This window comes from Lolium perenne, chromosome 4 (assembly GCF_019359855.2).
Source record: "Lolium perenne isolate Kyuss_39 chromosome 4, Kyuss_2.0, whole genome shotgun sequence".
NCBI classification, from domain to species: Eukaryota; Viridiplantae; Streptophyta; class Magnoliopsida; order Poales; family Poaceae; genus Lolium; species Lolium perenne.
Genome location: NC_067247.2, coordinates 173882381 through 173952540, shown reverse-complemented (window position 1 = coordinate 173952540; position 70160 = coordinate 173882381). Strand labels below are relative to the sequence as shown.

At 48.5% G+C, this 70160-nt stretch overlaps 8 protein-coding genes across 8 annotated transcripts; all 8 read left to right on the top strand.

The window, feature by feature from the left end:
• The first annotated feature begins 10647 nt into the window (after positions 1-10647).
• LOC127294638 (scarecrow-like protein 34) lies at positions 10648-13744 on the top strand. The gene is made up of 2 exons (XM_051324500.2): positions 10648-10851; positions 10959-13744. The coding sequence occupies exon 2, from the start codon at positions 10989-10991 to the stop codon at positions 13335-13337; it is 2349 nt and encodes a 782-aa protein (XP_051180460.1). The 5' UTR covers positions 10648-10851; positions 10959-10988; the 3' UTR covers positions 13338-13744.
• Positions 13745-15902: 2158 nt separating this feature from the next.
• Positions 15903-18193, top strand: LOC139830558 (scarecrow-like protein 34). The gene has a single exon (XM_071818907.1). The coding sequence runs from the start codon at positions 15992-15994 to the stop codon at positions 17999-18001; it is 2010 nt and encodes a 669-aa protein (XP_071675008.1). The 5' UTR covers positions 15903-15991; the 3' UTR covers positions 18002-18193.
• Positions 18194-19046: 853 nt separating this feature from the next.
• Positions 19047-22569, top strand: LOC127294641 (scarecrow-like protein 14). Its single transcript, XM_051324503.2, has one exon. It carries the CDS (start codon positions 20030-20032, stop codon positions 22067-22069), a length of 2040 nt encoding a protein of 679 aa, XP_051180463.2. The 5' UTR covers positions 19047-20029; the 3' UTR covers positions 22070-22569.
• Positions 22570-23108: 539 nt separating this feature from the next.
• On the top strand, positions 23109-25806 carry LOC127294642 (scarecrow-like protein 14). Its single transcript, XM_051324504.2, has one exon. The coding sequence runs from the start codon at positions 23562-23564 to the stop codon at positions 25329-25331; it is 1770 nt and encodes a 589-aa protein (XP_051180464.1). The 5' UTR covers positions 23109-23561; the 3' UTR covers positions 25332-25806.
• Positions 25807-25911: 105 nt separating this feature from the next.
• LOC139830559 (scarecrow-like protein 33) lies at positions 25912-29467 on the top strand. Its single transcript, XM_071818908.1, has 2 exons — positions 25912-26042; positions 26952-29467. Exons 1-2 carry the CDS (start codon positions 25974-25976, stop codon positions 28635-28637), a joined length of 1755 nt encoding a protein of 584 aa, XP_071675009.1. The 5' UTR covers positions 25912-25973; the 3' UTR covers positions 28638-29467.
• A 272-nt stretch (positions 29468-29739) lies between these two features.
• LOC127294640 (scarecrow-like protein 34) lies at positions 29740-32271 on the top strand. The gene has a single exon (XM_051324502.2). The coding sequence runs from the start codon at positions 29829-29831 to the stop codon at positions 31884-31886; it is 2058 nt and encodes a 685-aa protein (XP_051180462.1). The 5' UTR covers positions 29740-29828; the 3' UTR covers positions 31887-32271.
• LOC127294639 (scarecrow-like protein 33) lies at positions 32269-35195 on the top strand. The gene is made up of 2 exons (XM_051324501.2): positions 32269-32680; positions 32791-35195. Exon 2 carries the CDS (start codon positions 32899-32901, stop codon positions 34858-34860), a length of 1962 nt encoding a protein of 653 aa, XP_051180461.1. The 5' UTR covers positions 32269-32680; positions 32791-32898; the 3' UTR covers positions 34861-35195.
• Positions 35196-35400: 205 nt separating this feature from the next.
• On the top strand, positions 35401-41776 carry LOC127294643 (scarecrow-like protein 9). Its single transcript, XM_051324505.2, has 4 exons — positions 35401-35544; positions 35638-37261; positions 40841-41169; positions 41347-41776. Exons 2-4 carry the CDS (start codon positions 36038-36040, stop codon positions 41774-41776), a joined length of 1983 nt encoding a protein of 660 aa, XP_051180465.1. The 5' UTR covers positions 35401-35544; positions 35638-36037.
• Positions 41777-70160: the final 28384 nt, after the last annotated feature.

Genomic DNA, 70160 nt, shown 5'->3' with positions numbered 1-70160 from the left:
TAGGTTTAGGGAGCGCGGAACCCAGCGACGGTGACCTCGTCAGCGCGTTGCTGCCCCCTGCTGGCTCCGCCACCACGGCCACGACCTCTCCCTCCTCCTTGACCTTCGCGTTGGAACGTCATGGCGACCATGTCGGATCCGCCGCTTTTCTGGTCGCCAGAGGGGTTCTTCTGCTTGTTGTTGTTGTTGCTGCCATCACGGTTTCTCTTTTGCTGATGCAGGGGTATGGTTGTGGCTGTGAGTTCTCTACCTGCGTCATCATCAGCGGCGGTGTGAGTGATGGCGATGCCGATCATGTTGTCCAAGGTCAGATTATTCTCGTTGATCAGGCATGTTAGCTTGTGCCGGAGCAGCCCTCCCCGCTGCAAGCCACCTATGAAGGCGTGCATAGCTGTACGGTTATCTACGTTCTCGCACTCGTTTCTTGTTGCTAACCACCGAGTGAGAAAATCTCGAGAGGTTTCATTTTTCTTCTGGATACATGCTTGTAGGTCACTGGTTGTGGCAGGTGTTTTGTAGGTGCCCCTAAAGTGTTTCTCGAAGGCGATCTTCAGGTCGAACCAACAAAAGATGGAGTTCTCCTCAAGGTCGCTGAGCCAGGTATGAGCTGGACCAACAAGGTATAACTGAAGCATGCGGCAGACTACATTGGGGGTCCCTCCGGGAAAGCTGAATGCGTTGAAGTAGACCTCGATCCAGGTATCGGGCCTTTCACTGCCATCAGTGCTTCAGATTTCCGGGTAGGTTGAGGTTCAAGTATTTTGGCTTTGGTTCCTCTCGGATCATTTTGCCGAAGCACATTGGGCCGATGTATTTAGATCTGTATTCATTGAGACGTTCCCGTGCATCGTGCGGGCTATTGCATGCGGGAGACTTTGAGCGGGAGCGAGATCTCCGGCCTCCGCCTCCACCTCCTCCACTAGGTGGTGGGGAGGGAGATCTGCGAGGGGGCCGATGAGACCCTTTGCTCCCGCCTTCAGATTCTCTGCGCCCTTCTTGCTGCTGACTTCGGCTTCGGTGGCTACCTTCTCCATGATGGCGGTCTCCTCCCTCATTCCGTCTTCTGCGGGGCTCAGGCTCGTGTTCTTCGTTCCGGCTCCGACGCGGCTCCGGCGTGCGCTCCTTGTTCCGATTCCTCTGAGGGCCACGTTGTCACGGATGTTAATTCCACCATGCCCATGGGGTCTGGTGTTTCCATATGGACTACCTCGGCGAGGTGGAAGAGGAGGATGCGGGGTCTGGGGCGGAGGTGACGGGTTTCGGTACTTGTCCCTGCCAGTGTACATCGGATCCTTTCCCTTATTTGGGTCTGTCGGAGGTGTTTCCGAGGGTACGGGGATCGGATTTGGATGTTCTCTGGTTCTTCTTCTGCGCTCCGTGGATCCGGTGCGCGATTCTTCGTCACGACGCTCCCTTCCTGAGGCGTCCTTCTGCGCGGTGGATACACATAGTTCCGGGTTGGATTCCAACCTGCGCGAAGTATCTGCCTTACTCTGTTGCTTCATTGCTGAGGCTACGAGTGTGCGGAGGTGGTTGATGTCGATTTCCTCATCGTTCTTGGCCAAAAGCTCCGTAACCTTCTTCATATTGTCCTTTGGAGTTGTGAGCGGCTGATGATCGGTGGGGCTTGCAAAGTTGATCTTGCGAATGGCTTGCCGAGGGATCCTATCTACTTCCCTGCTGGCATCACCTATGAGGGTTTCCCCACCGCTCTCGGAGTGCTTTGGCCTTCTCTAAGTATTCTACAACAACGCGCTCTTTTTCTTCGACCTGCGCCATTACTTCCTCTACATCTTGCCTTTCCTCCAGCATTACTACTGCGGTGTTGGCAAATCTTTCTGCGGCAGCCAGCAGTTCCTTCATTTTAGCTTCTAGAGCTTCCGAGTCTACGGCCTCTTCCGAAGTTATTGGCTTGGTCAGGATTTCTGAGTTTGCAATAGCACCCCGGCCTACTTGCCTGGCGAGCTCTTCCATGGACATATCTTCCTCGTGTTCGAGGACACGTCCTTCTCCAAGATCCGGCAAAATGCGATAGCGCATCCGTTGCGGAGTCTCCGTATTGGACGGACCTGGAATTCCAGCGTCGGTCGGAGTCGCTTCTGCGTCAGTTCCTTGCTCTAGTCCAGTTAAGGTCACAAGGACCTCCTTTGGCGGGGCGGATTCTGCCTCAGCTTTCTCCTCATCCTCCAACTCCTTCATAACGCGGTTGTATTGCTCTGTGTCCATGGAGGAAGCATCATTAGAGATTGGGCTTAGGTTGCCAAGGATTGATTCTTCTTTGTCTCCGACATCCTCTTGCTGGTCCGGAGCGATGTTGTCTCCGGCAACATCTTTCTGATCTGGAGAATCGTTGTCTCCGATAGCCTTAACCTACATGGGTCCAGCTCCATCCCGAGGAGGGGAGGTTCCTGCGGTATGTGCGAGGAAGTGCACGAAGCGGCACCTTTTGCTTCTCTAACACCTAGGAGACCCAGGCGGATCTGCACTGGTCTTCCACCGTAATTTCCTGCTCAGGGGAGGATTGGTGGGTTTTAAAAATTCCATATCTAAGGCGGAATCTTCCTTGGGAAGTTCCTGCATCTCAGATCGGATCTTCGCGACTACGTCTTGCTCAGCTGCGGTCGCGTCAGCGTGACTTACCAGGGCGTTTCCATCGGAGTCGATGGTCTCGCCGATGAAGATGTGAATGCCACCGATTGGGACGATGGAGAGCTTGATGGGGTCGGTCTTAGCCGGAATCCAACACTCGTCCCGAGGGACGATCGGAAAGTTCCCGGCGTAAAGGACGCGCCCCAGAACGATGGAGTCGTCGAAGCTTCCCATGGAGGAACCCTCCCGGTTCCGGCCTCTAGACGCCGCTGGCCCCATGGTGGGCGCCAACTGTCGTTTCCTATTCAATAGTACCTCGGACAAGGGATCCTCACGAGGGGGAGAATAAGTAGGGGCCATCGGGCGGAGAGTCCTCGGGACGGTGGTACGCGATTTACCCAGCTTCAGAACACCTGCACAATGACAGAGCCTACTACTGCTTGTCTGGAATTATCTGGGCGCTTTCGCGTTGTTATAATGAGTTGAGGTTGTGCCTTTGGGGCTCCTGGGATTCGGCTTATAAAGGCGCCAGGATCTAGGGTTTACACGGAGAGTCCTCGCCAGAATACAAGTCACATAACTACGGAATATTACATTGCCGTGCACGCCAAGGATCCGCCTTTCCTTATACACCATACTGGATCCGGCTACCCCTGATGGGCCAGGCCGGATCTGACTTCCAGATACGGTCGGGGGATCCGGCTCCTTATTCCTGGGTTGGACTTCATCCATCTTGATCTACAGCAGCTGGGCCGCCCGATGGGCCATACGCCACCATCACTGTCTATGGGCCACCCGAGCTTGCCGGATCTAGGCATTGTCGATGGTACACCTATGAAGTATACCCATAACACAGTGGTACTGGTGGAAATGTACCTGGGAGGTACGGTGGAAGTTTGGAAAAGTTGTTTTGGTCATACTGAGATGGCCGAAAAGGAAAATGGTCACCCTTACCTATTAGTATTCAAAAGAAAACTTGTTTTCAAAAAGGTTTTCAATAAAGATATAGAGGTGTCATATTCTCCAGAGAAACTATCTCTCACTCCTTGTAACCTTAGAATAGTGCCTGCTCCTTGCTACTGCCAAATATGCATATGTAAGTATCTGGTCATGTGACCATTGTAATCTTTTTATTCGGTACTGTAATGATGTTGTATTTGATACCAGTTCGGTTATGCCTTCACGACACACTGATCATGAGATCGTGAATGTGTATGCATAACGGGTGTTTCAGACAGCTAGTCCGGGGCCTCACGAAAATCCCTCGAAGGAGATATAAAGAACCCAAAGCAGATGGTATCCGATTGAGACGAGAGCTATCAATTATGTTGTTTTGGTATAATCCCAAGGGAATCGACACAACTCTTGCTTGATTGAAGAACTTAGTGGAAAGTTCTGGGTGGACTCGCGTCTGGAACATGCAAAGCACCAAATAGTTTCGAGTAGAATTCTTCTGTCTCGAATATATGTCCTTCCTTGGATTGCTTAGTCTGCGCCCCCCGCCTTGGCCAGTACTGGCCAGGACACATCCTCCCACACTTCTCCTCCCGACCTTCCAGCTCCGGGCAGGTGTCAGACTCTCGAGAACTTCCATAGTTTAGTGAATTAGGCGTGGGCAAATAAAAGTAGAGATCCTATTAATTAGTTTATGTAGAATGCAGCGTCCTCAAATAAAAAAGTCCCACTTTGACGGCCTGAATCCTAGACCACGCAGGAGGTTGATTTAGGAAGGAATTTCATTTTTTCTATTTCCCACTATTAGATAGTGGTCATAAATTGTCCTACTGGCTCCTCATGTTATGTACTAATCTAAACGAACAAACACTGAGTATGTTCACTTTTTGTTCCCCATAATACTCATATTAATATCTTACCTAGTTTGCCTAAGGTGCTTCTAACTAAAGATAATCTAGCTAAACGGAAGTGGAATGGATGTCAAAAGTGTTGTTTTTGTGATTCCACTGAAACTGTTAATCATTTGTTTATTGCATGTCCGTTTGCAAAGATTATTTGGCGTATGGTGTATTTAACTTATAACATTCCTCCACCAGCTAATATTACTAATATGTTTGGTAGATGGTTTAATGGAGTCGGAAAAAATGATAAACATAAAATCAGAATTGGAGTTTCAGCCCTGTGTTGGGCGTTTTGGCGAAGTAGAAATGATATTATTTTTAACAAATAAACCGGGATCAATTTTTTGCAGGTTATCCGACAAGCTGCTCATTCAATTCAACAATGGGTTTTCCTTCTCCCATTGGACCAGTGGGAGGATATGGTTATTGGATGCAACCGGATGCTAGTGGTTGCTCAGGACTTCTTTTTCCAGGCTACTGGGTGACGACATCTTAATAGATTAGCAAATGCATAGAGGGTCTGTGTGCCGTATTTTCTATTGGCTGATTCATGTAGCCACCTTAGCTGATCCGTGATTGTAATAAGATTTGTTAGATTTTTGGTACTTTGGATACTTTCGTTAATAAAGCAATCCGTGTGTATCAATTGATGCAGAGACTGGGGCGATGCTCCTTTATCTAAAAAAAACCTAGTTTGCCCAGTCCGTAGGTGACAAGCATGCCTCGGATTGATTCTGGTAAGCATGGCTGCTTGATTAATCGGATGGATTCTTGTTTCTTTTCCGAGTCAAATATCTCACATACTACATGCATGGTACATGAACCTAGCAAAGGCTACAAAGCTGTACTTGGGCAGGATCTCATGTACTCCCTCGTTTTTAAAATAAGTGATTTAATTTTATCTAGATGTGAATATATCTAGATATATTTTAGTATGTAGATATATATGTATATAGAAATGGTCGAGTCACATATTTTATGACAAAGAGTACATGAAGTATAGAAAGCAACGTTCTGGTCAAAGTCTACGGAGCAAACCAATAGCTAAGCAAAAAAATCTGCACATATGAGGATTTAATTATCTAACTAGCTAGAAGCAACTAACATTGCATCTCCATCGAAAGAAAGGGATAAGAACGAAGGATAGGGAAAGGATGAAAGCGAGTCGATGTCGACGGTGTCAGTATGTCACACACTGATTGATCACTGGGATAAAACAAGACAAGCACGTGCGGTAATAAAAGTCAAAAGAATTGCATCAATGTTTCATTTCAGTGATTGACCTTCTTGTGCTACAAGCAAGCTGGGGGAAATGAATGGAATCTGCTGGACACATCTTGACCATTATTTTGATTTGAAAACTTGAGGTACGTAGACTTGATCCACATGAGGGATTGAGGGTAGACCTGGCACTACGGAGGATTGTTCTCCAAGGTACTAGCTAGAACATGCATGCGTGCACCAGAGAAGTTATTAGCTTGACCAGCTAACCAGATTATGGGCCAAGTAACAAGATGGGTACTCTGGCATGAGAAGGCCGCCTACGCCTGGAGATAACGATGGGTAGCTGCCTGCCTAGCTAGGATTCTTTGGACATGGGGCACACAACGTAAAGCATGCATACGTATTAATGGAGACTTCGTGAACTGTCGTGCATCTGTCTCAAGGAAGTTCGAGTTTAGATGGATTCTTCTCATAAAAAAATGGAAAACCTCCATAAACCATTTATATATTGCCTTTATATTTCATTATGACGTTCCAATAATGAATTTTATAAAAGTATGGAAGCTTAAAGTTCTACTTTAATTAAACTGCGATTTTTTCTGTAATACCCTCGTAGAATGGTAGTTTTGATAAAGATAACCTTCTTAAGGCCAATTGGCACGATATTATGAAATATGTTCATTGCACGACGAGTCATTCAAACATCTCTTCTCTGATTGTAATTTTTTGCTCGACGGTAGGTCGATTGTCCGGGTCACATTTAACGTGTATCCTTTCTGTAGTGTATCAAACATGTTCGATAATTTCTGGCAAAAATATACACTCCGTTCCAATGAATAAGGCATATAAATTTAGCCAAAAGTCACCATTCTCTAAATTTAACCATTGTTATAGAAAAACATGAACATTTACGATACCAAATCAATATATAATTAAGCTTATGTTCAGTATGATGGTGGGCATACATGTGTACACCAAATGGAACTGATCTCATTCTCTCTCCTCGACCGACTTGACAGCCGCCTTCAACGCCCAAGCACCTCTCCCTCTCTTCCTCGGGAGCTCTACCGGCCAACGTTGGGGCGGGAGAGGGGACCGACTCCCCATTGTATATAGTAGCTCTACGGTTTGCTATTCCTATGTGGGGAATGGCATCATGTCGTCGTTCTGCCTGCCTCAGCTGCCGGCGAGCAGGTGCTAGGGTTTATTGAAGCATGTTCTTCTTCATCTCCGATGGTGGATGGGGAGGGAGAAGGGTGGATCTGGAAGGGCATCCTCAAATAAGCTCGGTGGGGCTAGATCTCGAGCATATATGGAAACTATGTCTCCCTTTCTTTGCCGTCATGGTGTCCAGAGGAAAGGGGTGGACATATCTCTTTGATGATGCTTGACCCTATGGCTCTACGAGAAGATGAAGTACAAAGCTTCTCATGTGCTCCTGAAGTTGGTTTCGGTGGAAGAGTTCATCAGCGGAGGCAAGTTGCTGCCGATGCTATCCATGGCTAGAGGAGTCCTTCACGCTCGGTTGGTGGTGTATCCCGAGCTTTTCCTTCCTCCATCGGGGTTCTTGGATCTTAGCATGGGGTTCATTGTGGGCTTTTCTCCAAGTGGTTTCATACCCGGTAGAGTTGCTGGCGCCTACGGTCCGAGGTCGTGAAAGCCTTGATTGCTTTTCTGTAATTCTATCTGACATCTTGTTTGTGAAGTGCATGTACCAAATTGTAATCTTTCTTACCTCGAGGGTGCTTCTTGTAAACTTGTACTCACAGGTGAAGTAATACGAGCTTGCTGGCCCTTCTTGGTCATTCCCGGTAAAAAATAAAACATGTGTACACCAATGTTAGAGCATCTCCAGTAGCGTCCCCCAAAGCGTCTCCCAACCCGATTTAGGGCGCGCCGGATCAAAAAACGCTTCTAGCTGCATCCCGCAAAGCCGAATTTTGTCCGGCGCGGCCCGAAACGGTGTCAGGCGCCCCGAGCCCGTCCCCGTCCCACAGGGGACGCACCGGGCACGCCGGACACAAACGAAAAACGAGGCAGAGATTGGCGGGGCTGACCAGTCAGCGACTCATTCAAGTTTGGACCTAACCGTCACCTACCTCGCGGCGGAAGTTATTCACGCGAAGTGACACACGACGGCATCTTTGCCTTAATGGCGATGGAGGGGCAGGCGAGACGTCTCGTCGGTGCTGCGCAGCCTCCACGCGTTGCCGGCGTTCGCACGCCACCGCCCGTTCCTGCACGATCTTCCCGCCTCTTCTCGCCTCTTCCCGCGCTTTCTTCCCGACGTCGGCGTCTATAAAAGGTGAAAGTATAGAGATGGTAAACCTAGAGGGGGGGGGGGGGGTGAATAGGTTTCTACAAATTTTAATTCTTTCTTTGCAATATTAGGCTTTGCGGAATATAAAGATGAGCCTAATGCAAACTAGGTGAAGCAACCTATATGAGGATACAACTAACTCGAGCACGAAGGCTCTCACAGGCAGTTAAATCACAAGTAAGGAGTTCGGTTAGAGATAACCGATAGCACGCGGAGACGAGGATGTATTCCCGTGTTCCCTTGCTTTGCAACAAGGTACGTCACGTTTGGAGGAGTGGAGGTCCCACGAAGGATTCCCCGCGCCACGAAGGCTCACCCTATTCTCCGGAGCCTATCCCACGAAGGAATAGCTCACTCACTTGTGGTAGACTTTGAGGTAGCCTCCAAACCTTCACAATCTTGCCCGGAGCAAATCCACAGCCGGATGCTTCCGGACTCCTCTTGCCTACCTAGGGTTTCCAAGGAACCCTAGGAAGCAAGCTTCTCAATGAATACAAGGGGGAATGAGATTTGGCTTGGTAGAACGGTAGATCGGGTCCTCCTCTAATGATTCCCCGGAGGGATTTGAGTTTGGGTGGAGGAGGAGGGAGATCTGAGGCTTTTGGTGTTTCTAGCAAATGGAGTAAGAGAGAGAGAGCTCAAGAACAGCTTGTAGTGTAGTACCTAACTGTTCAGAGGTAGGAGAAGACCTATTTATAGTGTTCTTCGAAATACGGCCGTTGGTCACTTGCCACATCAGCAGATTCTTCGAGAAACCCGGTCAACCGGATTTGGCGCCGGACAGGCCGGTCCACAGCCCGGTCCGACCGGGCCACGACCGAGCAACCGGCCGGTTTCCAACCGGAGCTGGACCGGGTCTTGACCGGGCAGGCTTCGAGCTTATCGATGGCGCCCGGATGTCACAGCTCGTAGTCCGGTTCTTGACCGGGCCGCTGGTCTGGTGCCCGGTCAGACCGGCCATGGACCGGAGCAGCCGGTCCGAAACCGGGCTGGTGACCGGCGCAGATCGGGAGGGCTCGCCTTCTTATCGGAACTTGCCCGGATGGCACCGGTTCCTGGGTCCACAGGACCGGCTGTCCGGCAAGCTGTGGCGGGTCCGACCGGATTCGTGGATCGGCCGTGCTCAAAAACTAGCTGATTTTTCGTCGAATTGGGGGGTCTCCCGTTGCCTTTTGTTGCATTGCTAGAACATCATACCTCTTTGGCTAATACCTGAAAGTCATCTTGTAGGCATGTATTAGTCCAAATACTCTAGCACGGTGTCATAGATACCAAAATAATGGATAAGGGTAAAATACCCTTACAAAAGGTCTCCCGGCTGCCCTCGTCGCTCCACCACCGTCTCCTCCACCACCAGTTGGCAATGGCAAACCGCCCCGGCGATGGCCAGTTCCCTCCACCGTCGTCTTCTCCAGCACCACCTCCACCACCAGATTTGCAGTTCGGCATCGACGTTGCCGCCCGTGAAGAGCTGCGGCAGCGAGGGATGGAGAATTACCGTGCACATCGTCAGGGGCGACGAGAGGCACTCGAGCTGCAGGCCCGCCAGCGGCATGAGGCGACGCATGCGACGGATGTAGCGGCGTTCGATGCCCCTGGCCCCGCAGCTGCCGAGAGCGCGGCGGCAGCAGCGTGGCAGGAGGAGGCTCTGGCGGACACCATTGCGGCGTTCGACGCCTCCACGGAAGAGGAGGCGCGGCGGCGCCGGACGGAGGAGATGAGCCGGCGGTGGGATGATGAGCGCCGGCGCCAGCGCGAGGAGCGGGAGGCGAAGTACCGTGAATGGCGGGTGGCGATCGAGCACCGACGGCGGGAGTCGCTCGAGCGCCAACAGCAGCTGGCGGCGGAGGAGCGTCAGCAGCGGGAGGCGGCGCTGGCGGCAACGGAGGCGGCCTGGACGAGGCGAGCAGATGAGTTGGCGGCGGAGGCTGACGCGTTAGCGTCAGCGATGATGGAGGCGCCAACGGATGAGGAGGAGGCGCCAATGGAAGAGGAGGAGGCCGAGGCGGAGGAGGAGGAGACCGAGGTGGAGGAGGACGACGACGTCGAGTTCGAGTGGTCCGACGACGATGGGCCGCACCCGGACGAGATGGCCGATCAGCAACGCGCGCTCGTCGAGTCCTTCGAGTCGGAGAAGAAGCTCCAGGACGACGCCCGTGCTCGCGAAGAGGCGCAGATTCGTCGCGCAGTCGAGCTCTCCCTCCAGGCGGCGCAGCAGGGGAGGGCGGACGTCGACCCGCTTCTCCGCTCCCCGCCATACATCGGATTTGACTCCAACTTTGTAATATATAATCAAATTTGAAAGAAAAACCTTTATTTTCATACACCAATATTCATTTGGGGAGAATAGTTCAGGGGACGTGACTGGGGAGCGACATCCCCAAACGCGGTACGAATAAAATACCGCCTCCAAACGCTCAATCCAGGACAGTTTGAAATACGGTTTGAAGGCGACTGGAAATGCTCTTATACTCTTTGTTTTTTTTGAAATAAATTACATGGGGGCCCGTTAACTCTGGTATCTTCGATCTGAAATGTTGTCGCCTGGTGTCACGACGACAATGTCCCCTCTCTTCGATGTACGCGGAGTAGATATCAGTTGACAACATTGCCACTATCAATCGTGGGTAGGGTAGGCACATAAATATGCACATGGGTCATGGTGCTCTGCTCGTCGATTTTGACCACTTCAACCTCGCCGATCGGACGGCTATCGGCGACCCAAGTAAAATCGACAGACAGCCAGCAGGAAGCGGCGCCGTACATCGCTGCGTCGCCTCCCCGTCGCCGCAGTAGTCGCATCCGCCGCCTTCCCGGAACTTTCCCCTCGCTCGCTCGCTCCGGTGGTTTCTTGCTTGGCCGGTAAACTTTCCCCCCGTCTCCCTCATTTTTATAGGCTCACCCGCCCGGATCAATTCCGTTCCACTCGCACTCAGTCTCAGATCCATTCCATGTCCCCCTCCCCACAGCATCGCTAAGCTCAAGCATTTTCTTTTACCATGGCCGCCACGCCGGAGCAGTTCCTGCGGGATGGCGCCGACTTCCTCGCCGACGCGGAGCCGCTCTCCCCGTCCCTCTTCCTCGACCTGCCGCCCACGCCCGCGCAGTCGCCGCCGCGCGCCGCCTCCCCGGACGACCACGACCTCGACTTCATCTCCCGCATGCTCATGGAGGAGGACATCGACGATAAGTTCTTCTACCAGTACCCGGACCACCCCGCCATCCTCTCCGCGCAGCACCCCTTCCAGCAGATCATCTCCGACTCCGCCACCTCCACCGACGACTCCCCCAACAGTAACACCACCTTCTCCTCCGACTCCGCAGCCGACAAATCGACATCATCCTCCTCCGACGACTCCGCCACCAACGCCGCCAACTCCACCTCCTCCGACTCTGCTATGTACGCCCCCGCCAGCCCCGCATGGCCGTACGACCCAATCGAGCTCGCCCAGCTTCTCCGCTCCCCGCCATACATCGGACTTGACTCCAACGACTTCCCCGCCGACAACCTCCTCTTCCCCAGCAACGGCGTCACCCCAGCGCTCCCCGAGGCCACCGCCCGCCAGAACGGCGGCAGCACGGGCATCCAGACATCAGCAGCCTTCTCCAAGAATGGGGGCGCGGAGAAGAAGCCAAATCCACTATTGAACAGTGGCACAGAGAAGCAGTCCAGGCAGAAGCCGGTGACTTCTCCCGCTGCTAACGCAGGCCAAGACGTGCTGGCCTTCTTCAGCGGTGGCCAGACGGATAGCGACATGGAAATGCTCAACATGGCGTTCCGCAAGGGCATGGAGGAGGCCAACAAGTTCTTGCCCACCAACAACGCCCTCCTCCTCGGCCTCGACACCACCTCCGATAAGCCGGCACCGCGCGGCTTCACCGCCCGCAGCCAAATGAAGAAGGAGGAGGCCGACACCTTCATGTTCCGTGGAGGTCGGGGTCGCAAGAACAGGCACGGCATGGAAGACTTGGAGGCGGAGGCCGGCAGGAACAGCAAGCTCATGGCCCCGGAGCAGGAGGAAATGGGCACTCGCGAGATGGTCGACGAATTAATGCTCCGCGGCTACGAGATCTGCATGCAGGGGATGGAGGACCTGCGCATCGCCATGGGCAGCGAGGCCGAGAAGAACAGCAGGAAGGGCACAGGCAAGGGGACTAAGCGGGGCACCACCGATGAGGTCGTCGACCTCCGCACCTTGCTCATCCACTGCGCCCAGGCGGTGGCCACGGGCGACCGCCGGGGTTCAAACGACCTACTCACGCAGATCAAGCAGCACTCCTCGCCAAAGGGGGATGCCACACAGAGGCTGGCTCATTGTTTCGCGCAGGGACTAGAAGCACGCCTCGCAGGCACGGGGAGCCAGATCTACCAATCCCTCGTCGCCAAGAGCACCTCCGTCGTGGAGTACCTCAAGGCCTACAAGCTCTACATGGCAGCCTGCAGCTTCAAGAAGATAAACACTGTTTTCGTCGGCAAGACCATCATGGATGCCATGGAGGGGAAGAGCCGCCTGCACATTGTGGATTACAATGTCCAATACGGATTCCAGTGGCCAGGCTTCTTCAGGTGGATTTCAATTAGGGAAGGTGGGCCACCTGAGGTGAGGATCACTGGCATTGATCTCCCGCAGCCTGGGTTCCGCCCGGCCTTCCAGATTGAGGAGACTGGCCGCAGACTCAGCAATGTTGCCCGCGAGTTTGGTGTGCCATTCAAGTTCCACGGTATCGTGGCAAAGTTGGAGACGGTCCGTGCGGAGGACCTAAACCTCGACCCAGATGAGGTGCTTGTTGTCACTAGCCAGTGCGGTTTCAGCAGCTTGATGGACGAGAGTGCTGACATGAACAAGCAGGACAGCCAAAGCCCCAGAGACATGGTCCTCAGCAACATTCGGAAGATGCGGCCTCATGTGTTCATCGACTGCATTGCGAATGGAACCTATGGCGCGCCGTTCTTCATCACACGGTTCCGGGAGGCTCTGTTCTTCTACTCGGCCCTATTCGACATGCTGGATGCGACCATCCCCCGCGACAATGAGGACCGGCAGCACATCGAGCGGGATATCATCGGGCGCTGTGCCTTGAATGTCATCGCCTGCGAGGGTGCTGATCGGGTGGATCGCCCAGAGACTTACAAACAATGGCAGCTGCGGGGACACCGGGCTGGGCTGAGGCAGCTGCCACTGAACCCAGAGGTTGTTAAGATTGTGAAGGATAAGGTTAAGAACTACTACCACAAAGACTTTGTCATCGATGTGGATCACCGGTGGTTGCTGCAGGGGTGGAAGGGGCGCATACTCTATGCCATGTCGGCATGGGTTGCTGCTGAGGATGACAACTCCAAAGTTTAGCTGCTTCTCTTCATTTGATTCCAGGGTGCTGATATAGAAGTTAATACATTTGAGGCAGGTTCATGTTTTATTTGATGTTATCAACAGAAAAATCTATGCCCCAGCTGCTGTGGTTCAGTTGAGTGGATTTTCATTCCAAGGCAGCTTGGATTAGCGGTCAAACTTGTATGGTAGAAATAAGTAGAGACAGACCATCAGTGTCTTGTAATGTTCAGATGCTTAGAGATGCGTAGGATTTAGGTAGGGGGTTTTAGGTATAGCTATGGACATGTTGCTGCAGAGCCGTGATGATGTACACCAAAATTAAGAACACTAGTTTTCTTTTCCTAGTGTATGCTCTTTCTCCTGTAGCTGACAAGCAATATTTGTATTTGTTTTTGATGGTTTAAAGATGTGTGTCTTATGAACTTCATTTTCTTGCTGTATCATCAGATTGGCTTTTCCTTGTGCCTGGAATGAGTAAGAAATGCTTGATTGACCAAGAAACTTTGCACTGGTTACTCAGAGCGTGTTTGATGTGTGCATGTATTATGTGTGTGTTCATACATTATCAAAAAGCTATTTCTCACAGGTTTCAGTTTCGTTAGACAATATTCCACTGTTATCATTCAGATATATTCACTATGAGTGATGTCTTCTTAAGAAATATGTGATCATACCATTTCATGGAAGTTTTACAATGATAAGTAAGTGTTTATGGAGTTATGTTTTTTTTTTAAATGGGGATGATAACTGAGGAGTCCATGAGTTAAAAAAAATTGAGAAGAAGTTCACAGATTCAAGTCTGTTCGATGCATCCTTGGTCAACTTCTGAATCTTCTAATTAGGATTTTAGTATGAAGTCCAGGTTCCAAAGCAAACAAGCATTGCATCTGTACGGAGTAATTGAACCTGTGGTCAGAGGTTGGTTAGATGCTTACTGCTTACTTGAGTTATCTACTTTCGTTTTGGAGATTACCTGAGTTATCTATGTGGTTGCAGGTTTGAATTGCCACTAAATTAGTGCGTCGGTCAAGCGCACGACTAGACATGGATAATTGGTTACATTACGTAGCTAACCAAATTAGGTTCACAAGATCTCAAGCTGGTAGAGCAGTTTGGTCTGTCTTTCGCTATGCATTTCTTAAGCATCTGTTTGGTAGAGCCACATTCTGTTTCCCTTTGAGGTTTGGGAAGCACATATGCAACCAAGTCACAAATGTATATAGTACTAAGAATGAACATTTTTTTTCAAGTATGCCTTTTCTCCTGTAGCTGATGATGATGCACAGCGAAATGAAGATCACTACTTTTCTTTCCTAGTGTATGCTCTTTCTCCTGTAGCTGACAAGCAGAGTTACATGTACTTGGTTTTGATGGTTTAAAAGATGCCGTGTCTTATGAACTTCATTTTATTGCTGTATCATCAGATTGGTTTTTCCTTGTGCCTGGGATGAGTAAGCAGATGTTTGATGTGTGCATGTTATTATGTGTCTGTGTTCATGCATGATCAAAAAGGTATTTGATTGAGCAAGAAACTTTGCACTGGTTGCTCAGAGCGTGTTTGATGTGTGCATGTTGTTATGTGTCTGTGTCCATGCATGATCAAAAAGGCATTTCTCACAGGTTTCAGTTTCTGCTAGACAGTGTTATCATCTAAATATACTACTCACTATGAATGATGTCTTACTGAAGAAATGTGTGATCATACCATTTCATCGAAGTTTTACAATGATAAATAAAGATTATGGACTTATTGTTGATGACAACTGAGGAGTCCCTGGCTTAAAATAAACCTGAGAAGAAGCCCACAGATTCAATCAACTCTGTCCTGTATTTAGTTAATCCTTGGTCAATTTCAGAATCAGTTAGGAAACTAGCATTGTAACTTGTGGTGAGAGGTTGGTTAGATGCTTCCTGCTTGCCTGAGTTATCCATGTGGCTGCAGGTTTGAATTGTTGCCTCCGAATTAGTGCATCAGTTGAGCGCACGACTAGGCATGGATAATTTGGTTACCTTACATAGCTAACCAAATAAGGTTCAAGATCTCAAGAGAGCTGTTTGGTCTGTGTTTTGCTAAGACTTTGTTGGGGCATCCGTTTACATTGGTGGAAGCCTATTCTGTTTCCCTCTTGAGAATTGAGAACCAAGTCAGAAGTGTATATACAGTATAGTACTGTGAATGCAGAGATCAGGGTCTAATTGTTTGAGTAAGCAGCATGTGGGATTAGATAAAGAAAGAAGATGCCTTGGAGTCTGGATGCAGATGCAGAGCTTATCAACTATGATGATCCTAGGGAGCTCAGCTTCATCCAGCTTGCTCTTGCCTTGTTTAAGCTAAATAATCACCATGACAGTTGGCCAGTTGCTTTCTTGTGTTATTTTGTTACTGGTGGAGTACTTGCTCCACCCTGGGAGGCTGGGACCGGCGGCGAGCCGGAATTACAATTGTCAGTTGGCCCTTTTGTTGTCGGGCTCATACTGCATTTCCAGGAGCCTTCCCATCCCATCCCTACTTTTAAGGAAGCATCATTAGCAGAGCTTGACAGTGGACTCGTTAAATCCTAGTACTACTACTACTGTCTGCACAGCTTATTACCTAGTACTCCACCATACCTAGTACTCCAACACTGTTGTACACTTGTACTACTACCAGCAGCAGCAGCAGAGCAACAATGGCTGGCAGTGGCACGCCGGAGGAGTTCCTGGGGCAGCAGCAGGGCTTCCTCGCGCGGCTGGAGCCGCCGTCGCCGTCCCTCTTCCTCGACCTGCCGCCGACGCCCCGGTCCGAGGAGGACGGCGACTCCGCCTTCGACGACATGGCGCTCCCCTACATCTCGCGCCTGCTCATGGAGGAGGGCACGGACGACCAATTCTTCTTCCTCTACCCCGACCACCCCGCGCTCCTCAGGGCGCAGCTGCCCTTCGCCCAGATCCTCGTCCACAGCGGCGGCAGCGCCTCCGCGCTCTCTCCGTCCTGCTCCTCCTCCGACGCCGCCGCCTCCCCCAGCCCCAGCATCGCCTCGCCCTACGACGCGGTCCAGATCTCCCTCCCGCCCTACGCCGACGCCACCAGTGCGTCGCCGCACCACCACGGAGTCCAAAACTCCTTCACTGGTAACTGCTTGTTGACCGGTGACCAGGACATGCTCAAATTGGCCTTCCTCAAGGGCATGGAGGAGGCTCAAAAGTTCCTGCCGCCCAACAGCACCCTCCCGGTCAACATCGGCTCCACCCTCGCCGCGACGACGAAGGAGGTGGCGGTGGTGGGTGGAGTGCCCGCAGGCGGTGGGCTGAAGAAAAAGAGGCACAATCCGGAGCCGGAGGCGGGCAGAGCCACCAAGCTGATCGCGCCGGACCAGGAGGAGGAGGATGGCGCACGCGAGCTGTTCGACGAAATGATGTTCCAGGAGCAGGAGATATGCATGAAGGGGGTTCAGCAGCCGCGCGTCCCCGTGGAAGCCAAGCCAGCGAGGACCAGCCGCAAGGGGACCGGGAAGAGGGGGCGGCCGAGGAAGGGCGTGGTTGGCAGCGAGATGGTGGACCTGCACACGCTGCTGCTCAACTGCGCCGAGGCCGTGTCCGCCGACAACCGCTGGGGCGCGAGCGAGCTGCTCAAGAGGATCAAGCACAACTCGTCCCCGCTCGGGGACGCGCCGCAGAGGCTGGCGCATTATTTCGCCGAGGGGCTGGAGGCACGGCTGGCGGGAAGGGGGAGCCAGCTGTACCAGTCGCTGATGGTGAGGCGCACCTCGGTCGCCGACTTCCTCAAGGCCAACCAGCTTTACATGGCGGCTTGCTGCTGCAAGAAGGTGGCCTTCGTCTTCGCCAACAAGACCATCTGCAATGCTGTGGCAGGGAAAAAGCGGTTGCACATTGTCGACTATGGTCTCAACCAAGGATTCCAGTGGCCAGGCTTGCTACGCATGCTGGCGGCTAGAAAAGGCGGACCTCCGGAGGTGAGGATCACCGGCATTGATCTCCCTCAGCCTGGGTTTCGCGGATCCGACCACATTGAAGATACGGGGCGAAGGCTTGGCAACTTCGCTCGTGTGTTCGGTGTGCCATTTAAGTTCCATGGTATTGCAGCAAAGCGAGAGACTGTCCAGCCTGAGGACCTGGACATCGACCGGGATGAGGTGCTTGTGGTGATTAGTCTTTGCCATTTCAGACTTCTGATGGACGAAAACGTCTGCTTTGATAGCCCGAGCCCCAGGGATGAGGTTCTCAGCAACATCAGGAAGATGCGCCCGGATGTCTTCATCCATGGGATTATGAATGGCTCTTACGGTGCGACGTACTTCCTGACACGGTTCCGGGAGGCGCTGTTCCACTACTCGGCACATTTCGACCTGCTGGATGCGACCGTCCCCCGGGACAATGACGGGCGTATGCTGCTCGAGCGTGACATCTTTGGGCGCTCTGCCCTGAATGTCATCGCATGTGAGGGCGCAGACCGGGTGGAACGCCCCGAGACGTACAAGCAGTGGCAGGCGCGGAACCGTCGGGCTGGGTTGAGCCAACTGCCCTTGAATCCAGAGGTTGTTAGGCTTGTGCTGGACAAGGTCAAGGATAACTACCACAGAGACTTCGTTGTTGATGGGGATCAGCGGTGGTTACTGCACAGGTGGAAGGGGCGTGTGCTCTATGCCCTGTCAACCTGGATTGCTGACGATGCCACCTAGCTTCTTTTCTCCAATCTAACATTGATTGTAGACATCAATAGATCTACCCATGTTTATATGTTAGCACTTAGCTCAACATCTATGTTGTAGAAAGTAGTAACTTCTGTGGTGCCATGAGGTAGGCAATTACTTCTACTATGACCTGGAGGTTCATTACATGTTTTATTTATTTCAAAACCACTTTGTTGCTCATCATGGATCACAAAGCATGTGTTAATATTTTTTTTTAGTTTAGATATCTACAGAATTTGGATGACACTAAATTGGATGCTTTGGCAGTCCTGTTGATGCAGAATTTGAACAATGAACCACAAGACCTGTAGAGTTTATGAGTTCATGCGGTCAAATAGTTTGGTACTTCCCTTTGGGACTGTGTAGAGTAACCATATGTGTGTTGAAACTGTAAAGTTGTACTGGCTAGTTGATGTGCACATTGTTGAAACTGTAAAGGTGTGATAGGCTTGACCATCATAACATGAAGTTTGCACTGGTTATAGTTTCTGTGAACAATGGGCTCTTATTTTGTAGCCTAATTTTGCAATGGTCTCAGATAACCTATGATCCTATAACTGCCTCTCTGAAAAGAGGTTATTCATCATATAACTTGAAAGGCTCAGTGATATACTGTAGAATGATGACTGTGAGAAAGGTGCTAACTTGCACAATTGCAGATTGCATGTTGCTTCAGCTGTGAACCACTTCTAGGCCCAATCTTCGTACTGTGCTCTGCTGATCTTGGGTTTCAGTATTGCTCTTGTAATGCTTTCTAATGTGTACTTCATGCTCCCAGATAATTGACTGAAAACATCTGTTTGAGGTTATTACTTAATCTCAATTGCTATTTCTGTCTATGCTTTAACGTCGCAACTGTTAAGATTCCGTGCCATGCTTTTTCTTTACCTGCAGGACTTTGTTGGGCCACTGATTTGGTTTAGTGTGCAGAGCATATGAGAAAACAATAAGACTGAAGGATTGAGCATGTCAAAGATATGTACACACTAAAGCATGACCAAGATCTTAAGGTATGTTTTGGTCTCAAATTATTTACTCTGTCGGCATAGTGATGTGACCTTTTAAATATCCACATAAATAATTCTGTTTACGCACTCCTTTTCCTTCTAAGATTTATATGAGACAAAGTAAAAGATATAAGTATGTATGCATGTAATTTTAGTTGCAGCTCAGAAATCTGGGTCCAATAAAACTTTTTTTAGATGAAAGTAAATAAAGCTAAGTGCAATAAATACAACGGAGTGGCTGTCGGAAAGTAAACAGCGATGTGAGCTATGGCGAAGACCGTCCGATGCAAGATCAGCGGTTGTAAGTAGGAAGCGATGGCGCGAAGCGGTAAGTTGAAGTCACGGGCGTCGAGTGGAAGATCGATGGCTGTATTTGATCAAGGTGTAGCAAACCAAACTGAATAAGTGTGAGCTACAGTAAAATTGCCGATTCTTCAGTTTCGTCAGATCAGATCTCTGAGAGTTGAGAAGCGCATGCGACCAAGTCACAAGTGTATAGTGGGAGTACTGGTAGTAGTATGAATGAACAAAGGATAATTTAAGTGAGGGTAGTGAACAGATGAGGGATTTATTATGTATGCACGATCTGGGACCCGTAGATAAAGTAAGAATAAGTATTGCAGCCTGGACCGATGCAGAGCTATCAGCCATGATAATCAATTCCAGGGACGGTCAATGGCGAATTATCCATCTCCTAGTTTGCTTGGGTTGGTGTACCTGCTCGCTCAGCTCCCATTCAACTTGCTCGTGCCTTGTTAAATTATTAGTCCTTGAATCTTTGTGTACACCACGGCAGAAATCTTCTTGAATTAGTATAATATATGCTGCGATCGCCATGTTGGGCTAAGCCTCACCATCAATTTCACAGACTTGCTTTCCTTTTTCTTTTCTATATTTGGTGCACTAGTGCTCCGCCCTGGGCTGGGACCGGCGGCGAGCCGGAGTTGCATTTGACTCATTGTCCAGGAAGCATCACTAGCAAAGCTTGTTGTTTCCTACTACTAGCAGCATGGCAATGGCTGGTAGTGGCACGCTGGAGGAGTTCCTGGGGCAGCAGCTGGGTTTCCTAGCGCGGCTGGAGCCGCCGTCGCCGTCCCTCTTCGTCGACCTGCCACCGACGCCCCAGTGCGAGGAGGACGGGGACTCCTCCTTCGACGACATGGTGCTCCCCTACATCTCGCGCCTGCTCATGGAGGAGGGCACGGACGACCAATTCTTCTTCCTCTACCCCGACCACCCCGCGCTCCAAAGGGCGCAGCTGCCCTTCGCCCAGATCCTCGTCGACGCCATCCAAAGCGCCAGCGGCTCCGCCTCCACCTCCACCTCCACGCTCTCGCCGTCTTCATCCTCCTCCGACGCCACTGCCTCCCCCACCCGCAGCACTGCGTCGCCGTACGACCCAGTCCAGATCTCCTGGTCGCCCCCTGCCACGGGATCCCCTGACACCCAGAGCTCCGAGCTCCTCAACGGCGAAACTGAGCAGCCCAGCCTTGGCTCTGGTTTCTTTGATGGGAATGGCTTGTTGCCCGCCGACCAGGACATGCTCAACTTGGCCTTCCTCAAAGGAATGGAGGAGGCAAAAAAATTCTTGCCGCCCAACAGCAGCCTCACAGTCGACATTGGCTCCACCTTCGCAGCGACGGAGGAGGATAGAGTGCCTGCAGGTGGCGGCCTCAAGAAAAGGAGGGACATGCTGGAACCGGAGGTGGGCAGAGCCACCAAATTGATGATGCCAGAGCAGGAGGAGGATGGTGCACGCGAGCTGTTTGATGAAATGATGTTCCAGGAGCAAGAGATATGCATGAAGGGGGTTCAGCAGCTGTGCATCCCCGTGGATGGCTCCAGCCGGAAGGGGAGTGGGAAGAGGGGAAGGCCGAGAAAGGGCCCGGTTCATAGCGAGATGGTGGACCTGCACACGCTGCTGTTGCACTGCGCGGAGGCGCTGTCCGCCGACAACCGCCGCGGCGCGAGCGAGCTGCTGAAGCGGATCAAGCACAACTCATCCCCCCTCGGGGATGCGGCGCAACGGCTGGCGTATTATTTCGCCGAGGGGTTGGAGGCACGGCTGGCGGGTAGGGGAAGCGAGCTGTACCAGTCACTAATGGTGAGGCGCACATCGGCTACGGACTTCCTCAAGGCCAACCAGCTTCTCATGGCAGCTTGCTGCTGCAAGAAGGTGGCGTTCATCTTCGCCAACAAGACCATCTGCAATGCCGTGGCAGGGAGGAGACGGTTGCACATTGTGGACTATGGTCTCAATCAAGGATTCCAGTGGCCTGGCTTGCTGCGCGTGCTGGCGGCTAGAGAAGGTGGACCTCCGGAGGTGAGGATCACCGGCATTGATCTCCCTCAACCTGGGTTTCGTGGATCCTATCACATTGAGGAGGTGGGGCGCAGGCTCAGCAACTTTGCCCGTGTGTTCGGTGTGCCGTTTAAGTTTCATGGTATCGCAGCAAAGCTGGAGACTGTCAAGCCCGAGGACCTGAACATCGACCGGGATGAGGTGCTTGTGGTGATTAGTCTTTGCCATTTCAGGCTTCTGATGGACGAAAACCTCGGCTTTGATAGTCCGAGCCCCAGGGATCAGGTTCTCGACAATATTAGGGAGATGCGCCCAGATGTATTCATCCATGGGATTTTGAATGGCTCGTACGGTGCTACATACTTCCTGACACGGTTCAGGGAGGCACTGTTCCACTATTCTGCACAATTTGACCTGCTGGATGCGACCGTCCCTCGGGACAACAACGGACGTCTGCTGCTTGAGCGCGACATCATTGGCCGATCTGCCTTGAACGTCATCGCATGTGAGGGTGCAGACCGGGTGGAGCGCCCTGAGACATACAAGCAGTGGCAACTCCGGAACCGCCGGGCTGGGTTGAGGCAGCTTCCGTTGAACCCAGAGGTTGTTAAGCTTGTACTGGACAAGGTCAAGGACAGCTACCACAAAGACTTCGTTGTTGATGGGGATCAGCGGTGGTTGCTGCACAGGTGGAAGGGGCGTGTGCTCTATGCCTGGTCAGCCTGGATTGCAGACGATGCCAGCTAGCTTCTTTCTCGATCTAACTTTGATTCTAGACTTCGATTGATCTATCCATGTTTATACTTAGCTCAACGCCCATGTTGTAGTAACTTCCACGGTGCCATGAGGTAGTAAGTTACTTCTATGGTGACCCAGAGCTTGATGACGCAAGTTTTTATTTCAAAACCACTTGATAATGCTCATCATGGATCACGAAGCTTTAGGGGTGGAACTTTTGTAAGTTAGAAATCTGCAGAATGCAGTAATGTCTATGCGTTCATGAGCTGGCACTGAATTGGATGCTTTGGCTATTGTATTGCTGCGGATTTGTAACAATGTTCCAAAATACCTGTAGAATTTATGAGTTCATGTTGTCAAATTGTGTTGGCATGTCCCTTTGGGCCTGTGTAGAGTAACCAGATGTGTGTTGAAGCCGTAAAGTTGTACTGGCTAGTGGCTAGTCAGAGTTGATGTGCACTCATTCTTATAATTCTCTGCACGAACAATTAAAGGTTAATTTGCACTGATGATGGTTTCTGTACACAACAGGCACTTACTTTATAGTCTTAATTTTGCAATGGTCCTAGAAAACAGATGATCCTATAACTGCCTCTCTGGGAAAACAAAATTTATAATATAACTTCTGTAGAGCTCAGTGATATACTATTGAATCATGATTCTGAGAAAGGTGCAAACTGTGCGCAGTTGCAGATTGAATATACCTCCAGCTGTTAACCACTTCTAGGCCCATTCTTCATACTGTTCTCTACTGATTTTGGGTTTCAATATTGCTCTAGTGATGCTTTCTAAATGTGTACTTTATGCTTCCAGCAATGAGTACTGACTACCTCTGTACATCCTTGTGAGCTTATTACTTGATCTCGATTGCCTTTTCTCTCTATGCTTGCACCTTGCAAGTTATAGTATTCTGTGCTATGTTTTGTTGCTTACCCACAGGACTGTAGAAGGCCACTGATTTGGTTAAATGTGCAGAGCATGCGAGAGAACATAGGACTAGGGATCGAGCATCTCTAAGACGTGTACAAACTTTAGCATGGGCAAAGATCTTAAGGTATGCTTTGGTCTGTGGGAACATATTGTTTACTCTCTTGACATATTGATGCGACCTTGCAGACATCCACATAAACTATTGTGTTTTGTGCTCCTTTTCTTTTCATGTGGGACAAAGTACTGTTAGTTGTAGTTCAGACATCAGGAGTAGTGTATTGTGTGCATGTCTTTTATTTTGCCAAGGATCAGGAGTAGAGTAAAATATGTAACACTCTTGTGCTATGAATTGGAACAAGAAGCGGCAGAAGGTGACATCACACCATGGTTGATTAGGAAATCAGGTGTTATTTGTACTTTCTTGTTGGAAAATAATCGGTGATTCCAAGGAAACAAGCTTAGCACAGCAACATCATACCTACCAATCTGCCATGCCTCTGTTCCATTCACCAACAGCTTACTCTTGAATCCTAAGAAGCCCATTGTCATTGCCATTACACTGCACGCCACCATGGCTGCAACTCCCGTCGATGACTGCAGTGCTACGCAGGATCACCTGTCACTTCCCTATATTGCAAGAATCCTCATGGAGGAGCAGGAAGAGGAAGAGGATGTGGATGAGAACCACCCTGTGCTCCTTCATGCCCAGCGATCCTTTGCCCAAATCCTCTACTCCTCCAGTGTGCTTGCCTCTGCCTTATTGGCAAACCAAAGCGACAACTTTGCCGGTGTCACACATTCAAGGAGTTCAGTCAAAGACAGTGTTATTCAGAGCAAGCCTAGCTCAGACGTCTTCAACTTCAAAGCTGCAGATGAGGTTGGCAGCTTTTTGCTGCTCGCCAACAATGAGCACAACATGGACATGTTCAGCACTGCCTTCTTCAAGGGCATGGAGGAGGCCAACAAGTTCTTGCCTACAGACAGCAACCTAATGGCCAGCAACCAGGGCCAAGCAAAGGAGAAAAGCTGCAGGGGCCGCAAGGACAGATACAGCAAGCTGGAGGCGGACGTTGGCAGGACAAGCAAACGTCAGGAAGCCGGTGCCTATGAGGAGTTCGACGAAATGCTCATTGCCTTGGACAATGGGTCTGGGAAGAATAACAAGAAGGGGAGAAAGAATGAGGTGCAGGTGATTGACCTGCACACGTTGCTGATCCACTGTGCCAAGGCAGTGATGGATGACCGGCAGAGTGCGGGTGAGTTGCTCAAGGAGATCCACCAGCATGCCTCACCCACTGGCGATGCCACGCAGCGGCTTGCCTACTGGTTCGCAGAGGGGCTGGAGGTGCGGCTCTCTGGCACAGGCAGCCAGGTGTATGGCACACTCACGGCAAAGGGCACCTCTGCTGTGGCACACGCAGAAGCTTATCAGCTATTCATGTCCACCTGCTGCTTCAGGAAGGTATCCTTCTTGTTCGCCAACAAGGCCATCTTCAATGCCGTAGTGGGGAGGAGCAGGTTGCACATCGTAGAGTATGGCTTCCATTACGGGTTCCAGTGGTCGGAGCTGCTGCGCTGGCTGGCAGCAAGGGATGGTGGCCCGCCGGAGGTCAGGATCACCCACATTGACCTTCCACAGCCTGGATTCCACCCAGAAAAACATATGGAGGAAATGGGTAATCGGCTGACTGACATTGCCCGAGAGATTGGTGTTCCATTCAAGTACCGTGCAATCATGGCGCAGTGGCAGACCGTTTGCATCGAGGACCTGGACATTAAACCTGACGAGGTTCTTGCTGTGAACGACCAATTCAATTTCAGGACCTTAATGGACGAGAGTGTCATCGCAGCCAGCCCAAACCCCAGGGATGCAGTCCTCAGCAACATCAGCAAGATGGAGCCAGACGTGTTTGTCCAAAGCATCATGAATGGCTCCTATGGTACCTTCTTCCTGTCACGGTTCCGAGAAGCCCTCTTCTATCACTCTGCGTTTTTTGACATGCTTGATGCAACCATGCCACGGGAGAGCAAACTGCGGCTGGCGCTGGAGCGTGACGTCTTTGGCTGGATTGTCCTGAATGCTATCGCATATGAGGGAGAGGATAGGGTGGAGCGTGGTGAGACCTATAAGCATTGGCAGATCAGAAACCAACGGGCCGGCCTCAGGCAGCTGCCACTGAACAGAGAGACTGTTAAGATGGCTAGGGACATGGTCAAGAAAGACTACCACAAGGATTTTGACATTGACGAGGATCAGCAATGGCTGCTGCAGGGTTGGAAGGGTCGCATTCTTTACGCCCACTCGACGTGGGTGGCAGAAGCAGCTAGCTACCACTGTTAGCTATTTTCTCCTAGCTGTACTGGAGCAAAGGCAGCTACAGATAATTAGCACTCTACTATTTGTGATGAGGTTTATATTCTAAACTTTGGAGATGCATTTTGACTCGTCCAGTGTTCGTCGGACGGCATAAATCATTTGGGATGATTTTCCTTTTTTTTTTTGCTCTTGTCTTGTACTCAAGCTCATAAAGAAGATAAAAAAATATATTTGTATGGTTTGTGAGTTATCCTTTTTCTTTCCAGAAAATGCAAAGCTTGCGTCTCGATGCATTGATAGAAGAATAGAGTTACGAGCCTAAGACTAGTCCACTACATGATTTGTATGGTTTGTGATTTATCTGGCGTGATGGCTACATACATGATCCAATAAATTTGAACTGGTAGCATGCTTGTTTTTGTGGCTAATGTAACTGGCCACTACAGTGGCGCATCAGTCTCCAGAATTTGATGCTGAGATCTGGATATTGACAGGAACTTTCTGATCTCTTTGTCGCTGTCTGATGGATTCATGTGATGCCGGCAAGGAACATGAAGTTAAATATTGGAAATAAAATACCTATAAGGTTGTTAGAATGAGGTGATATCAACCTCATGTGTTCATACATTTTATGTTTGGTCGCATGTGTTACAAGTTCGGTTATAGATGATGAGGATCAGCACGGTAACCAATTCTGTTCCTTCTGAAGCTACCATGCTCTTTAACAGTTGGCTGGTAAGTAGGGAGAGGGCATTTTTGCTCTCGGGCTCAAATGAGCTCTTTTTCTGCACCACATGTTTGCTCTTGAAGTCTGTGCCAAGTCAACTTGCAATGACTAGGGTGGGCTAGCTGGTGACGAATGTCAATGAGATGTTTGGAGCCCATTGGACTGAATGCCTGCTGCACAGTGGTGTGTCTGAAAACTGCAGGCTGCTGTTGACTCTACCACCAACCTCCACAAAAATGAACGGTCCACAAAACAGGTTCATCTGAGCTCGGGTTCAGATTAGCATTTCCGGGTAAGTAGTCTATAGAGATAATAAATTATTTGTTATTTTTAGACTGTCAATGTAATTTACTGTATGTTCACTTGAGTATGATTAAATTAGAGACATGTTTTTGATTCAAGTTGGCCACTGCTCTTCTTTGCTTAGGTAACCTGATGGATTCAGCAGCGGATTTATTGTGCTGATCTCTTTTTATTGTACTGTGCCAACCTTGCTAAGTGCTCTTTCAAAACAAATATCGTGCAAATAGAGCTGCTAGTTTAGCCCTTCATCATTTAAGTGGTATACTGGTATGCAAATATTTTCATGTGCACATACTACTCGAACATCATCCATTTGTCATTCTTTCCAGAGTATTTTAGAATGCCAGTTCGTTTTTGACATCTTGTACTTGGAAATGGAACAAGAAGGTTACATCATACATAGATGATTAGGACGGCTGTTTTTTGTTCTTCCTTGTTGGAGACAGTTTGGTGATTCCAAGGATACAAGTTTACATCATACCTACCATGATTCCATTCCATTTATTCGAGGAAGCACATTGCCACTGCCCTCTGTCATTACCATGTCTGCCCCTCCTTTCTTGCCCGACCTTCCCTCAATGGCGCACGATGACAGCAACTGTTTTGCCGTGCAGGATCACCTGGCACTCCCAAATATCGCGCGCATCCTCATGGAGGAGGAGGAGGAGCACCTTGACGAGGATAACCCTGCGCTCCTCAAAGCCCAGTGGCCCTTTGCCCAAATCCTCTCATCCAGCACACTTAACTCTGCCTTAGTGGCAGACCAAGGCGCTATCTTGGCTGGTGACATGAGTTCTCGCAGTTCCGCCATCTTTAAGTTCAAATGTGTTGATGAGGTTCGCAGCTTGTTGTTGCTCGCTGACGGCGAGTACAACACGGAAATGTTTAGCACTGCCTTCCTCAAGGGCATGGAAGAGGCTAACAGGTTCTTGCCCACAGACAGCGAGCTGACAACCACCCGTGGGCAGGACCAATTGAAGAAGAGCGGCAGGGGCCGCAAGGAGAGGCACGGAGAGCTGGAGGGTGATGTTGGTAGGACGACCAAATTGGTGGAACCTGGTGCCTGCCAGGTGTTGGACCAAATGCAAATAGCCATGGACAATCAGACTTGCAACATTAACAAGAAGGGGAGAAAGAGCAAGGCACAGGTGATTGACCTGCACACGTTGCTGATCCACTGTGCCAAGGCGGTCATTGATGACCGCCGGAGTGCAGGTGAGTTGCTCAAGGTGATCCAGCTGCATGCATCACCCACTGGCGACGCTACACATCGGCTTGCCTACTGGTTCGCCGAGGGGCTAGAGGCGCGGCTCACCGGCACAGGCAACCAGGTATATGGGATACTCACGGCGAAGGGCACCTCTTCTGTGGCACACTCAGAGGATTACCAGTTATTCATTTCGACCTGCTGCTTCAGGAATGTATCCTTCTTGTTCGCTAACAAGGCCATCTTCAAGGCAGCAGCGGGGAAGAGCAGGTTGCACATCGTTGATTATGGCTTCCGTTACGGGTTCCAGTGGTCAGAACTGCTGCGCTGGCTGGCAGCAAGGGATGGTGGCCCACCAGAGGTCAGGATCACCCACATTGACCTCCCGCAGCCCTGGTTCCACCCAGAAAAACATATGGAGGACATTGGTGATAGGCTGAGTGACATTGCCCAAGAGCTTGGTGTAACATTCAAGTACCGAGCTGTGATAGCGCAATGGCAGACTGTTTGCATCGAGGACCTGGACATGGAACCTGACGAGGTGCTTGCTGTGAATGATCTGTTCAATTTCAGGACCTTAATGGATGAGAGTGTCATCATAACCAGCCCAAACCCCCGGGATACAGTCCTCAGCAATATCAGCAAGATGAAACCAGACGTGTTTGTCCAAGGTACCGTGAATGGCTCATACGGCACCACCTTCTTGTCACGGTTCCGGGAGGTCCTCTTCTTTTACTCTGCAATGTTTGACATGCTTGACGCAACCATGCCACGGGAGAGCAAGCTGCGCCTGGCACTGGAGCGGGACGTCTTTGGCTGGGTTGTCCTGAATGCCATTGCGTACGAGGGAAAGGATCGGTTGGAGCGTGGTGAGACCTATAAGCATTGGCAAATCAGGAACCAATGGGCAGGCTTGAGGCAGCTGCCACTGGACAGAGAAACTGTTCAGATGGCTAAGGACATGGTCAAGAACAATTACCACAAGGATTTTATCATCGATGAGGATCACCAATGGCTGCTGCAGGGGTGGAAGGGTCGTATCCTCTTGGCCCACTCGACATGGGTGGCCAAGGGAGCTAGCTCTGACTGTTAGCTATGTTTCTGTAGTTCTAGTTCATGCACCTGAACATAAATAGATAGGGTATAAATACTATACTGTTTGTGGTGAGGTTTATACTCTTAACCTGAAAGATGCATATTGAGTTGTCTGATGTCAATTGGATGGCGTGAAGCATTTCAGATGACATGGCGTTTTCTTTGCAGTTTTCCTCCACCCAACTGTATAAGATAAATATATATTCATGGTTGTACGTTATCTGGGATGATGGCTATATACATGATCCAGTAAAATTTGAACTGGTGGCATGCTTGTTTTTATTGCTAATTTTGCTGGCTACTACAGTGGCTCATCAGTCTCCAGAATTTGATGTTGTGCTCACTAAAGTGGCTGATCAATCTCCAGAATTTGATGTTGTGCTCATACATGATCCAGTAAACGTATCTATTTCGAAGCATCTTCTAACTCCATTGGTTTCTGGCTAGGAAATATGTCACATGTCAACTGCATTTCGATTGGCCATACTTTTAGCCCATAACAAGCATGTTTACAGTTTTATTTCTTCTGAAGCTACCATGCTCTTGTACAGCTGGCTACTAATCTTGCTTGAGGTCAGTTGCTAAGACAATTTTGATAATTTGTAACCAACATAAAACTGTATCCGTTAATGTGTTCAGATTCTTATTGATTGCCTCGAATTTCTATGTTTTCTCTCTGCTTTACTGTTTCAGGTCACAAGTACATCACATTGAGCCCTATGTTTACTTGCAGGTCTAGTGTGCTACTTGGCTGTGTGCAGTGCAGGGGATCAACGGATCAGGCCTGAGGTAGCAAACGACTACCACATTCTAATAGTGATCACTGATTAAAAGAAAAATACAAGTATACTACTTTCATACGTAATACAAGTATACTACTCCCTCCGTCCGACCAAAAGTGTCTCAACTTTATCAAAATTTGTCTATATCTAGACACTATCTGTAGATATATCTAGATATATCCAAATTTTCATAAAGATGAGACACTTTTGGTGGGACGAAGGGAGTATTTTCTTGTGGTGGTTAAATTCAAAATTACTACATATCATAGAATTTTTGGAGAACATACTATCGTGTGGTAGGGACAAGCAGGAGAACCAGTGATGTTCTGGTATTGTATATCTTAGGACAATTCATTTTAAAGAGGCAACGACCATGTCTATTTCGGAGGCAGGTGCATGGTTGATGGATGACACCAAAGTCTCCAAGCATGGGAAGCATCGACCCTGCCTCTCCCTCCGTACAAGAGCAATCGGCCATGTCCTTGTGGAGTGCAGCACCATCACCAGTTCAGTTCACCACCATGGCAATCACCCCGGAGCAGTTGCTGACCCTGGAGAGACTCGCGGAGTCCCCTCCGCCATCCCCGTCCCTCTACCTTGATATCCCTCGGCCGTCCCACAGCTTTAGCATCGGCGACCCAGTGCTCCCATACATCACGCGCATTCTCATGGAGGAGGACATAGACGACAGGTTCTTTTACCTGTACCCCAACCATCCTGCCCTCCTCCAGGCGCAGCAGCCATTCTCCCAAATCCTCGATGACGCCAAGGATTTGCAATCCAGCAAAGAGGGTGACACGGAGAGGATGAGTTCTGATGCATCTTTGCGGGGTGTTCGTGGGGGCAGCCTGTTCTTGGCCGACAAGGGCATCCAAGGTTGGGCCTTTGATGGGGCTGAGATGGACAATAATGTTGATCAGAGCAAGCTCCCCTCCGATGAAGTCATGCTTAACTTGGCATTCTTGACGGGCATGGAGGAGGCCAACAAGTTCTTGCCTAGAGACGACAAGCTACAGGCTGGTGCTTTCACCGAGGGCCAAGCAAAAGAGATTGTTGGGCGAAGCGGTTGTGGTCGGGGGAGGAAGGGACGGGCTGATGGGGACAAGGAAGAGGAAGTGGTGGGCAGGGCCAGCAAACTGATGGTGCCGGAGCTGGAGGAGGATGGTGCCACCGAGTTGTTCGACAAAATGATGCTGGAAAGTTACAAGCTCCGATTTGATGCGATGGATGAGCTAGAAATCACAATGGGAAATATCACAGCTGAGAAAAGAAATAAGAGGGCTGCGCGGGGAAAGCAGGGAAAGAGAGAGGCGGTGGACCTGCGCGGGCTGTTGCTAAGCTGCGCACAGGAGGTGTCCACCGGCAACCGCCAGGGTGCGGGCAATCTGCTGAAACAGATCAGGGCACATGCGTCAGCGAATGGTGATGCCGCTCAGCGTCTGGCACATTGTTTTGCCGAGGGGCTTGAGGCTCGACTGGCGGGCACGGGGAGCCAGGTGTACAAGTCTCTCATGGCTAAGCACACCTCCACCATGGAGTTCCTCAAAGGGTATGAGCTGTACATGGCTGCCTGCTCCTTCAGGAGGGTGGCGTTCACATTTGCCAGCATGACCATCTTCGATGCAGTGGAAGGGAAGAGGAGGTTGCACATTGTGGACTATGGCTTGCATTATGGGTGCCAGTGGCCTGGCTTGCTGTGTTGGCTGGCGAGCAGGGAAGGCGGGCCACCGGAGGTGAGGATCACTGGGGTTGACCTCCCCCAGCCTGGTTTCCGCCCAGCTAAGAGGATTGAGGAGACAGGGCGGGCGCTCAAGAACTGTGCCCGTCAGTTCGGCTTGCCGTTCAAGTTCCATGCCATCACGGCCAAGTGGGAGACTATCCGCGCGGTGGACCTCAACATCGACCCTGAGGAGGTGCTTGTGGTGAATGACTTGTTCAATTTCAACACTTTGATGGACGAGAGCCTTGTTATCGACAGACCCAGTCCCAGGGATGTGGTCCTAAGGAACATCCAGAAGATGCGGCCAGATTTGTTCATCCAAGGTGTTGTGAATGGTTCGAGCGGCCCATTTTTCTTGGCACGGTTCCGAGAGGCACTCTTCTTCTACTCATCGGTGTTCGATATGCTTGAAGCCACCACACCGCCGGAGAGCTATCAGCGTTTGGTGCTCGAGCGAGACATGTTCGGGCAGTGTGCCTTGAATACTGTTGCCTGTGAGGGTGCAGACCGCGTCGAGCGCCCTGAGACATATAAACAGTGGCAGCTGCGAAACCAACGGGTAGGCCTGAGGCAGCTGCCATTAAAGCCAATTATCACTAAGGTGGCAACAGACAAGGTCAAGAGCCTGTACCACAAGGACTTCGTTGTCGACGTGGACCAGGGGTGGTTGCTGCAGGGATGGAAGGGGCGAATCCTCTATGCACACTCGGCATGGGTAGTAGACAACACTAGCTCTGATTATTAGTTTCCTTTTCCGGCATAAAAAAAGTTATCGTTAAATATATAGTCAGCGCATCCCATACTGTTCCCTTACGAAAGATAAATATATGGAATTATGAATACATGATGTAGACACCATGTTTGACTTTGATGAGTTAAAACATCTTCAGTGGCTGTCTGAAAATTAATTCCACGACATCACGTTTGACTTTCATGAGTTAAAGACACCTTGTAATGATCAGCTGTTGTTGCAACATTTTTTCCCGAAAAAGCGCAAAAGCATGTGTCTCACGCATTGATATAAGATCTGTTGACAACCCCAAGAATGGAAGAAACAGTTGTTGCTAAAAGTTATCTGTCTGTTTAATTGTGTAGAAATGGTGCATCGATAGATGATTTAAATTGAATCCTACATCATTTAGTCCAACAAGATGGATATGAATCTGTAGGTTCTACACTCCTACAAAACCATTTGTTTGCTTGTAGGTGTGAAGTGCTGCTGATTTTGTCCAAGCATGGAGCAGGAAAGAAACATATGACCGAACATGGTTACAGCCTTACATGTCATCTACCGCAATATAATTACTAGTACAGATGGTTTAGGTACAATGTTTTATCTCAATATAATTACTAGTACAGATGGTTTAGGTACAATGTTTTATCTTCAAAACTTGACTAGTTCTCTCCCAGTATAATGGGACATGATCCTTTCATGGGAACTCACATCATCAGAACAGTTCAAAGACATAAAATCAATCTCTACAAGGCAAACTGCAGCTTCTGATCAGACTGGGACAGAAGGATGGCTGCAACAACAAGGTGAATATATTGTTTCTGAAACAAGCCCTTGTTTGTTTATCCATATGTGCAGCCGCTGCTGGTTGATCAAACCAACCTTCTGGAATGTAAAGTTTCGATGGTTCCAACAGCTAGCAACAGTGAGATTGGTGGCTTCACATGGGACGGATGGAGGGCAAGATGGTGTGTACCAATCCCAGTCCAAGATATTTACACTGAACATCACCAAGCACCCCATCATGGCTGCCACCCCAGAGGAGTTGCTTGGCCTCATCGAGCCTGCACCACCGAGCCCTTCAATCTTCCTTGACCATCCATCAATGACCCATGATGGCTCGGAGCCGCCTCAAGATGATCAAACCCTGGCATACATCTCACGCATGCTCATGGAGGAAGATATTGTCGACAAGTTCTTCTACCAGTACCCTGACCACTCGAAGCTCCTGCAGGCCGAGCAGCCATTTGCACAGATCCTCTCTGGCGCTGCCACCAACTCATCCAATGCCCAGGAATCCTTGGCACCCGACGCGATTGCCTCCACCATGCTGCATAGCAAAGGCCGCAACACGGACATCATGGTTTCCAGATTCTTTTCTGGCGAGGTACAAGATCCAACCTTCTTCGTGAACGGCACTTGTGTGGTGGAGCCCAACAGTATGGTGTTCCCCAGCGAGGGTAGCGCCAGCATTGACATGGTATCGAGCATTGCATTCTTCAAAGGCATAGAGGAGGCCAACATGTTCTTGCCTAGAGACAATGGGGTGGCGGATGATAGAGGGCGTAAGCACAGGTTTGACATGAGTGATGAGACGGAGGCGGACTTGGGCAGGAGAAGCAAGCAAATTGTGGTGCTGGTGCATACTGACGCCGAGGAGGAAGCCACCGCGCTCGAGAAATTGGACCGGCTCATCCTCAACGGCTATGACATGTACCCCAATGAGATGCAGGAGGTAGTACGCCTCACTCTTGACAAGGAGAACAAGGCAGCACAGTTGAGCATCTACAGGCGTGGGAGGCGCGGCGTGAGGCAGACAGCGGTGACTGACCTAGAAACGTTGTTGATCCGTTGTGCAGAAGCAGTGGCCAGCAATGACCAACGCAGCGGGCGTGACCTGCTGGAGCGGATCAAGTGGCACTCCTCACCGACAGGGGACGCTAGGCAGCGGTTGGCCCATTACTTCGCCCAGGCGTTGGAGGCACGGATGGCAGGCACGGGGAGCCAGCTCTACCACGCGCTCATGGGGAAGCGCACCTCTGTCGTGGAGCTCATCAAGGGCTACCATCTGTACATGGCCGCCTGCTCTTTCCTGAAGGTGGCGTTGCTCTTTTCCAACAAGACCATCTACAACGCCGTCGCAGGGAGGAGGAAACTGCACATTGTGGACTATGGCATCAACACCGGGTTCCAGTGGCCGGAGTTGCTCCGAATGCTGGCGGACAGGGAGGGTGGGCCTCCAGAATTGAGGATCACTGGCATTAATTACCCTCAGCCTGGTCTCCATCCGGCTGAGCAAATTGAGGAGGCAGGACGCCGGCTCAGCAATTGCGCAAGCCAGTTTGGGGTGCCATTCAAGTTCCGCGCCATCGCATCCAACCCTGAGGCTGTCCGGGTTGAGGACCTCCACATTGATCCTGATGAGGTCCTTGTCGTGAACAGCGTATTCTTTTTCAGGATCGTGATGGACGAGAGCATCACATTTGACAAGGTAAGCCCAAGGGACATGGTGCTCAACACTATCACGATGATGAAGCCGTCGGTTTTCATCCAATCCGTTGTCAACGGATCATACAGCGCGGCATTCTTCATGACGCGGTTCCGCGAGACGTTGTACTACTTCACATCGTCCTTTGACGTGATGGAGACCACCATTCCTCGGGATAATGAGAAGAGACTGCTGGTGGAGCGGGATATTTTTGGACGATCCGCTATGAACATGATAGCCTGCGAAGGCACAGACCGGGTGGAGCGCCCTCAGAACTACAGGGAGTGGCAGGTGCGGAACCAGCGGGCAGGGCTGAGGCAGCTTCCGTTGGATGCTGATATTGTTCTGATGCTCAAGGACATAGTGAAGAAAGATTACCACAAACATTTCACGATCAACGAGGATCATCAGTGGCTTCTGCAGGGATGGAAAGGTCGGGTCCTCTGCGCCATCTCCACATGGGCTGCTGATGATGCTAGTGGTTTTGAAGTGACATAGGTAGATAGGTTGAAGTACCAACGGGTATACATTTCATCTGTTGTTTGTCATGTATGGTACAGTAAGTTTAATCAGTGTTTCATCTGTATCTGTCAGTTGCATCAGATGCGTGTTTCTCCGTTTTTGTATTTGTAACTGATTCAAAGAAACCTTGGCCATGTTGGATATGTTTCTCAGAGTGGACGAGCACACAAACATCTGCTTGCCTGCAAAATTGCCACTGCATTATGAGAGATGAAATTATTATAGATGAGCAACCCCTACATTAGAACTTCGGTCTGCTGTTGGTGGCACATTTTTCTTCTGTTTTCTCCAATCAGTCATGACATGGTATATAGTGCGCTTGAAAGTTGGCAATGATTCTAAAATGGTATCTGTCTGTTCCTAAATATAAGTTAGTTTTGGGAGTTCAAATTGAACTCCCAAAACGTTTTATATTTACGAATTGGAGGGAGTACATACAATCAGTTGTTGCTAAAAGTGAATTATCTGTTTTAACCATGTAGAAATTCCATTGCATATATGCGTTATGAGATAACACTGAATTCAACATCATTTGATCCAATCAGATGGTTGGGAATTTTTAATTTCTTTACTCTCACAAACCATCTGTTTGCTTGCAGGTGTGAAGTGCTACTGATCTGGTCCAACCATGGAGCACGAAAGAACATAGGACCGGACATGGTTAGAGGTCATCTATGTCAATATAATTACTAGCAAGATACAACTATTTCTCTCATGAATTTGACTGGTTCTTTCCCTCTACGAATGGAACAGATCCCTTCATGTGAATTCACATCAGCACAACATTTCAAACACATAAAATCAATCTCTCCAAGAAGAATTGCAGCTTTTTATCAGACTGGGACAGAAGGATGGCTGCAACACCAAGGTGAACATATTCTTTCTGAAACGAACCCTTCTTTGTTTATCAATATATGTGCGGCCGGTGCTGGCTGATCAAACCAACCTTCTGGCATGTAAAGGTTCGATTGTTCCAACAGCTAGCAATGCTGAGCCTGGTGGCATCACATGAAAATGGATGGAGAGCAAGACGATATCTCCAATCGATATTTACACCACACCATCACCAAGCATCCCATTAAAAACGTGATATTCACGGGCGTGCGCTCTTCAGCCAACCAGGCACTGCTCGGTTCTCAACAAGCACCCCATTATGCCAGCCACCCCAGAGGAGTTGCTGGGCCTCATCGAGCCTGCACCTCCGAGCCCTTCCGTCTTCCTCGACCATCCATCAATGACACATGGTGACTCAGGGCTGCCTCAGGATGATCAAACCCTGGCAAACATCTCACGCATACTTATGGAGGAAGACGACATTGTCGACAAGTTCCTCTACCAGTACCCTGACCATCTGAAGCTCCAGCAGGCCGAGCAGCCATTCGCCCAGATCCTCTCCGGTGCTTCCACCACGTCATCCAATGCCCAGGAATCCTCAGCACCCGACACACTTGCCTCGACCGTGCTGCCTAGCAAAGGCAACAACATGGACGACAAGGTTTGCAGGTTCTTTTCTCGCGAGGTACAAGATCCAACCTTCTACTTGAATGGTACTTGTGTGGTGGAGCCCAACAATATGGTGTTCCCCGGAGAGGGCAGCACCAGCATGGACATGCTGTCGAGTATGGCATTCTTGAAAGGCACGGAGGAGGCCAACATGTTCTTGCCCAGAGACAACGCGGTGGTGGATGGTAGGGGGCGTAAGAACAAGTTTAGCATGAGTGGTGATACGGAGGCGGACTTGGGAAGGAGAAGCAAGCAAATAGTGGTGCTGGTGCATACTGACACTGATGAGGATGCCATCGCGCTCCAGAAGTTGGATCGGCTCATCCTCAATGGCTACGACAAGTACCTCAATAGTATGCAGGAGGTAGTACGTGTCACTTTGGATAAGGAGAACAAGGCAGCACAGCTGAGCATCTACAGGCGTGGGAGGCGCGGCATGAGACAATTGGCAGTGACTGACCTAGAAACACTGCTGATCCACTGTGCAGAAGCAGTGGCCAGCAATGACCGACACGGTGCGCGCGAGCTGCTGCTCAGGATCAAGTGGCACTCCTCACCGGCAGGGGACGCGAGGCAGCGGCTGGCCCATTACTTCTCCCAAGGGCTGGAGGCGCGGCTGGCAGGCACGGGGAGCCAGCTCTATGGCGCACTCATGGGGAAGCGCACCTCTGTCGTGGAGCTCATCAAGGGCTACCATCTTTACGTGGCAGCCTGTTGTTCCCTCAAGGTGTCGTTGCTCTTTTCTAACAAGACCATCTACACATCCGTTGCAGGGAGGAGGAAACTGCATATTGTGCACTACGGCATCAACACTGGGTTCCAGTGGCCAGAGTTGCTCCGGTGGCTGGCGGACAGGGAGGGCGGGCCACCAGAAGTGAGGATCACTGGCATTTTTTTTTTTTGATAAGGGATGCTTTCATTACTTTTATAAGTAATTATATCCAGCCTCTGCATAACCAGGATGCACACAGCCGTTTATGTACACATCAAGATGAAACATATAACGCCTAAGAAGTAGGTGGGGCATCTATCCGTAGACTATGCTGCCACCCATGTTGGGAAAAAGTATCCCTCGCCGTAGCGTACAACCGTGTACAGTCTCCAACCTCCGTAAACAGGTCTCGGTTCTCCACTCGCTGAAGAGGTAACCACGAACGGAGAATACCTGTACATCTGTAGATGACCTGCAACAAAGAGCAATTCATATCATTAAAAATCTTGTCATTTCTACATAGCCAAAGCGCCCAGATAACTGCTAGCGCCCCTACCCTAAGAAGCAACTTAAACCTTGAATCAACACCATGGAGCCAATTACCAAAGACATTGGCAACACTAGTCGGAGGATACAGGGTAGACACTACTTGAATGACTGACCATATAGATCTCGCGAACTGGCATTGGAAGAACAAGTGCTTGATTGTTTCGTCCTGTTGACAGAAAACACATCGAGTACTCCCATGCCAATTACGCTTAACAAGATTGTCTTTGGTGAGGATTACCCCTCGACGAAGATACCATCCAAAAAATTTAATTTTTAATGGTATCTTCATCTTCCAAATCTTTTTATTATTATCAACTGGTAGATCAGAAAGAAGGATCGCGTTGTAGAAAGATTTCACAGAGAAAGCACCGTTGGCATGAAGGTTCCATCTAAATTCGTCCGGTTCGTCCGATAATTGAATATCCCCGAGCCGTTGAATTAAGGTATTCCATGCCGCAAGTCTTTTTCCAAGTAAAACCCGTCTGAACGTCACATTCGGGGGTGAGGTAGCCATTACGGTAGCAATGGTATCACCTTGACGACGAGCAATCCTATAAAGAGCTGGATACTGTTCACTTAGGGGTGCGTTGTCAAGCCAAGCATCTTCCCAGAAACGTATTTGTGCTCCATTTCTGATTGAGAAAGTGCCATGGCGAAAAAATTCATTTTTAGTCGCCATTAGCCCGGCCCAGAAGTGAGAATCCCCTGGTTTCCAAACCATTTGGGATAATGTCTTCGAACCGATATACTTTCGTCGAAGGATAGTCTGCCAAGTCCCATCCTCAGTGAGGAGCTTAAACAGCCATTTTCCCAATAGGGCCGAATTCTTGACTTCCAAATCATGAACTCCAAGCCCACCTTGGTCTTTGGGACTACAAACTATACTCCACTTAACCAGTCGATATTTCTTTTTCTCACTGTCCCCTTGCCAAAAGAATCTGGATCGATAATAATCGAGTTTATGCAGAATTCCTTTTGGTAGGATGAAAAATGATAACATATACAGTACCATGTTTGTGAGTACCGAATTAATGAGTACCAATCTTCCACCTAGGGACAGCAGCTTGCCTTTCCAGCTACTAAGGCGTTTTTGTAGTCTTTCTTCCACTAATTTCCATTCCGCGATTGTAAGTCTCCGATAATGAATCGGAATACCCAAATAACGAATCGGAAATTGGCCTTGCCCACAACCAAACAACTCTGTGTACAGAGTCACATCATTTTGGGCATCACCGAAGCAGAACAATTCACTCTTATGAAAATTGATTTTCAATCCTGACAATTGCTCAAAGGCCGCCAAGATTAATTCCAAGTTTTGAGCTTTTTCAAGATCATGATCCATAAATAGAATTGTATCATCGGCGTATTGAAGTATAGATAAGCCACCATCAACTAGATGTGGAATCACTCCTTCAATCTGGCCATTAGCCTTAGCCCGCTCTATGAGTATAGCCAGAATATCCGCTACAATGTTAAACAACATCGGTGATAACGGATCCCCTTGGCGTAACCCTTTTCGTGTTTGGAAATAGTGACCGGTGTCATCATTGACCCGGATTGCGACACTACCTCCATACACAAAATCATTTATCAGAGCGCGCCACTCTGGAGAAAAACCTTTCATCCTGAGTGTTTGCTGTAGAAACGACCACTTAACTTTATCATAAGCCTTTTCAAAATCTAGTTTTAAAATAACCCCATTTAATTTCTTAGAATGCATCTCATGTACCGTCTCATGCAAGACCGCCACTCCATCAAGGATGTTTCTTCCTTGCATAAAGGCCGTCTGTGATGGCTGGACAACATGATCCGCAACCGTATTAAGTCTAATGGTGGCCACTTTCGTGAAAATCTTGAAACTTACATTTAATAGGCAGATAGGTCTATATTGTTGAATCCTTTCTGCCTCATTAACTTTCGGTAACAAGATTACTTCACCAAAATTTAGACGAAATAATTCTAGTTGTCCAGAGTGTAGGTCACTGAACAAATCTAGAAGGTCCGATTTAATCGTGTCCCAGAAAGTTTGATACAACTCAGCTGGGAAACCATCAGGACCCGGTGCTTTGTTGCATTCCATTTGGAAAACTGCCTTCTGAACCTCTTCCTCAGTATAAGGTGCGGTTAGTAGACCATTTTCCTCAACGGAAACTTGGGGTATATCGGCCGTTAAATCCTCATTAAGAGAGAAAGTACTTTCCTCCGGAGGACCAAACAAGCCTTTATAATAATTAGTAATGTACGATTTGAGCTGCTCATGGCCTTCAATCACCCCTTCATCTTGAGTAAGAGAATGAATACGTTTTTTCCGATGTCTCCCATTGGCTAAAGCATGGAAATATCGCGTATTTGAATCTCCCTCTAAAATGAACTGGGCTTTGGATCGCTGGTACCATTTGAGTTCCTCCTCATGAAGAAGACTCGCCATCTGCGCATTTGATTGATTTTTGAGTTCAATCTCCTGCGTCGACAGCGGTCTAACCTCCGCAAAAGCCTCAAGCTCATCAATGACCTTTGATAAGCGAGCCTTCTCTTTTTTAAGAATACCAGCCGTATGGGCAGCCCAACCACAGAGATGTTTGCGCAATGATCGCATCTTATTGTTCCATCTCAGAATTGGAGAGCTGCCACCGACCGGTCTCTCCCAAACCTTCTTAACCATATCATGAAAACCTTCCCGATGTAGCCAACCAAGTTCAAATTTGAACGGCCGCTTACACACAGGACGGGGTTCCCCAGTGGTTAGAAGGATGGGGGCATGGTCAGACAGATTTACAATACGTTCTAGTGCACGGACAGACACCATAGGGTATTTATTTTCCCATTTGGTGTCCATCAACACGCGATCTAGTTTCTCGTAAGTGGGTTCAGGCAAGCTGTTGGCCCAAGTAAACTGTCGACCAGACATGAACACCTCCCTTAAATCAAGACTGTCAATGACAGCATTGAATAGAAAAGGCCAATATCCATCAAAGTGGCCTTTACTTTTCTCATGAGGAAATCTCAACAAATTAAAATCGCCTCCGATTAAAATCGGGTAGGGATTATCTTTTGTAAGATTTACCAATTCACGTAAAAAGTCAGCCTTAAAAGCATCCTGAGCGGCACCATACACAGCGACTAGACTCCACTTGAACCCGTCTGCTTTATTCTGAATGTCGAGCTTAATGTGATACTCTTCATCAGAACTAGCTAAGACAGTCATGGTATCAATGGATCACTGGCATTAACAACCCTCAGCCTGGGTTACATCCGGCTGAGCAAATTGAGGAGGCAGGACGCCGGCTCAGCAATTGCGCTCGCCAGTTTGGCGTGCCATTCAAGTTCCGCGCCATTGCATCCAAGCCAGAGGCTGTCCGGGCCGAGGACCTCCAGATTGATCCTGATGAGGTCCTCGTTGTGAACAGCGTATTCTTTTTCAGGATCTTGATGGATGAGAGCGTCACCTTTGACAAGGTAAGTCCAAGGGACATGGTGCTCCACACTATCAGGAAGATGAAGCCAGCCGTGTTCATCCAATCTGTTGTCAACATGGAAAAAAATAGCGCGCTATTCCAACGCTATAGCATATCTGGAGAGCCGACGCTACGCTATTTCGGCGCTATAGCGCGCTATTCGCGTTAATAGCACGCTATAACATGCTAATAGCGTATTTTTAGACCCACGCTATTTTGTTATAGCGCGCTATTTTTTTCCTTGGTTGTCAATGGAGCGTACAGCGCGGCGTTCTTCATGACACGGTTCCGCGAAGCGTTGTACTACTTCACGGCGCTTTTTGACGTGATGGAGACCACCATTCCACGGCACAATGAAAAGAGACTGCTGGTGGAGCGGGACATTCTTGCACGGTCTGCCATGAACATGATAGCCTGCGAAGGCGCAGACCGGGTGGAGCGCCCTCAGAACTACAGGGAATGGCAGTCACGGAACCAGCGGGCAGGGCTGAGGCAGCTGCCCCTGGACCCTAATATTGTTCTGATGCTCAAGGAGATAGTGATGAATGAGTACCACAAACATTTCACCGTCAACGAGGATCATCGGTTGCTTCTGCATGGATGGAAAGGCAAGGTGCTCTGCGCCCACGCGACATGGGCTGCTGATGATGCTAGTGGTTCTGAATTGGCATAGGTAGGTTGAAGTACCAATGGATATACTCATATACATTTCACTTATTGTTTGTCAAGTATGGTACGGTAGGTTTTCATCAGTGTTTGATCCCTATCTGTCTTTTGCTGTGTCAGATGTGTGTTTCCTCCGTTATGTATCTGTGACTGAGTAAAAGAAACCATGGCCATGTTGGATATGTTTCTCAGAGTGGACGAGCACATACATCTATTTTGACTGAAGTTGCCACTACATTATGAGAGATGAGAGTATTATAGATGAGCAACCCCTACATTAGAACTTGGGTTTGCTGTGGCCTGTTGATGGCACATCTTTCTTCAGTTTTCTCAATCAGACATGAAATGATATACAGTGCGCTTGTAAGTAGGGTGGAAAGCGGCGTGGCATGCGGGCGGAAGTTTTCGTTAATCATGCTCTAATTCCGATCTGATTCCATAACTCATTTTTCTCTAACTTTGCATTTGCAGGGCAGATGTGGGACGCCGCCTGCCACCCTACTTCTAAGTTGTCGATTAGACGATGAGTACATACAATCGGTTACTAGAAAGTATCGAATGGTAACTTGTTTTCATGTTTTGGTGGACTGTTTTCATTTCTCGTGTAGCTGTTCTGATTCCACGTGCATTAGCGCGTCTTTTTGTTTCCCTAACGTGAACTGGAAAGTAGTTCTTGTGCAGTCAACGTGCATGAACTTTTGGCAAAAGAGACCACCCTACCTAATTCATTGACAAAAAAAACCACCTCTAAATCAAATTGGTAAAAAAGACCACATCCGGCGTGGCGGTGGAGCCCCCTAGCCGACACGTGGCATCATGCCGCCGGGAGCGGTGGCGGCAGGGCATGCCGCCTGAGGACGTGGCGGCACGTTAGCTCGCAGCGCTCGCTGTCCGCCGCCGTTTCTCAACGCGGGCCATGCCAGCCCTGCCTCCGGCGACAGGAGGACGTGGAGCTAGCCTCCGTAGTTAGTGGCGGCAGGGCCCAGCACTATGCACGCGCACATGCACTTGTCCCGCTCAAAGCAACGTCGCGCGTGGGAGCATGGCACGGCGTCGCTCGACCGCCTAACGTGCCGCCAGAGCATGGGACGGCAAGCTCCTGCCGCCACGGCCTCCGGCGGCATGTGCCACGTGTCTCCTGGGGGCGCTGCCGCCATGCCGGAGGTGGTATTTTTTGCCAATTTGATTTAAAGGGGGTCTTCTTTGTCACTAATTGGGCAGGGTGGTCTTTTTTTCCAAAATTTCAATGTGCATCTGAAGGTAAGGTCACAGTTTTATCATGTTGTCTGCATCGTTTTTTTTTTTTTTTTTGCGGAGAAAAAGCCAGTGATATTACTCCAGGATCCTTACAGAACAGTACACAAGAAAAGGAAAAATAACAAACCAGTCCCGAAGGACCACGAGGTCGCCGGCGCTGAAGAAGACGTGCCGTGGGCGCGCCGCCGTCGCCCCTCCTCTGAAGCCTTGGATCGGAAGGAGTCCCCTGACGGACGGGAAGTCTACGGGCCTCAGCTCAACCGAGCCTCCACCTTGCAACGCCGTCGTCGTCCTCGATCTGGAGCTCATCACCAACACTTTCCTCTTATTCAACCACCGGAGCCGCCGCTCCACAGACTCCGGCTCGGGGAAGATGCGCAGCACAGCTCCTCCGAGCTGCGAGCGCCGGAAGGCAGTCGATCCGCAGCCGTACCCCACCGGAGCACCGCCGCGAGGGAGGAAGACGACCACCACCAAAAGCCGACCCGACGACGCCGCCTCCACCACCGCGCCGCCAGAAGGCAACCTACTCGCACCTACCATATCTACAGCACGGGATCCGAGGATCCCCCACCCTCCCGCCGCCGGAGCGGCCGCCGGAGGAGGGGGATCCGGCGAAACACCGTCGGAGAAGGTGGCTTGACTAGGGATTTCACAAATCGCCTCTCCCGGTTACTGTAGCGCGAGAGAGAGAGGTCCAGGCTCCTCTAGTCGTTGTAGAAGAGCATCCTACGTTCCTCTTCAGTATATCTTAGTCAATTGCAGAGAATACATTTGTCCCAGTACACAAGAATGTACGCCTACTACAGGTCTGTTTGTCCCACGGCAGCAGGCACAAGAACGGGTCTCTGCGCCAGCCCTCCCTCCCTGAATCCAAGGAGGAAGCCGTCGCGGGAAGATGTTGGACCGCCTACTGGCACTGAGGAACGAGTCACCGGTGGCTCGAGGTGACGAGGCGGAGCATTTCCAGGATTCCGTCCAGTCGAGCTAACTGAGGATACTAGCCTACCTCCTGTGCGAGACAGTTCAGTGTTTCTGTTTCCACACCATCGAATACAAATGGAGTATGTCTGGGTAGGGGACCTCGACATCGATCCCGACGACTGCTCCAATTGAGGAACCCAAAGCTTGATGGAAGAATGGGTCCATCATCAACATGCTAAAGCCATGGACATTGGTTTTTTTTTAAGTTCAGAGCTGGTTTTCATTGATAATAGAGGAGTGGCAGTACAAACGAAGAAACATAAAAGAATATTTTACAAGAAGTTAGACTAAGACTAACAGACTAGCCTGACCAACATCTACCTAGTCAGGTTCTCGGGGTCTCTGTAGTAATTCACAGACTCGTCGTCGACCAGCAATGAGCCATAGGTCCGCTTCATCGACGATTGAAGTTATGATATCCGCCATTGAGCAGGCCATGGACATTGTTAACCCGGCAGGATCAAGTCAACTGAACTTTGTCAACTGAGGCATGATCTATGTGTTAGGTGTTTCTATGTGGGTTTGATATGTTTTCATGTGCATGTAACAGGAAAGAAGATTTCTATGTGGGTTCGATTTGTTGTCATCAAGTTTCGTTTGAGAGGTGCAAAGATGAGCATCAAGGGATCATATGCTTCAACAACTTACAACTAAGAGGTGCTATTGTATCACGCATAATCTTGCCAGTATGTAGCAACATTCTGATAATTATTGGCAAACAAATTATTTTAATCCGATAAGTAAATAATGCATTATCCGGCTAACATGTTACTGTTAGAATTAGTATAGGACACTGAGTTAGACTAAGACTCTAGAGAACATCTTGTACTGATCCATAATCAAACATATGTACATGGGGCTTCACTGAGATAGAACTTGCCGGTGGCCGAGGAAGTCGCTTGGCGTGGGCTCGATGATATCCCACGAGTGTTGCCTCTCGACGTTTCCGGTGTTAGGGGAGACGACGAGCGTCTCGATGAGTTCTGGTCCAAGATCGGATTCCCTACACCGGAGTCCCGTACGTGGGAGAAGAAGTCGTCCGACGGAGCATTCGGGCAGCGAGCAAGGTCTTCATCTCATGTTAGATCGGCCATGGCGGCGGAGGGTGGAAGAACGGCATCAGCACCGCCGGTTTTCTGTCTCCCTAAGCAGCTGGTGAAGATGAAGGCTTGGAAAGGCCCGCTCCCTCCCAAGCGGATCACGCCGCCGGCCGTGCTTGCCGACTTCTTTCCTGCTGGGGAAGCCGTTTCGTCGGCTCGTGCGGCGGGGGAGGGTCTACGATCGCCAAGGTCGGTGGATAGGGTGGCGGCGGTGATCTCTGCGGCGAGCTCGCCGCCGGTGGCGCAGTCGATCTCCTGGCCGCGAATTCGAACGAGGGCGGAGGGCGAGGCGGGATTTTCGGCCGCTGTTGCTGGGCCGCTTCCGCGTTGGGCCAGACTGGGGCGGGCCGTGTCGGCCATGCAGAGGGCGTACAAGGATCGCATACGATCACGTGTGATCGATCAACGTACTTCGCCTCCTCCTGGTTCCTTCGCCGCCGCCGTTCCTGCTCCGCCCATATCGCCCTGCGCCGTTTCGCCCTTCCTCCCAGCCTCTTCGAAAAGGTTGCTGCACGGCCGCTCCTTCCTGCAGGTGGTTGCCGGGGTTTCCGCCATCGCGGAGATGGCCAGACCGTCGAGGTCGTCCGTGCCGCCTAGGGTGCCGGTGCCGACGCCTGGCTCTACATCAACCTTGCCGGGGTCGGCTCCGCCTTCGGCTGCAGCTGCTCCGCCTACCGGCCCATATGTGGGACCCCCCGGGTTCCAGGGTTGGCCGGCAGGGATGCCTATGCCGCAGGCTGCGCCTCCTCCTCGGCCGGTTGCTTCTGCGCCTCGGCAGGCTGCACCTGCGGCGCGGCCGCCTTTCGGATTTCGTCCGCCTATGCCTCAGATGCCTGCCGTTGTATCCGCAGTACCAAGGGCAATTTCAGTACCCGATTCCTGGTCAGCAGAGTATGGTGCAGCCGCCTGTCCAGCCACCTATTTATCAGCAGACACTGCCGCAGCCTGGACAAGTGAAGAAGAAAAGTGCCACTACGGTGGCGCAGCCGGTACCTTCGGTGGGAGAGTCTGGGCCTCATATGGGACAGCCGATACCTCCATTGGGACAGTCTGCGACACTACCTTTGGTACAGCCTCCTTTGGTGGCAAATTCTGATGCTCTTATGGCTCCCTTACAGGCGCCTACAGTTCCTGATGCACCAGTGGTGAAGCAAAAGAAGGAGGGGCGCTGTTGGAAGTGCGCCGTGGATACGCATGCGACCAAGAATTGTAAGGCTATTCATTATTGTCTGGTGTGTGATTCTGGGGCGCACCCGACCATTAGGTGTCCGATACTAAAGCTGCCGAGACCTACGAGCTTTTTTTTCGGTTGTGGCAATGACGCCACGCTTGATCTTCAGCTCCCGGACTCAGTTTTTAAGCCTAAGTTGATGGCGTCTGGAGCACCTACAGCTTTGGTGCAGGTGTCTGGAGAGGGTGTAGTTTCAGCTGCTGATATTCAGAGTCTTATAGCCCGGATGTGTCCGGGGAATCCTTCATGGAAGTGGGAGGCGGTGCCACATGGGGTTGATGCTTTTCTTGTTGGTATACCTACAGCCGAGGATCTGTCGAGGATAGATGGGTTGCAGATGAGTGTGCCCAAGATTAGTGCACAAGCTCTTGTCTCTTCTTGGGTGCACCAGGATGTTACTCCGGAGTTTGTTATGGAGCCTGTTTGGGTGCATGTCGACGGCGTACCTGATTCTGTGCGTCACTTTTTAGGTCTTTGGGCTGTGGGGTCTCTTATTGGCAGCACTTTGGATGTTGATCTAGTTTCCCTTCGGAGTATGGGGATTATTCGTATTCTGGTGGCTATGCGTGACCCTTCGGCATTGGAGAAAGATAATGGATGCTTGCAAGTGATCGCACTTTTACAGCTTAATGGTTACAGGTTTCGCTTTCGTCGGGAAGCAGCTGGGTTCAAGCCAGACGCCAGGTTTCGGCCTTATTTCTGGAAGGACGGTGGTGATGATGACGGCTCCCATGGTTTTGAGGAGGAGCGTATGGATGATGCGGCGGCGGATGCTGCGCCGGATGCGGCCAATATGGAGGTAGATGGACATCCATCGACGCAGCCACAGGGTGCTTCAGCGGTGCCGATGGCGCAGGTGGCTCTGACTCCATTTAACCACTCGCCGGTGACGGTCAGGGGGCGCCAGATTGTGGAGCGTGCGAGGGTGGAATCTCCTCACCTTGTAGCCTCGCCGCCTGTGTTCTCTCGTTCATCTTCTCCGTCTAGGGTACGGACTTTCATGCAGGGTCGCACTCGTCCAATTTCATCTTCTACTACTACACCTACGTCGCCACGCTCGCCGCAGGGTGTGCCGGTTTCGTCTTCTACTCCGACTCAGACGGAACCGGCGCAGGCGCCTGTGGTGGTTCGCCACAGTCGGCCACGGTGATGTGTACGGGACCCCAGCAGGGCAGCAGCCGGCCTCGTCTATGCTGCAGTGCGCCCCGGCGGGCATGACGCTGCATGCCCAGGCGGCCAAGGCGCCGCTCGTCCAGGCGGCTACGACGCAGCACACCCAGGCGGCCACGACGCGACACACCTAGGTGGCCACGACGCAGCACGCCCAGGTGGCCACGGCGCTGCACGCCCAGGCGGCCACGATGCAGCTCGCCCAGGCGGCCACGGCGCAACACGCCCAGGTGGCTTTGCCTCTGCACACGCAGCACACCCAGGCGGCCACACAGCAGCAGCGCCCTGGCGACGGCGCTTCGGCGGCCATGCAGCAGTCGGCCGTGGCGGGGTCCGGCTCGCTGCAGCGATGGCCCAGCGAGGACCCCGAGGAGGCGATGCCTGAGACAGTGGCTCTACCACCTCGGGTGGATGGTCTGCTCGGGGCGTTGATGCCGACCCCACGGGCGGAGGAGGAGCTTTCGTCTTCGCCGCTGTCGCCTCTGGAGAGGGGTTCGCCGCGGGTGGAGTCGGTTCAGGGGGCTTCACCGACACCTCCCCCTGGTGCGCCGAGCTCTTCATCTGCTTCGATAGCCTCTTCGTCGAGATCGGCTTCACGGTCGCCGGTACCTACCTTGCAGCAGCCTCCTCCTCCTCCTGTCGTTCAGTCGATGGTGAGAAGGAGTGGGAGGCATGCATTTGCGGAGGATGGATCGGGGGCTACGGACGAGGACGTCATGCAGCGTGCCATGCGACGCAAGGCGGAGATGAACCTTGATACGGCTGGTATGAAACAACCTTCCAAGTCTTTTATTTCTTTTTCAGATTCACGTATTTCGTCTAATTTGAGTAGTCTTGGGGTCTCATTGGGTAATACATCTGATGAGATCTCGGTTTCGGCTAATGTGTTGAGACAGACGGAACTTGACCGTTTAACGGTTGTTTCGAACGTTTCCACTGGGCCTGAAACTTCCATCATAGCGATGATGAAGAGGATGACATCCTAGATGGTCAGCTTCTCTCGGCTATCATTGGTAATATCTCAGAGGTCGACATAGAACACTCGGAGCTTAGTTCACTTTATGACCTAAAAGCTTCAACACGTGGTTCTAGGTCGTCACCCGGTAAGAAGTCTCGTAGATATTGCAAGAGGTCTAAATCTAAAATAGTTTCTCAATGAATGGCATGTTTCAGAATAGCAGAGGTCTTGGTGACTTGGCTAAGCATTCGCACATTGCCGATGGTTGTAGAGAGTATCATTTAGATTTTATTGCAATATCGGAGACGGGTAGGCGGAGTTTCTCACACAGTTTTCTCGACCGTTTATCGGGCGGGATTAACTTTCAGTGGTTTTCTCGCCCACCTCGTGGTAGGTATGGGGGCATTTTACTTGGCGTCCGCATAGACACCATGACTGTTCTAGCTAGTTCTGATGGCGAGTATCACATTAAGCTCGACATTCAGAATAAGGCTGATGGGTTCATGTGGAGTCTGGTTGCTGTGTATGGTGCTGCCCAAGACGCTTTTAAGGCTGACTTTTTACGTGAGTTGGTAAATCTTACTAAAGATAATCCATACCCGATTTTGATCGGCGGTGATTTTAATTTACTAAGATTTCCTCATGAAAAAAGTAAAGGTCTCTTTGCTGGACATTGGCCTTTCTTATTTAATGCTGTCATTGATAGTCTTGACTTGAGAGAGGTGTTTATGTTCGGTCGACAGTTTACTTGGGCAAATAGCTTGCCTGAGCCCACGTACGAAAAACTAGATCGCATGTTGATGGATACCGAATGGGAGAATAAATACCCCATGGTTTATGTCCGTGCACTAGAACGTATTGAAAAATTGTCTGACCATGCTCCTATCCTCTTAACTACTGGGAACCCTAGACCTGTTTGTAAGCGGCCTTTCAAATTTGAACTTGGCTGGTTACAGAGAGAAGGGTTTCATGAGATGGTTAAGACGGTTTGGGAAAGGCCAGTTGGTGGTAGTACTCCAATCTTGAGATGGAATAATAAGATGCGTGCAATGCGCAGACATCTCTCTGGTTGGGCTACCCATATGACAGGCATTCTTAAAAAAGAAAAGGCTCGCTTATCAACCTTGATTGATGAGCTTGAGGCTTTTGCTGAGGTACGACCGTTGACTGCGCACGAGATTGAAATTAAGAATCGGTCCAATGCGCAGATGGCGAGTCTACTTCGCGAGGAGGAACTCAAATGGTACCAACGGTCCAAGGCCCAATTCATTTTGGAAGGAGACTCAAATACGCGATATTTCCATGGTATAGCCAATGGGAGACATCGAAAAAAACGTATTCATTCTCTTATTCAAGATGAAGGGTTGATTGAAGGTCATGAGCAACTCAAATCGTACATTACTAATTATTATAAAGGCTTGTTTGGTCCTCCAGATGAAAGCTCTTTTTCTCTAGATGAGGACTTAACAGCCGACATACCCCAAGTTTCTATTGAGGAAAATGGTTTACTTATTGCACCTTATTCAGAGGAAGAGGTGTAGAAGGCTATTTTCCAAATGGAATGCAACAAAGCACCGGGTCCTGATGGTTTTCCAGTGGAATTTTACCAAACCTTCTGGGATACTATTAAAGTGGATCTTCTAGATTTGTTCAGTGCTTTGCATATTGGACAACTAGAATTATTTCGTCTAAATTTTGGTGAAGTAATCTTGTTACCAAAAGTTAATGAGGCAGAAAGGTTTCAACAATATAGACCTATTTGCCTTTTAAACGTAAGTTTCAAGATATTCACGAAAGTGGCCACCATTAGACTTAATACGGTTGCGGATCATGTAGTTCGGCCATCTCAAACCGCTTTCATGCAAGGAAGAAATATCCTTGATGGAGTGGCGGTTTTGCATGAGACGGTACATGAGATGCATACTAAGAAATTAAATGGGGTTATTTTAAAATTAGATTTTGAAAAGGCTTATGACAAGGTCAAGTGATCTTTCCTACAACAGATACTCAGGATGAAAGGTTTTTCTCCTGAATGGCGTGCTTTAATTAATGATTTTGTGTATGGAGGTAGTGTGGCAATTCGGGTTAATGATGACACCGGCCATTATTTCCAAACACGAAAAGGGTTACGCCAAGGGGATCCGTTATCACCGATGTTATTTAACATTGTGGCGGATATGCTGGCTATACTCATAGAGCGGGCCAAGTCTGATGGTCAAATTGAAGGGGTGATTCCTCATCTGGTTGATGGTGGTTTATCTATCCTTCAATATGCCGATGATACAATTCTGTTTATGGATCATGATCTCGAAAAAGCTCAAAACCTGAAATTAATTTTGGTGGCTTTTGAGCAGTTGTCGGGATTGAAAATCAATTTTCATAAAAGTGAATTGTTCTGTTTCGGCGATGCCCAAGATGATACAGCTCTCTATACAGAGTTGTTCGGTTGCGGGCAAGGCCAATTTCCCATTCTCTATTTGGGTATTCCGATTCATTACCGGAGACTCGCGATCGCTGAATGGAAAATAGTAGAAGAAAGATTACAGAAGCGCCTTAGTAGTTGGAAAGGAAAATTTATCCCTGGGAGGAAGATTGGTACTCATTAATTCGGTACTGACAAATATGGTACTGTATATGTTATCATTCTTTCTTTTACCAAAAGGAGTTCTGCATAAACTCGATTATTATCGATCCGGATTCTTTTGGCAAGGGGATAGCGAGAAAAAGAAATATCGACTGGTTAAATGGAGTGTAGTTTGTAGTCCCAAAGATCAAGGCAGGCTTGGTGTTCATGACCTGGAAGTCAAGAATAAAGCCCTGCTGGGTAAATGGCTTTTTAAGCTCCTTACCGAGGATGGGATTTGGCAAACTATACTCCGGAGAAAGTATATCGGCTCCAAGACGTTATCTCAGGTGGTTTGGAAACCTGGAGATTCACACTTCTGGGCTGGTCTAATGGCGTCAAAAAATGTCTTTTTTCGTCATGGTACTTTCTCAATTAAGAATGGGGCACATATACGTTTATGGGAAGATGCTTGGTTAGACAATGCACCTCTAAGTGAACAGTATCCCGCGTTGTATAGTATCGTTCGTCGCAAAGGAGATACCATTGCCACAGTAATGGCTACCTCTCCACCGAATGTGACGTTCCGACGTGTTTTGCTAGGACAAAGGCTTGTGACATGGAACGCTTTAATTCATAGGTTGGGGGATGTTAACCTATCGCCTGAACCAGATGAATTTAGGTGGAATTTACATGTAGATGGCTCTTTCTCGGTAAAATCCTTATACACCGCCATAATCCATTCTGATTTACCGGTTGATAATAATAAGAAAATTTGGAAGATGAAGATACCATTAAAATTAAAAATATTTGGATGGTACCTTCATCGAGGAGTCATCCTCACCAAAGACAATCTTGTTAAGCGGAATTGGCAAGGAAGCTCTCGATGTGTTTTTTGTCATCATGATGAAACTATTAAACACCTCTTCTTCCAGTGCCAGTTTGCGAGATCTATTTGGTCGGTCATCCAAGTAGCGTCTACCTTGTATCCTCCCACTAGTGTGGCCAATATCTTCGGTAATTGGCTTCATGGTATAGATTCAAGGTTCAAGTTGCTTCTTAGGGTGGGGGCGCTAGCAGTTATCTGGGTGCTATGGCTGAGTAGAAATGACAAGATTTTTAATGACATTAACTCCTCTTTGTTGCAGGTCATGTACAGATGTACAGGGATTCTTCATTCATGGTTACCTCTTCAGCGTATGGAGAACCGAGACCTATTTACGGAGGTCTGTACACGATTGGAGGCTACGGTGAGGGATACTTTTTCCCTACATGGGTGGCAGCATAGTCTACGGATTGAAGCCCCACCCACACCTTAGGCGTTTTGCGATTCATCGTTCCGATATGTATTTCGCCTAGTTTTTATTTTGGCATCTTTTTTGGACTTGACTTTCATAAACGGCTGTGTGCATCCTGGTTATGCAGAGGCTGGATGTAATTGCTTTCCCAAAAGTAATAAAGCATCCTTTATCGAAAAAACATGGGGCTTCACTGCACCATTGACTCCAACAGCTACGCCGCGCCTAACTTCATCCACATGCCCGACAACCATGACATGCGCCACCCGCTAGGTCTGCGCAACGCGGGACGGAGGGCCTGCGGGTCTTCATCAACTCAGGGTTACATCGCCTAAATCAAGCCGCATCGATGTGCACCGAGCCGACTTGCCGAGCCACAACATCAAGCTGTACGACTACAACATGCTACGAGTGATGAGGGGGCTCCTTGGCAATGGCCACCATGAGGGGCTTAAGGTTGACGGAATCCTGCAGGTTAGCACGAGACATCGGATACCAAACGAACAAAAGGCGAGATTTACCCAGGTTCGGGGTCCTCGATGAGGTAAAACCCTTACTCCTACTTGTCTGATCTTGATTTACCGATAAAAAAGGTTACAGTGGGGTTGCCGATAGACTGCGTTGTGGTTATCTCGCTGAAAGGCAAGGTTTCTAGGGTTTTGTGTATGCGGTATTGTGCAGGTTGTATTGATGTCCTCCGACAGGCCCTCTCCTGGCCTTTATATAGGAGGCCAGGTTCCGAGAGTCCTGCACGGATTCAACTATGTTACAGTAAGATCTAGTCTATCATTTCCTTATTTGATGTTTCCTTGCCTTCTCCATCAAGAATACGTCTCCTTCTAACTTTCCTCCGTTGCAACCGACGTGTTGGTCCATCTTGGGCTGCGGTGATTCTCACGGGCCCCTTGTTGGGCCAAAGGAGGTAGGACAATGTTGGGTACCCGACGGATAATGCCCACATCAGTAGCCCCGAGTGACTAGCCAAAGCAAAGCTTCAGGCACGGACTAAAGTTATCATCGTATGAACGTCTTGATCAGTCGAAGAATGTTGAATCTTGTGTTTGATGTAAACTTGAAATCATCTGTTATCGAGTGCGCGAACAACGCTCCCGATGGGAGTAGCCCCCCGATTCTATGGACAGATGCTTGCAACCGTGCGTAGACTCAAGTTGTGCTACTCGAAGGTCTTGCTGTCGATGTCGATGTTTTTGAATATTCTCCTTCATCAGATGTCTTTTAATGTATCGAGTCCTTAAGGAATGTGGACTTCGAGGGAAGCCAAACAATTGAATGTACGTAAGGGATGAAACTAATGAGCCTAGGTTTACTCGATGAACCCAGACTGGTTAACTGCTGAAGCAAAACAACGTTACCCTACACAGTTTTAAGTCCCCAGACTCGAACCTGGATAGCTGGAACCTTCAGACCCGTTTCTTTTGTTAACGAGCCCGCCTTTTTATCGGGTGCGCGGCCAGCGTTCCCGATGGGAGTAGCCCCCGAGCCCGTGGATGACTATGAAGTAGTCATATATAGGCTATAAGTTGTTGGGTCATGCATCGTAGCTTTCTTCGAGTTAATAACAATCGGGTGCTCCACCATGGAGGAGCCGATAATCTTGATGATATCATCAGCGGCGTGCCAACTGTTGCGCGCGACTGACAAGATGTGACCTAATGGGCCCACCCCACGTCTGCGCGGTCAGTTAGAAAATGACCTGACCTTGCACGTTGACCGAGGTGTTTCCTTGATCCTCGTGCGTAGTGGGGGTAGATGGCCCGCCGGTTCCTCTCCTCTTGCGACACGTGTAGAGTTAGATTTCCGTCCATTTTTAGCGATGTGTATTTGATGGCCGAGATCTGATGTAATTTCTCCCTTATAAAAGGGAGGCAAGGGTTAATCTAGATCGCCCCTAATCCATGCTCGTCTTCCTCCTTGCTTCACGCCTGCCATTGCCACTGCACTCAAGTCTCCAAAGCTCGAAAGGGAACTCCCAAGCGCCATGGGAAAGAAAAGGATCACCGCGTCTTCCAGTTCCACCGCGAGCGCCACTGGCTCGAAGGCGCCCAGCATCGTGCAGAGGTCCGCCGCCGTCGCCAAGGATCTTCAATACAATTGGACAGCTTCCTCCATCACCAAGCGTGATGAGAAGAAGATGAGGAGCTTGGGACTAATTTCCGCTAACGAGAAGGAAGTACACTTCCCAAGTTCTGTATCTCGCCCTAATCCCCCTGCTGGATTTGCCGTCATGTTTCCTGCCTTCTTGTACCGTGGGCTGTCCCTTCCAGCCCACTAATTCATACGTTGCCTCCTCTTTTCCTACCACATTCAGCTCTGGCAGCTGACGCCGAAATCCATCTTGCATGTGGCGATCTTTATCACTGTCAGCGAGGCTTTTCTTGGCATCGACCCTCATTAATTGGGGTCTATGGAAGAAGATATTCTTTGTCAAGCGCCACAGCGGGGGCGGCGGACCCCATGTTGTCGGAGGGGTCGGCTTCGTTGCTCGAAAGGAAGTTAACTACTTCAACTTCCCGATAAGATAATCCTTTCAAGGCTGGAGATCAAAGTGGTTCTACCTTAGGGACCGAACGGCTTCGGGTTATTGCTCCAACTTGCCAGCATTCGAAGATGTCCTAGACGCAATGCGGAAGAAGTCTTGGCGGCATATTTTGACTGCCGAAGAACAGGCAGTAGACGATAGTTTGTACAAGAAGGTCTTAGATCCGAAGAATGCGGGCGGCCGAACAATGGCTGGTACCGAGGTTGCTGCTTTGTTCCTGAGGCGTCGCATCCAGCATGTGATGTCCAGGGCTCATCAGATGTGGTTGTACACGGGCGCCAAGGACGTGACCCGGGTTAATGCGGCAGATCTCTCAGAAAAGGATCTCCTTGATGAAGTTAGGCACCTGCGTACTTCAGCAAGGAAGACTCCGTTTCCCTTGTATCCCTCCAAGATACATACGAGCTCCACAACCTTCCTGTCAAGGTTACTTTTCATTGTCTTGACACTCCATACTCAATATAATGTGTGTAGCCGATGATTTATTTTGACTCTGATTTTTCTTCAAGTTGCTAGCCCTTGACTATCCTAAGGTGCCTTACTCCCGCACCCGAGACTAGAGAAGCTCCCGAAGACGACAAACTCGCAGGAAATGTTGAGGAGAACGTCGAGGTGGTCGAGGACAGCGTCGCCACCGCATACGAAGAAGAAGAAGATGATGATGATGACGTCGTGCTCTTTATTGATAACAGTCGGAGGGCAACTGTCGATGAATTAACTGGTACATCAGAGTCAAGCCCTAGTGGTTAGGATGACGATGATGTTGATCAAATTCCTCTTGTTGCGGCAGCTCCCGAGGCGTCGACCGCTCAGCCGCCCAAGAATCCGTTGGGTTTCTTCGCTAACGAGGATGATTTGTCATCCGGCTCATAAGCACCCTTACTTGTATGTCTCATTAAAATTCCTAACGATCTTTATTCGTGTAGCAGATGCAGTCCTCCACCCTCGAAGAAGGCGAAGACTAGCTGCTCCGAAAGGAAGGTGACGGCGAGGGTTGAGAACTAATTTTGTTGGAAGAGGTCCTGATTATTCCTCTGCCACCGAAGAGGACGCTGAAGAAGCAAAAGGAAAATCCTCTTACAGCCATTCCTTCGGCAGCTACTCCCAATCCCTCATCTTCGGAAGGACACGTAAGTGTCGTTATATTTCCCCTTTTATGATAGTCCTTACCCGAGTAGCCCCCGAGCCTACAGTTGGTTGCTTCCAACCAAGTGTTGGCTTGACGTACGTTCGAATGCTTGACTGGTATTTCGTTTCTTTGGTGTAGCCTATTCAAGCCACAGTGGACATGGTAGTGGATTTTGCCGCCTAGTTTGTCAAGCTTGAAGTCGTGAATGCCCAACTCCGAGAAGCCACCAGTTCTTCATCTGAACAACTCGATAAGGCAAACAAGCTGGCGATCGAAGCTCAGCGAGAGGCCGCAAAATTGAAGAAGGAGCTAGACCAAGTGAAGGCGAAGCTAGAGGAGGAAGAGAAGCAGAGGACAAAGGCCCAGACCCGAACAGATAAGAAGGAGGGCGGCCTCCGTAAATCTATTGAGACCCTCCCGGGTAAATTACTTCGGCTCCTTTATTCCCCTTCCCTTGACAGATTGCTTTACCTTATAATCCGTATCTTCATACTGTTCCGAGCGCTGCCGACATGCCCGTCGACCCCGCAAACAGGCTTCGAGTCGACTCCATGTCCGATGCTATTTCCTTCGTCGTGGACTCCAGCGACCAAATCCAAGAACTACTGCAAAATACCAAGGGAGCTCTGGCGAAGCTATTTGCCTTGATATTCCCGAAGTTGGATTAGGAGAAAACCTTGGGGGAACTGGTGAACGCCTTCTTCATCAACACCGACGACACTATCGAGGTACTGAAACACACTCCACGCCTTTATGGAGCGCTCCTTGTGTTCCGGCTCTTGATGGGGTATGGCTTTGAAGCCGATATGGAACAGCTAACGAAGGCGCTGCCAAAGAAAAAGGATGGCACGGCTGTCGACCTTGGTATTTACAGCGACCCGGCACACAAGTGCGCGTGCCAGCTTCTCAAGCTGGTAGAAGCACACAAGGAATAAATGGCTTCCGAAGCTGCCCCGAGTGCTTCTACACAAAATCAGGCCCCTTGATCTTGCTATCTTTTAACTGTAACCGATACATTTGAAACGCTTTTGGGCGCCCGTTTTGTAATGAGCCATGATGACTTTGTTGCCAGCACCTACTTTCCTGAATGAAATTCCTTTTACTTGGCGCTCCCGATGGGAGTTGAAATCAGTGATCATGTCTTTGATTTTCTGAATATGTGCACCTCATGATTCGTTGCAGGTGGCTTTTCAACTATTCCACATGCCGAGAGTTCTTTGGGTTCTGTAGCTGACCACAGATCTGGGCTCGTGAAGCAGCTACGAAGCAAAATATCACAAATGGAGAAGGATTGGGTTGGCATTCACACCATGGCAACAGTGGTGAAGAAGAAAGACAAACTTTCCATTGAAGCCGAGCAGTACGCGCTAGACGAACTGCAGAAATCCACTGAAAACTTGAATTGTAAGTAGTCAATGTTTCCTATCTTTCGGGTTTTTCATGTGCCCTTATTCCTTTGTGGATAAAATTTTCTTCTGCTTTGGCAGTCATTGCTTTGAACGCACCGGAGGTAAATCTATTGAGACCCTTGATACGTCTCCGACGTATCGATAATTTCTTATGTTCCATGCCACATTATTGATGATATCTACATGTTTTATGCACACTTTATGTCATATTCGTGCATTTTCTGGAACTAACCTATTAACAAGATGCCGAAGTGCCAGTTGCTGTTTTGTGCTGTTTTTGGTTTCAGAAATCCTAGTAAGGAAATATTCTCGGAATTGGACGAAATCAACGCCCAGGGTCCTATTTTGCCACGAAGCTTCCAGAAGACCGAAGAGTCAACGAAGTGGGGCCACGAGGTGGCCAGGGGTAGGGCGGCGCGGCCCCACCCTTGGCCGCGCCGACCTGTCTCCTGGGCCCCTCGTGACGCCCCATGACCTGCCCTTCCGCCTACAAATAGCCTTCGTCGCGAAACCCCCAGTACCGAGAGCCACGATACGGAAAACCTTCCAGAGACGCCGCCGCCGCCAATCCCATCTCGGGGGATTCAGGAGATCGCCTCCGGCACCCTGCCGGAGAGGGGATTCATCTCCCGGAGGACTCTACGCCGCCATGGTCGCCTCCGGAGTGATGAGTGAGTAGTCTACCCCTGGACTATGGGTCCATAGCAGTAGCTAGATGGTTGTCTTCTCCCCATTGTGCTTAATTGTCGGGTCTTGTGAGCTGCCGAACATGATCAAGATCATCTATCTGTAATTCTATATGTTGTGTTTGTTGGGATCCGATAAATAGAGAATACCATGTTATGTTGATTATCAATTTATATCTATGTGTTGTGTATGATCTTGCATGCTCTCCGTTATTAGTAGATGCTCTGGCCAAGTTGATGCTAGTAACTCCAAGAGGGAGTATTTATGCTCGATAGTGGGTTCATGTCTCCGTGAATCTGGGGGAGTGAGAGAAACCTCTAAGATTATGGATGTGCTGTTGCCACTAGGGATAAAACATTGATGCTATGTCCGAGGATGTAGTTATTGATTACATTACGCGCAATACTTAATGCAATTGTCTGTTGTTAGCAACTTAATACTGGAGGGGGTTCGGATGATAACCTGAAGGTGGACTTTTTAGGCATAGATGCATGCTGGATAGCGGTCTATGTACTTTGTCGTAATGCCCAATTAAATCTCACAATACTCATCATAATATATATGTGCATGGTCATGCCCTCTCTATTTGTCAATTGCCCAACTGTAATTTGTTCACCCAACATGCTGTTTATCTTATGGGAGAGACACCTCTAGTGAACTGTGGACCCCGGTCCAATTCTCTATACTGAAATACAATCTACTGCAATACTTGTTCTACTGTTTTCTGCAAACAATCGTCATCCACACTATACATCTAATCCTTTGTTACAGCAAGCCGGTGAGATTGACAACCTCACTGTTTCGTTGGGGCAAAGTACTTGGTTTGTGTTGTGCAGGTTCCACGTTAGCGCCGGAATCTCTGGTGTTGCGCCGCACTACATCTCGCCGCCATCAACCTTCAACGTTCTTCTTGACTCCTACTGGTTCGATTAAACATTGGTTTCATACTGAGGGAAAACTTGCCGCTGTACGCATCACACCTTCCTCTTGGGGTTCCCAACGGACGCGTGATGTACGCGTATCAAGCTCTTTTTCTGGCGCCGTTGCCGGGGAGATCAAGACACGCTGCAAGGGGAGTCTCCACATCGCAATCTCTTTACTTTGTTTTTGTCTTTATTAGTTTTATCTACTACTTTGTTTGCTGCACTAAATCAAAAATACAAAAAAATTAGTTGCTAGTTTTACTTTATTTGCTATCTTGTTTGCTATATCAAAAACACAAAAAAATTAGTTACTTGCATTTACTTTATCTAGTTTGCTTTATTTACTATTGCTAAAATGGGTACTCCTGAAAATACTAAGTTGTGTGACTTCACAACCACAAATAATAATGATTTCTTATGCACACCTATTGCTCCACCTGCTACTACAGCAGAATTCTTTGAAATTAAACCTGCTTTACTAAATCTTGTTATGCGAGAGCAATTTTCTGGTGTTAGTTCTGATGATGCTGCTGCCCATCTCAATAACTTTGTTGAACTATGTGAAATGCAAAAGTATAAGGATGTAGATGGTGACATTATAAAATTAAAATTGTTCCCTTTCTCATTAAGAGGAAGAGCTAAAGATTGGTTGCTATCTCTGCCTAAGAATAGTATTGATTCATGGACTAAATGCAAGGATGCTTTTATTGGTATATATTATCCCCCTGCTAAAATTATATCTTTGAGGAGCAGCATAATGAATTTTAAACAATTAGATACTGAGCATGTTGCACAAGCATGGGAAAGAATGAAATCTTTGGTTAAAAACTGCCCAACCCATGGACTGACTACTTGGATGATCATCCAAACCTTTTATGCAGGACTGAATTTTTCTTCGTGGAACCTATTGGATTCACCTGCTGGAGGTACCTTTATGTCCATCACTCTTGGTGAAGCAACAAAGCTTCTTGATGATATGATGATCAATTACTCTGAATGGCACACGGAAAGAGCTCCACAAGGTAAGAAGGTAAATTCTGTCGAAGAAACCTCTTCCTTGAGTGATAAGATTAATGCTATTATGCCTATGCTTGTGAATGATAGGACTAATGTTGATCCTAATAATGTTCTGTTAGCTTCATTAGTTGCTCAAGAAGAATATGTTGATGTCAACTTCATTAAAAATAATAATTTCAACAACAATGCTTACCGGAACAATTCTAGTAACAACTATAGGCCATATCCTTATAATAATGGCAACGGCTATGGTAATTCTTATGGGAATTCTTACAACAATAATAGGAACACACCCCCTGGACTTGAAGCCATGCTTAAAGAATTTATTAGTAAACAAACTGCTTTTAACAAATCTGTTGAAGAAAAGCTTGGGAAAATTGATATACTTGCTTCTAAAGTCGATAGTCTTGCTGCTGATGTTGATCTTTTGAAATCGAAAGTTATGCCTAATGAAAATAATCATAATAAAATTTTTACTACAGCAAATGCCATCCAAGTTAGAATTAATGAGAATATAAGATTGATGGCCGAATTGCGTGCTAGGTGGGAAAGAGAAGAAAATGAAAAAGAAGATAATATAGCTAAAGTTTGGACTATTACCACCACTAGTAATGCTAATGCTACACATGTTGCTGCACCTCCTACAATTAATAATGAAAGAATTGGTGTTAGCAATGTTTCCACTTCTAATGCAAAGCGCGAAAAACTGCCTGAAACTGCTAAAACTGCTGAAACTGCCTGTGATAAAACTGCTGAAATTTTTTCCAACATTGGGGATGATGATCCCATTGCTTTAGATTATAATGGTTTGAATTTTGATGATTGCCACATCTCTGAAGTTATAAAGTTCTTACAAAAACTTGCTAAAAGTCCTAATGCTAGTGCTATAAATTTGGCTTTCACGAAACATATTACAAATGCTCTCATAAAAGCTAGAGAAGAGAAACTAGAACGCGAAGCTTCTATTCCTAGGAAGCTAGAGGATGGTTGGGAGCCCATCATTAAGATGAAGGTCAATGATTTTGATTGTAATGCTTTATGTGATCTTGGTGCAAGTATTTCAGTTATGCCTAAGAAAATCTATAATATGCTTGACTTGCCACCGCTGAAAAATTGTTATTTGGATGTTAATCTTGCTGATCATTCTACAAAGAAACCTTTGGGGAAAGTTGATAATGTTCGCATTACCGTTAACAATAACCTTGTCCCCGTTGATTTTGTTGTCTTGGATATTGAATGCAATGCATCGTGTCCCATTATATTGGGAAGACCTTTTCTTCGAACTGTTGGTGCTATCATTGATATGAAGGAAGGTAATATTAGATATCAATTTCCTCTCAAGAAAGGTATGAAATACTTCCCTAGAAAGAGAATGAAGTTACCTTTTGATTCTATTATTAGAACAAATTATGATGTTGACACTTCGTCTCTTGATAACACTTGATACACACTTTTTGCGTCTAGCTGAAAGGCGTTAAAGAAAAGCGCTTATGGGAGACAACCCATGTTTTTTTTTACTACAGTACTATTTTTTATTTTGTGTCTTGGAAGTTGTTTACTACTGTAGCAACCTCTCCTTATCTTAGTTTAGTGTTTTGTTGTGCCAAGTAAAGTCGTTGATAGTAAGGTTCATACTAGATTTGGATTACTGCGCACAAACAGATTTCTTTGCTGTCACGAATCTGGGCAAAATTCTCTGTAGGTAACTCAGAAAATTATGCCAATTTACGTGAGTGATCCTCAGATATGTACGCAACTTTCATAAAATTTGAGCATTTTCATTTGAGCAAGTCTGGTGCCTCAATAAAATTCGTCATTACGAACTATTCTGTTTTGACAGATTCTGCCTTTTATTTCGCATTGCCTGTTTTGTTATGTTCGATGGATATTTCGATTCCATTGACTTTCAGTAGCTTTGTGCAATGTCCAGAAGTGTTAAGAATGATTATGTCACCTCTGAACATGTATATTTTGATTGTGCACTAACTCTCTAATGAGTTGTTTTGAGTTTGGTGTGGAGGAAGTTTTCAAGGATCAAGAGAGGGAGATGATACAACATGATCAAGGAGAGTGAAAGCTCTAAGCTTGGGGATGCCCCGGTGGTTCACCCCTGCATATATCAAGAAGACTCAAGCGTCTAAGCTTGGGGATGCCCAAGGCATCCCCTTCTTCATCGACAACATTATCAGGTTCCTCCCCTGAAACTATATTTTTATTCCATCACATCTTATGTGCTTTGCTTGGAGCGTCGGTTTGTTTTTGTTTTTGTTTTGTTTGAATAAAATGGATCCTAGAATTCATTGTGTGGGAGAGAGACACGCTCCGCTGTTGCATATGGACAAATATGTCCTTAGGCTTTACTCATAATATTCATGGCGAAGTTTCTTCTTCGTTAAATTGTTATATGGTTGGAATTGGAAAATGATACATGTAGTAATTTGCTAAAATGTCTTGGATAATGTGATACTTGGCAATTGTTGTGCTCATGTTTAAGCTCTTGCATCATATACTTTTCACTCATTAATGAAGAAATACATAGAGCATGCTAAAATTTGGTTTGCATATTTGGTCTCTCTAAGGTCTAGATAATTTCTAGTATTGAGTTTGAACAACAAGGAAGACGGTGTAGAGTCTTATAATGTTTACAATATGTCTTTTATGTGAGTTTTGCTGCACCGCTTCATCCTTGTGTTTGTTTCAAATAGCCTTGCTAGCCTAAACCTTGTATCGAGAGGGATTACTTCTCATGCATCCAAATACTTGAGCCAACCACTATGCCATTTGTGTCCACCATACTTACCTACTACATGGTATTTCTACGCCATTCCAAAGTAAATTGCTTGAGTGCTACCTTTAAAATTTCTATCCTCTACCTTTACAATATATAGCTCATGGGACAAATAGCCTAAAAACTATTGTAGTATTGAATATGTACTTATGCACTTTATCTCTTATTAAGTTGCTTGTTGTGCGATAACCATGTTCCTGGAGACGCCATCAAATACTCTTTGTTGAATATCATGTGAGTTGCTATGCATGTTCGTCTTGTCTGAAGTAAGGGAGATTTACCACCTAATGGTTAGAGCATGCATGTTGTTAGAGAAGAACATTGGGCCGCTAACTAAAGCCATGATCCATGGTGGAAGTTTCAGTTTTGGACATATATCCTCAATCTCATATGAGAAAATTAATTGTTGCTTCATGCTTATGCATTAAAGAGGAGTCCATTATCTGTTGTCTATGTTGTCCCGGTATGGATGTCTAAGTTGAGAATAATCAATAGCGAGAAATCCGATGCGAGCTTTCTCCTTAGACCTTTGTACAGGCGGCATAGAGGTACCCCTTTGTGACACTTGGTTAAAACATGTGCATTGCGATAATCCCGGTAATCCAATCTAATTAGGACAAGGTGCGGGCACTATTAGTATACTATGCATGAGGCTTGCAACTTGTAAGATATAATTTACATAACACATATGCTTTATTACTACCGTTGACAAAATTGTTTCTTGTTTTCAAAATCAAAGCTCTAGCACAAATATAGCAATCGATGCTTTCCTCTTTGAAGGACCTTTCTTTTACTTTTATTGTTGAGTCAGTTCACCTATCTCTCTCCACCTCAAGAAGCAAATACTTGTGTGAACTGTGCATTGATTCCTACATACTTGCATATTGCACTTGTTATATTACTCTACATTGACAATTATCCATGAGATATACATGTTATAAGTTGAAAGCAACCGCTGAAACTTAATCTTCCTTTGTGTTGCTTCAATGCTTTTACTTTGAATTATAGCTTTATGAGTTAACTCTTATGCAAGACTTATTGATGCTTGTCTTGAAGTACTATTCATGAAAAGTCTTTGCTATATGATTCATTTGTTTACTCATGTCATTTACATTGTTTTGATCGCTGCATTCATTACATATGCTTACAATAGTATGATCAAGGTTATGATGGCATGTCACTCCAGAAATTATCTTTGTTTATCGTTTACCTGCTCGGGACGAGCAGAAACTAAGCTTGGGGATGCTGATACGTCTCCGATGTATCGATAATTTCTTATGTTCCATGCCACATTATTGATTATATCTACATGTTTTATGCACACTTTATGTAATATTCGTGCATTTTCTGGAACTAACCTATTAACAAGATGCCGAAGTGCCGATTCTTTGTTCTGCTGTTTTTGGTTTCAGAAATCCTAGTAAGGAAATATTCTCGGAATTGGACGAAATCAACGCCTAGGGTCCTATTTTGCCACGAAGCTTCCAGAAGACCGAAGAGTCAACGAAGTGGGGCCACGAGGTGGCCAGGGGGTAGGGCGGCGCGGCCCCACCCTTGGCCGCGCCGACCTGTCTCCTGGGCCCCTCGTGACGCCCCTTGACCTGCCCTTCCGCCTACAAATAGCCTTCGTCGCGAAACCCCCAGTACCGAGAGCCACGATACGGAAAACCTTCCAGAGACGCCGCCGCCGCCAATCCCATCTCGGGGGATTCAGGAGATCGCCTCCGGCACCCTGCCGGAGAGGGGATTCATCTCCCGGAGGACTCTACGCCGCCATGGTCGCCTCCGGAGTGATGAGTGAGTAGTCTACCCCTGGACTATGGGTCCATAGCAGTAGCTAGATGGTTGTCTTCTCCCCATTGTGCTTAATTGTCGGGTCTTGTGAGCTGCCGAACATGATCAAGATCATCTATCTGTAATTCTATATGTTGTGTTTGTTGGGATCCGATGAATAGAGAATACCATGTTATGTTGATTATAAATTTATATCTATGTGTTGTTTATGATCTTGCATGCTCTCCGTTATTAGTAGATGCTCTGGCCAAGTTGATGCTAGTAACTCCAAGAGGGAGTATTTATGCTCGATAGTGGGTTCATGTCTCCGTGAATCTGGGGGAGTGAGAGAAACCTCTAAGATTATGGATGTGCTGTTGCCACTAGGGATAAAACATTGATGCTATGTCCGAGGATGTAGTTATTGATTACATTACGCGCAATACTTAATGCAATTGTCTGTTGTTAGCAACTTAATACTGGAGGGGGTTCGGATGATAACCTGAAGGTGGACTTTTTAGGCATAGATGCATGCTGGATAGCGGTCTATGTACTTTGTCGTAATGCCCAATTAAATCTCACAATACTCATCATAATGTGTATGTGCATGGTCATGCCCTCTCTATTTGTCAATTGCCCAACTGTAATTTGTTCACCCAACATGCTGTTTATCTTATGGGAGAGACACCTCTAGTGAACTGTGGACCCCGGTCCAATTCTCTATACTGAAATACAATCTACTGCAATACTTGTTCTACTATTTTCTGCAAACAATCATCATCCACACTATACATCTAATCCTTTGTTACAGCAAGCCGGTGAGATTGACAACCTCACTGTTTCGTTGGGGCAAAGTACTTGGTTTCTGTTGTGCAGGTTCCACGTTCGCGCCGGAATCCCTGGTGTTGCGCCGCACTACATCTCGCCGCCATCAACCTTCAACGTGCTTCTTGACTCCTACTGGTTCGATTAAACATTGGTTTCATACTGAGGGAAAACTTGCCGCTGTACGCATCACACCTTCCTCTTGGGGTTCCCAACGGACGCGTGCTGTACGCGTATCAACCCTCCCCGGTAAATTACTTTGGCCCCTTTATTCCCCTTCCCTTGACAGATTGCTTTACCTTATAATCTGTATCTTCATACTGTTTCGAGCGCTACCGACATGCCCGTCGACCGCGCAAACAGGCTTCGAGTCGACTCCATGTCCGATGCTATTTCCTTCGTCGTGGACTCCAGCGACCAAATCCAAGAACTACTGCAAAATACCAAGGGAGCTCTGGCGAAGCTATTTGCCTTGATATTCCCGAAGTTGGATTAGGAGAAAACCTTGGGGGGAACTGGTGAACGCCTTCTTCATCAACACCGACGACACTATCGAGGTATTGAAACACACTCCGCGCCTTTATCGAGCACTCCTTGCGTTCCGGCTCTTGATGGGGTATGGCTTTGAAGCCGATATGGAGCAGCTAACGAAGGTGCCAAAGAAAAAGGATGGCACGGCTGTCGACCTTGGTATTTACAGCGACCTGGCACACAAGTGCGCGTGCCAGCTCCTCAAGCTGGTAGAAGCACAAAAGGAACAAACGGCTTCCGAAGCTGCCCCGAGTGCTTCTACACAAAATCAGGCCCCTTGATCTTGCTATCTTTTAACTGTAACCGATACATTTGAAACGCTTTTGGGCGTCCGTTTTGTAATGAACCATGATGACTTTGTTGCCAACACCTACTTTCCTGAATGAAATGCCTTTTACTTGGCCCTCCCGATGGGAGTTGAAATCAGTGATCTTGTCTTTGATTTTCTGAATATGTGCACCTGATGATTCATTGCAGGTGGCTTTTCAACTATTCCACATGCCGAGAGTTTTTGGGTTCTGTAGCTGACAACGGATATGGGCTCGTGCAGCAGCTATGAAGCAAAATATCACAAATGGAGAAGGATTGGGTTGGCATTCACGCCATGGCAACAGTGGTGAAGAAGAAAGACAAACTTTCCATCGAAGTCGAGCAGTACGCGCTAGATGAACTGCAGAAAGCCACTGAAAACTTGAATAGTAAGTAGTCGATGTTTCCTCTCTTTCGAGTTTTTCATAACGTTCTGGTACCGCGGCTCTTGCCTGCTGGTACCTGGGCGGAGGCATTTCCTCCTCAACATACGCTGCTCTTGCTGCGCGATAATTTTGCCCGGTTTCACCCTTACCGGCATAATCATTTCCAGCGTAGCCATTTCCGGCATAGCCACGAACTGCCCCTTGGCTTTTTCTTCCGGCCTCATATCGCCTGGCTTGTTGTTTTCCGGCAAGAACCGGATCGTACACAGTCATCTGCTGCGCATTCACTTCTTTTTCTCTTCTCTTGTCCGGATGGGGGACGATGCCTGCCCATGGGACTTGCTTCCGGCATTCTTTGCTGAACGCAGCGATTTTGATGCTGCTGCCGCTTTGTGTACAAAAGTGAGTTCAGCGTTTTGCTCCTGTATCATGTCAAGCAACTCCCTAACACGCTCTTGCTGGTTTGCCAGAGCATCTCCGGTAAGCGAGTCGCACAGCTCTACTGCAGCCCTAGAAGCTTTTATGGTTTTATCCGGACTGCTGTACTTAGGTTTCTCTACAATGCTCAAGGATGCGGATATGCTTTTTCCGGCAAGAACTTCCTAACGCAGATCCTGGTCTAGGTTGCGAGCCTTAAGCCGGTTTTCCGGTACTCTAGCAGGCTGAGCGCTAACATAAGCAAAGACATGGGCAGCGTTATACTCACGTAGGGTTAGGTTCAGCTCGCGCTGCGCCCGGACGAAATTCGCGAGCAGCTTCTGCCGTTGTGCCTCCAGCTCCGCCTGAGCCGCTGTCGGATCGATGTTTTGCGCGGTAGGCGGCGCCAGCACGCTCATGGCCGCTTGGAGAGGACTCTCCGGTGGCGCTGTAGATGCACCCGCAACCATCTGGTCTCGCTCGGTCGGCGGCTTGGCCGTGAGCGCGGACTTCGTCTGTCCAGCGCCCTCCACCGTGAGCTCCTTGCCGGCGTCAGCCGCGCCAAGCACCAGCACCTCCACGCTGCCGGCGGCGTGGATGCTGCGAACTGCAGATCTTGGCGGGTCCGGTGCAACCAGCACCGGCGAGAGGCACTGGTGCTCGGGGACGGTGCCGTAGTAGACGCGGAGGCTGCCAAACTCGATGACGCGGCCGTTCTTGGGGAACTTACCGCCGTTGGTGAAGCAGCCTGTGTTGTCGTTGATGAAGTCCATGGAGAGGACATTGTCGACGAGCGCAGTGACTGATACGTCTCCAACGTATCGATAATTTCTTGTGTTCCATGCCACATTATTGATGTTATCTACATGTTTTATGCACACTTTATGTCATATTCGTGCATTTTCTGGAACTAACCTGTTAACAAGATGCCGAAGTGCCGATTCTTTGTTTTCTGCTGTTTTTGGTTTCAGAAATCCTAGTAACGAAATATTCTCGGAATTGGACGAAATCAACGCCCAGGGTCCTATTTTGCCACGAAGCTTCCAGAAGACCGAAGAGGAGACGAAGTGGGGCCACGAGGCGGCCAAACCCTAGGGCGGCGCGGCCTGCCCCTTGGCCGCGCGGCCCTGTGGTGTGGGGCCCTCGTGTGGCCCCCTGACCTGCCCTTCCGCCTACTTAAAGCCTCCGTCGCGAAACCCCCAGTACCGAAAGCCACGATACGGAAAACCTTACTGAGACGCCGCCGCCGCCAATCCTATCTCGGGGGATTCAGGAGATCGCCTCCGGTACCCTGCCGGAGAGGGGAATCATCTCCCGGAGGACTCTACGCCGCCATGGTCGCCTCCGGAGTGATGAGTGAGTAGTCTACCCCTGGACTATGGGTCCATAGCAGTAGCTAGATGGTTGTCTTCTCCCCATTGTGCTTAATTGTCGGATCTTGTGAGCTGCCTAACATGATCAAGATCATCTATCTGTAATTCTATATGTTGCGTTTGTTGGGATCCGATGAATAGAGAATACTTGTTATGTTGATTATCAAAGTTATGTCTATGTGTTGTTTATGATCTTGCATGCTCTCCGTTATTAGTAGATGCTCTGGCCAAGTTGATGCTAGTAACTCCAAGAGGGAGTATTTATGCTCGATAGTGGGTTCATGTCTCCGTGAATCTGGAGGGGTGACAAGAACCTCTAAGGTTATGGATGTGCTGTTGCCACTAGGGATAAAACATTGGTGCTATGTTCAAGGATGTAGTCACTGATTACATTACGCGCAATACTTAATGCAATTGTCTGTTGTTAGCAACTTAATACTGGAGGGGGTTCGGATGATAACCTGAAGGTGGACTTTTTAGGCATAGATGCATGCTGGATAGCGGTCTATGTACTTTGTCGTAATGCCCAATTAAATCTCACTATACTCATCATAATATGTATGTGCATGGTCATGCCCTCTTTATTTGTCAATTGCCCAACTGTAATTTGTTCACCCAACATCTTTGTTATCTTATGGGAGAGACACCTCTAGTGAACTGTGGACCCGGTCCAATTCTCTATCTTGAAATACAATCTCTTTGCAATACTTTGTTCTCTTGTTTTCGCAAACAATCATCTTCCACACAATACGGTTAATCCTTTGTTACAGCAAGCCGGTGAGATTGACAACCTCACTGTTTCGTTGGGCAAAGTACTTTGGTTGTGTTGTGCAGGTTCCACGTTGGCGCCGGAATCTCTGGTGTTGCGCCGCACTACATCCCGCCGCCATCAACCTTCAACGTGCTTCTTGGCTCCTACTGGTTCGATAAACCTTGGTTTCATACTGAGGGAAAACTTGCCGCTGTACGCATCACACCTACCTCTTGGGGTTCCCAACGGACGCGTGTTGTACGCGTATCAAGCTCTTTTTCTGGCGCCGTTGCCGGGGAGATGAAGACACGCTGCAAGGGGAGTCTCCACTTCCCAATCTCTTTACTTTGTTTTTGTCTTGCTTAGTTTTATTTACTACTTTGTTTGCTGCACTAAATCAAAATACAAAAAAATTAGTTGCTAGTTTTACTTTATTTGCTATCTTGTTTACTATATCAAAAACACAAAAAAAAAATTAGTTACTTGCATTTACTTTACTTGATTCATCATGTTTCCTTTTAATTTTACCACAAAAGACATACCGGTAGGACGTGGGTCTATAGTTGGGAGAAATAATATAGAAGAATTTTTCAATCATGTTAGTACCATTGAAGATTTTGAAGATAGACACTTGGTAGACCTTGCTCCCACTTATGAAATTGCTGCTGCGCATTTAGTTTGCCTGTTGGAAACTAAATTTGTTAATCTCAATCCTATAATCCAACACATGTTCCTTACACTTGGTGATATGGAAGAGGGGGAAAAGAAAGATTTTGTTTTAGAAACCCTTCTTAGAGAATTTGGTGGTATAGCAAGAGAGGCTAGAAAGGTCTTTGCTAAATATAATATGCTTGGTTCTTATACCAATTTTGTTAGTCTCCTTGAAAAGATGGATATGGATAGAATAAAGTACACTAATAATATTAATGATGGTGGGGAGATCAAAGCACCA

Bases quoted from the DNA above. Each gene is read 5' to 3' on its own strand.
- LOC139830559 (XM_071818908.1), top strand. From the start codon at position 25,974: ATGATGAGGATCAGCACGGTAACCAATTCTGTTCCTTCTGAAGCTACC. The intron at 26,043-26,951 runs GTAAGTAGGGAG...TTTGCCGTGCAG, and splicing joins TGCTCTTTAACAGTTGGCTG to GATCACCTGGCACTCCCAAA.
- LOC127294640 (XM_051324502.2), top strand. From the start codon at position 29,829: ATGACACCAAAGTCTCCAAGCATGGGAAGCATCGACCCTGCCTCTCCC.
- LOC127294638 (XM_051324500.2), top strand. From the start codon at position 10,989: ATGGCCGCCACGCCGGAGCAGTTCCTGCGGGATGGCGCCGACTTCCTC.
- LOC127294642 (XM_051324504.2), top strand. From the start codon at position 23,562: ATGGCTGCAACTCCCGTCGATGACTGCAGTGCTACGCAGGATCACCTG.
- LOC127294641 (XM_051324503.2), top strand. From the start codon at position 20,030: ATGGCAATGGCTGGTAGTGGCACGCTGGAGGAGTTCCTGGGGCAGCAG.
- LOC127294643 (XM_051324505.2), top strand. From the start codon at position 36,038: ATGCCAGCCACCCCAGAGGAGTTGCTGGGCCTCATCGAGCCTGCACCT. The intron at 37,262-40,840 runs GTGAGGATCACT...CATCAGAACTAG, and splicing joins GGGAGGGCGGGCCACCAGAA to CTAAGACAGTCATGGTATCA. The intron at 41,170-41,346 runs TGTTGTCAACAT...ATTTTTTTCCTT, and splicing joins CCAGCCGTGTTCATCCAATC to GGTTGTCAATGGAGCGTACA.
- LOC127294639 (XM_051324501.2), top strand. From the start codon at position 32,899: ATGGCTGCCACCCCAGAGGAGTTGCTTGGCCTCATCGAGCCTGCACCA.
- LOC139830558 (XM_071818907.1), top strand. From the start codon at position 15,992: ATGGCTGGCAGTGGCACGCCGGAGGAGTTCCTGGGGCAGCAGCAGGGC.